The following is a 72,089-nucleotide window of genomic DNA, read 5'->3' on the forward strand; positions in this document are numbered from 1 at the left end:
GAGAACATGTGATCCTCTTATCGTCTGAATGGTCTGTTCAGCCGGCATCTCTGAGGCATGGCTAGCGACGCAGTTTCCCTTTCCCTGTTCTCAGGGAACATAGGTTACAGTCTTAACCTGAGATGTTCCCTTTCAAAAGGGAACCTAGCACTGCGTCGATGACGCTATGGGGAACGACATTCAAAGCCACTATGCTGAGGGGAGTGCGTGCCAAATTATGGCTGTGACGAAAAACCTCAGATATGGCAGTTTCACTGAAAAGCCAAGCTGTAAGCCTCAAAGACGTCTCCGATACAATGAACTCCTAGCAAGGCCGCTCAAAGGCTTGGAACTAACAGCTTCCTTGGAAGGGGTTCCTTTAACGGAATATGGCCAGGGGGTCCGAAAGGAGTCCCGTCCAGTCACTTTTTGAGGGGGACATACAGTCAACCCCACATGCCACCAGGGAGGCTGACCTGGTCTATTTTACTGACCTAGTCTTGCCAACAACCTGTCTGTTTCCTAAACAGAGTCTCTAACATTATTTGCCTCACTTGGAGGCATCCGGTAGGGAGGACTGCAGATAGTGGCAGTAATCGCTCACAGACTGAATCATAGAGACGGGCATCCTGGAGAGTAGAACTCAGCATAGCGCTTTCTAACTCTTGCAAACGAGGGGACTACTCAATCCTGGATCTACACAGTGCTTCAAAGCTCTGTGAAGGCTGGGCACTCTAAAGGGACCCTAATAAGGGGAGCGCCTCCAGCTCTCGGGCTGATCTAACAGGGAGGCCTCGTAAGAGTCCTTCGACCTTCCGAGCAGACTTAGGGAGTTAAGTATTCAAACAGAGCAATCCTCAGGTAGATTCTGGAACACTATGCTCAACCTGAGAATCAGGGAGGCTCCATGGGGCCTGTAACATGATACTTAATGCTTTTACAATGCTCTCACAGACATTTCTGTGGGCCTGGTCATACTTATTTAACATTGGCAGTGTACTCAGCTGAAGGGCTATCGACCCTTTAAAGCAAGGGGAGTACAATCTTACGCTACCGGACTATCGAGGAGGCCTACTGTGAGGCCTACAGCTTTGAATGTCCCAAGTAACTAATCTGTCTCTACCTGAGCCAGGGTGGACTACATGAAACACAGACTACATGACTGTTTGTTCAGGGCTCGACATAAGCAATGGCCCGATGGCTCGGGGCCAGTAAAAGAGTATGTTGGGCTAATTGATGGGCCAGTGACTGGCCATGCCATAAATAAAAACAAGAATTAAATTCTTGCCACTGAATTAGCAGACTGATTTGAATCAGATAGACAGAAGATAAAAAAACTCTCTCTTGTCTATCCCAAGTACCACTACAAGGGGAATATTTTTTCCACAATTTGCAACACTGAATTTTTCATTCTGAATGACTCAGAGAAACTTCACTATATGCTGGGAAAGGAATTTATAATTAATATTAGGATAGACTAGAGATATTATCTTCTGTTATAATTATTATTATTGCTATTATTATTACCTATTATCCGACTGTGCGAGACTTGAAAGGAGGAAAAGTGGAATCTCTTAGTAAAATGGATCCCTGTGAAAACCACATTCTCTCCGTGTTGGCGAGCCTATGTTCATTGCAGGAAAAATAATATACACTGCAATAACCATTCATACAATGACAATTTGGTTATTTTTGCATGTCTACATGGAGGGGCTCTCTCTAAATTCCTGTACTCCCTTTGGTGTATTGATTAATCCTAATACAGGGCCAGTATTGTAATATATACCTCTTACATAAATCAATACTCCTGTACCTGCTGTTTTGGACAAAAACCTGACGTCTGAAATGAAATGTCACACTGACAAAACATGTAAGGCAAAGTTCATGCTCAGTAAAATACTTACATTTTCAAAAGCTTTATTTCCAAACACGGCAAATATTCAGGTTACTCGGCATCAGCATCAACGCTGTGTGACATCTCAGAACGACACAGGATGCAAGTGCAAATAACGCTTTATGAGGATAAAGACAGAAGACAGGTCAGATAAGAACACACTGGGGTCGAGACGGCACAACACAGATGGAACAGTGGCGCAGGGACCCAGGTGAACAGGTGGTGCTAGTGCTGGTGATAATCCTCTGTGAAGGTGCTCGGTGATCCCGTGGTGAGTATCCGTGACGGCGTGAGGAAGTCCCGTGAAGTCAATCCAAAGACACGTAACGATACACAATCCAACCGGAGACGACAGCACGACGAACAGGTAATCCACTCAGCGAAGACACGAGGAACAGGAACACACCTGAGACGAACAATGATCTGACAACATGAGACACCAGTTACTGAACATATAAAGCCACATACAAAGTGAAACCAGCTGGCGCTGCTGATCAGAAGTGATCAGTGACCACGCCCACACTAAACACACACATACACACACAGCACACAAGACGAGAGAGAGAAAGTAAATTGATCAAACGTGACAGTACCCCCTCCCCTAGGGACGCCTCCTGGCGTCCCCAGGACGCATTACCTGTCGATTGTAATCATCGATCAGAGAGTGATCCAGGATGTCTCTAGCAGGTACCCAACTTCTCTCCTCCGGACCGTAACCTTCCCAGTCCACCAGGTATTGAAATCCGCGTCCCCTCCTTCTCGAGTCCAGAATACGATTTACCGAATACGTTGGTTCCCCGTCTACGAGACGCGCCGGTGGGGGAACCAGGACTGGCGGATTAATACGTGCGTAAAACACAGGTTTTATTTTGGAAACATGGAAGGCGGGATGAATTCTCTTGTACGCCGGAGGGAGTTTGAGGCGGACTGTCACCGGACTAATGATCTTGGAGACAGGGAACGGACCAATGAATTTGGGGGCAAGTTTATTAGACACGGATCGGAGAGGAATATTCTTAGTAGAAAGCCACACTTTTTGACCTACGACGTATACGGGGGGCTTTGACCTGTGGCGATCGGCCTTGGCCTTGGTGCGCTTCCCCGCCTGGAGGAGAGTCTCACGAGCTCTATTCCAGGTGTGGTGGCACCTCTGGACATACACATGAGTGGAGGGGACCGCGACTTCGGACTCCATACTAGTAAAAACTGGTGGCTGGTAACCTAAACTACATTCAAACGCCGAGAGGCCCGTGGATGACACTGGCAACGAATTGTGGGCGTACTCCACTATCGAGAGTTGTTGGCTCCAGGAGGAAGGATTCTTGGACACCAAACATCGCAACACTCTCTCCAAGTCTTGGTTGGCTCTCTCGGTTTGTCCATTGCTCTGGGGATGAAACCCCGAAGATAGACTGACAGTCGCCCCCAGTAATCTACAGAATTCTTGCCAAAATTTGGACAAAAACTGGGGACCCCTGTCAGAGACCACGTCTATCGGGAGGCCATGAAGTCGAAAGACGTGATCTATGACAGTTACCGCTGTCTCCTTGGCTGAGGGTAATTTGGGCAAGGGAATGAAATGAGCCGCCTTCGAGAACCGGTCCACGACAGTCAAAACGACTGTCTTGCCCTGGGAGGGCGGGAGGGCGGTAACAAAATCTAGAGCGATGTGGGACCAGGGTCTCGAAGGGACCCATCTGGGAGTAACCCATCTGGGGGTCGATTGGAAGTCTTACCAGTGGCGCAAACCGAGCAAACCAATACAAAATTGCGGATGTCACGAGCCATCATGGGCCACCAGAATCGTTATCTTACCAAAAAACTGGTGCGGTTAACTTCTGGATGACACGCTATGCTGGAAGAATGTCCCCACTGAATAACTTCGGACCGATTCCCCTCTGGCACGAATAAACGGTTCGGCGGGCACTCGGGCGGAGGCGTTACCCCTTCTAAGGCCGACATGACCCTCGATTCGATCTCCCACCTGAGAGCGGAGACAACTATAGTCTCTGGTAAAATACGCTCGGGAGTAGACGGGCGTTCGGTCTGATCAAAAATACGAGATAATGAGTCGGGTTTGATGTTTTTGGAACCCGGGCGGTACGAGAGAGAAAAGTCAAAACGTCTGAAAAACAGTGCCCAGCGAGCCTGCCCAGAGTTGAGTCTTTTAGCAGTTCTAATGTATTCTAGATTCTTGTGATCAGTCCAAACAATAAAAGGTACCCCTGACCCTTCTAGCCAGTGACGCCATTCCTCCAGCGCTAACTTGACTGCCAACAACTCTCTGTTACCTATGTCATAATTACGTTCGGCAGGAGATAAACGATGGGATAAAAACGCGCAAGGATGCATCTTGTCGTCTGAGGAAGAGCGTTGGAAAGAACTGCTCCTACCCCCACCTCTGACGCGTCGACCTCCACCACGAACTGACGTGATGGATCAGGGGCGACAAGAATGGGAGCTGAAACGAAGCGGCTCTTGAGTTTAACGAATACAGCCTCGGCTGCATCGGACCACCTGAACGTCGTTCTGGGGGAGGTCAAGGCAGTCTGAGGCGCGGCTAGTTGGCTGTAGTTGCGAATAAAACGCCGATAAAAATTGGCAAACCCCAGAAACCTCAGTAGGGCCTTACGGGAATCTGGACTTGGCCAATCTATCACAGCCTTAACCTTGTCAGGATCCATACGCATTCCCTCAGACGAGACGATGTGACCTAAGAAAGGAACCGACTGTGCATGAAAAACGCATTTCTCCGCCTTGACAAAAAGCCCATTCTCTAGTCAAGTCAAGTCATCCTCATTTATATAGCGCTTTTAACAATGTAGATTGTTTCAAAGCAGCTTTACAGAGATAAACATATAATTTAAGGTAACAGAGATTGGTTTGGTTTTATAGTGACTCTTGAAAAATGTTTTTTCCAGCTAAAGTTAGTATTGATTGATTCACTTCCGTCTAAATGATAATTTGTTATTAAATTAGGGGCCGCTAAGACGACACCGTTCTCTCTAAACAGACTTTAAACGTGAACCTGTGATAGACGCTGATGGCGTTCACATGCGCATTAAGAATTGATTCTATAGTTATGTGCGTTTGAATATATGTGCGCACGTTTGTAATTCCTTACAAACCATGCCTAAACAAAGTACTTGTCTATAAATTGATGCAGAATTTTTATTTTATCTTATCACTTTGGGTAGGTACGCGAAACCGAAAAATTACACAACACTTTATCTGTAGAGTGGTATAGGGATCCTCCATAGGGAGAGGCAAGTTGGCACTTCAGCACTGCATTGTCATCGGGTCCAGGCGAAAGTCCTTCGTCAGATCTGGAAACGGCCTGGATCCGGCAGGCTGCGGGAAAACCTCGGAATAAACAAAGAAACTAAAATTAGCGTAGATGCCATTCTTCTTATGATGTAACGAGTACATCAGGATATGCGGGAAGTGTTCCCAGTTCCGGCTGACCTAATCTAAGCAGCCTAATATTGAATTATAGAAGGCTATAGAGTGTTATGTCAATGCTAGGTCAAAGAGATGTGTTTTTAGTCTAGCTTTGAACTGACAGACTGTGTCTGCTTCCCGGACAATGTTAGGAAGATTGTTCCAAAGTTTTGGTGCTAAATAGGAAAAGGATCTACCGCCAGCAGTCGATTTATATATTCTAGGTATTATCAACTGGCCGGAGTTTTGAGATCGCAATAGACGTGAAGGCCTATAATGCGTTAAGAGCTCGCTCAAGTACTGGGGAGCTAAACCATTTAGTGCTTTGTAAGTAATCAGCAATATTTTAAAATTTATACGATGTTTAATAGGGAGCCAATGCAGTGTTGACAGAACCGGGCTAATTTGGTCGTACTTCCTGGTACTGGTAAGAAATCTAGCGGCTGCGTTTTGAACTAGCTGTAGTTTGTTTATTAAGCGTGCAGGGCAACCACCCAGTAGAGCATTACAATAATCTAGCCTTGATGTCATGAACGCATGAACTAGTTGTTCCGCATTTGTCAATGAGAGCATATGATGTAATTTAGATATATTTTTAAGATGGAAAAATGCGGTTTTACAGACACTAGACACGTGACTTTCAAATGAAAGATTGGTATCAAAGAGCACACCCAGGTTCCTAACTGACGACGAAGACTTAACAGAGCAGCCATCAAGTGTTAGACGGTATTCTAGGTTATTACGTGTGGAAGTTTTTTGTCCAATAATTAGAATCTCTGTTTTTTCAGAATTTAGTAGTAGGAAATTACTAGTCATCCAATTTTTGATATCAACTATGCATTCCGATAATTTTGTGAATTGGTGAGTTTTGTTAGGTTTGGAAGAAATATAGAGCTCAGTATCATCAGCAACAGTGAAAGCTAATTCCATGTTTCCTAATGATATCTCCTAAAGGTAGCATGTACAGAGTGAACAGCAGCGGTCCTAGTACTGAGCCTTGTGGTACGCCATACTGAACTTGTGATCGATAAGACATCTCTTCATTTACTGCTACAAACTGATAGCGGTCAGATAAATATGATTTAAACCATGCTAATGCAATTCCACTAATGCCAACATAGTTTTCTAGTCTATTTAAGAGAATGTTGTGGTCAATGGTGTCAAATGCAGCACTAAGATCAAGTAACACTAATAGAGAGATACAACCACAATAGAGAGATACAACCACAGCAACCTCCGAAGCACTCGTCTGACATGCTGAACATGCTCCTGGAGAGAAGATGAAAAAATCAATATGTCATCCAGGTAAACATGTATGAACTGGTCAACCATATCTCTCAGCACATCATTGACGAGTGCCTGGAAGACCGCTGGGGAGTTGGACAGCCCGAATGGCATGACCAAATATTCAAAGTGCCCCCTAGGGGTATTAAATGCGGTCTTCCACTCATCGCCCCTCCTTATGCGGACCAAATGATAAGCGTTACGTAAATCCAGTTTTGTGAAGATGGATGCTCCCTGCAACCTCTCGAAGGCTGAAGACATCAACGGCAAAGGGTAAGTGTTCTTTACCGTGATGCTGTTCAACCCCCGGTAATCAATACAAGGTCGCAAGGATCCATCCTTCTTCCCCACAAAAAAGAACCCCGCCCCCGCTGGAGATGAGGAAGGGCGAATGATCTTGGATGCTAGAGAATCAGAAATATATTTCTCCATAGCCTCCCTCTCTGGTATCGAAAGTGAATATAACTTGCCTTTAGGTGGAGACTCACCCGGCACTAAGTCTATGGCACAGTCGTAAGGACGATGCGGAGGTAGAGAAGCAGCACGAGACTTACTGAACACTTCTCTCAGATCCTGGTACTCCTTGGGCACGTTAGACAAATTCACTTCCTCCTCCTGGAACACAGAAACAGGTACAGACGAACACGCAGATACGAGACAAGACTCATGACACTTATTACTCCACGCAGACACAGAAATCTGACCCCAATTAATTCTAGGGTTGTGCAGTGTAAGTCAGGGATGTCCGAGTACTACTGGGGTAATGGATGAATCCATGAGAAAAAATGTTATAGTTTCTGTGGGGTTGCCAGATGTAGTGAGTGTGATGGGTTCAGAAACGTGAGAAATGTTAGGAAGTTCTTGACCATTGAGGGCGTTGACGGAGATCTTGTGATTGAGGGGAGAAAAGGGGATAAGAAGTTGCTTAGCGAGTCTAATGTCCAGAAAATTACCTTCTGCCCCAGAGTCCAGTAAAGCCTTGGTGTCGTGAAAGTGAGTTGCCCACCTGAGCCTTACCGGAAGGAGAGTAGATGATGAGGTCTTCTCGGCGGAGATCCCACCCGATAGTAGCCTCACAGTTACTATCGGGCTTGCTCTTTTACCGGGCATGAATTGATGAAGTGCCCCGGTTTTCCACAGTATAAACAAAGTCTTTGGGATCTCCTTTTTCTCTCTCCTCCTGGGAAAGCCGAGCTCTGCCCACCTGCATGGGCTCGTGATCGGTGATGGGGCTGACCGTGTCCTCGCTGACGGTGCGTGCCCTCTCCATTCTGAAGAAATGACGATTCTGGACGGCCCGACTCCTCCTGCTCAGCCGAGCATCGACCCGAAGAGCCAACTCAATGAGTCCGTTAAGTCTTGCGGGTAAGTCCAACTTGTAAATCTCATCCTGGACACGGTCAGCCAGCCCATGCAGGAAACGGTCCCACTGCGCCTCCTCGTTCCATTGGCACTCTGCGGCCAGGGTGCGGAATTGGATGGGATATTCCGACACCGAGCGGTCTCCCTGGCGAAGATCGGCGAGTAGTCTGGCCGCCTCCCTACCCGCCACAGCCCGATCGAAGACTCTCTTCATTTCCTCCGAGAGTGCCAGGAACGAGGCGCAGCATGGATCTTGGTTTTCCCACACCGCCGTTCCCCAAAGTGCAGCCTTTCCAGACAATAAGGTTAGTACAAATGCCACCTTAGATTGTTCTTGGGCGAACGTCTGTGGCTGTAACGAAAAGTGCATAGAGAATCTGGTTAAAAATGCTCTGCAGTACTCAGGCTCACCTGCATATCCCTCAGGTGTGGGTAAGCTTGGCTCACGAAGATTCCATCCTTCTGGAGGTGTGGGTTGAACAGGCGGTGTGGGCGGCGCAGTGGGAGTTCTGAGAAGTTGTAGTTGTTGGGTGAGCTCGGACACCAGCGCCACAAGTGCTTGAACCGCTCAACCCATGTTCGTGATGCCTTCCTCTCTTTGGTCCATCCTTGCGATGCTGTTAACGGCGAAGTTGTCCCAGCCTGATTCGCTTGCTGCATCCGTTGAGGTCAGATCATTCTGTGACATCTCAGAACGACACAGGATGCAAGTGCAAATAACGCTTTATTAGGATAAAGACAGCAGACAGGTAAGATAAGAACACACTGGGGTCGAGACGGCACAACACAGATGGAACAGTGGCGCAGGGACCCAGGTGAACAGGTGGTGCTAGTGCTGGTGATAATCCTCTGTGAAGGTGCTCGGTGATCCCGTGGTGAGTATCCGTGACGGCGTGAGGAAGTCCCGTGAAGTCAATCCAAAGACACGTAACGATACACAATCCAACCGGAGACGACAGCACGACGAACAGGTAATCCACTCAGCGAAGAAACAAGGAACAGGAACACACCTGAGACGAACAATGATCTGACAACATGAGACACCAGTTACTGAACATATAAAGCCACATACAAAGTGAAACCAGCTGGTGCTGCTGATCAGAAGTGATCAGTGACCACGCCCACACTAAACACACACATACACACACAGCACACAAGACGAGAGAGAGAAATTAAATTGATCAAACGTGACACGCTGTCATCTCAGGTCTGGGCCGGGCCATACAGTAATGTCTATTACAGTATACAACATAAACAGAGGGGTACAGATACAGTGAAATTCAACAATGAGTTTTAAGAAAGGTTTATTGTCATTACACTAATGTAAAGAGATCTTGCAGTAGATGAAAATCACTAGAAAAGAAAAGTTGAAATACCAAAGAATTGAACTTGGAATGGTAATACAATACATATACGTATACAATACGTATACTGTCAATTACAGAACAGTAATTTTTTTAAAAATAAATTCAGCATCCTTAACCAAATCGCATTGCAGTACTGGTAATGACCATATGTGTCATACTATAACAGTTCTCTTACGAGAGGTTCTCTCGTATTGCGTAAGTTTTACTTACGCTACAGGAAAGATTCATCTTCTCGAGATATTGAAGCCAAAAAATTATCCTTAATTTTGTATTCCTTGTCAACGCAGTGCAGCAGCTAGCAGACCTAGAGCAGGCCATCTCACGCGCTCATTGGCTGCCTTGCGGGCATCTGCTGCAGCCTACCAGTGAGCCGGGCGTGACGTCACGCCCAATGAAGGGCGCCCGCGCCTTCATAGGGTCACAGCCCGCCAGAATGGGCGTGGCTTAGCGTATAAACATAGGGGCTGTAGGCTGACTTCCCTGATTTTTCGTCTCTTCAGCGAGCTCTTCGCATCGCTGGATCTGAGAGAAGCCACCGCCGGCGTCGAACAGCGAACAGCGAACAGCCAGCTTAGGACAGCGCTGAGGAAGCCGGCCGTCTTCGCCACCTTCAACCATCCGTGCGAGCTACGCTATCCGGCGACGTATCCTTTACCTTGCTAAAACCTATTCTAAAAGAGCAGCGAGCGTCTTTTTTAAGACGGCTCGCACTTCCTCGCTTCCGCTGTCGACCCTGCGGGCTGGACTCGAAGCCTTCAACACCCCCCAAACCCCTCCTCACCGACGCGCAGCTGCCGCTCACGAGCCTCACTGCCGTCGCATCTGAGGATGAGGCCGAGGGACACGCCACGAGCACGTGGCTAGCTCTCTTTACGTTACAAGAGAGCTACCCCGCCCTCGTGTCCCCGTTCGCGCGTCATGCAGAGCCCTCTCGAGCTCTCAGCATGACCCGGACGGGCATCATCTGTGTTACATGTAGGTCCCCTGCCCACTACTTGTGCACGCGCCCTCGTACAAACACTGTTCCCAGTTCTGCTCGACCAACGAGCACGCGGCTAGCTCCCTTTTACGTTACAAGAGATATACCCCGCCCTCGCGTCCCCGTTCGCGCGTCATGCAGAGCCCTCTCGAGCTCTCTGCTTGACCCGGACGGGCTTGCGCGCCGCCGTCGAAATGTCTCGCACTGTCAGTCCCCTTAGATAAGGCTACTGCAGCGGTGTATTTGGCAGCCAACGAGCCGGTAATGCAACCCGCTCGCCTGCACACTTCCGCCGTTCTCGCGGCGACCCAGAGAAATCTCAAGTGAGTATAATGTCAGGTTAAGAATGTAAGTTACGTGCTCGCTCACGAGCGCTCACGCTTACTAACAGACACATCGCCTCCGAACTGACGCGCGTGTCCCGCTGCGGCCGGACCGCCGTCAAAGTTTATTTCCCTGTCAGTCCCCTTCAAACAGGCTACTGCAGTGGTTCCATTAGCAGTCAACGAGCCGGTTTGTTTACTCTCTCGCCTGCAAACAAACGCCGTCTTCACGGCGACCCAGAAAAATCTCAAAAAGAGTATAATGTCTGGTCCGGCTCATGCCGTCGGTGTTGTAAATGTAGTGAAAGTGCCCACGCCCCAGTGTTCACCCCTACACATAAGCACTCCGAATCTCGCAGAGCACACTCATAAAGCGCAGAAAAGCCGCTCGAGTGTTGAATGTAAGAAATGTGTCCACAGGTCTGTGCCCACTATCTGCCTGCTCTGTTACACGATCAAGAAAGCAGGTTATGTATGTAAGTCTCGTGCCCGCCAAAGTGCGTTCACGCTTGCTAACACAGACCTCCCCCGGGCTCCACCCGCGCGTTTAAATGTTATCTAAAAAAAACGCAGGGCATTAATAACACGCTCCCCATCCATTGATCGGGGCGTCAAATACACTGTAAGTCTAGTGCCCCCGCACACGCGCTCACGCTTACAGGAAGCTTTTCCGCCCAGAGCGCTACTTGCGCGTCAAAAAGTGAAAAAGAATGTTCCCCATCCCTTATGATTGGGACATCTCACATAAATCAGCCGGTTTCGGCTTTCAGCGAGCAGCCATTGCCCAGAACCGAGAGCCTGCGCGCCGCGCTTTCGGCTACGGGTCAGTTTCACAAAAGAAAGCAGGTTATGAATGTAAGTCTCGTGCCCGCCAGAGTGCGTTCACGCTTGCTAACACTAACCTCCCCCCTGGGCTCTGCCCGCGCGTTTAAGTGTTATCATAAAAAGCAGGGCATTAATAAAACGCTCCCCATCCATTATGATCAGGGCATCAAATACACTTGTAAGTCGTGTGCCCGCGCTCACGCTTACAGGAAGCTTTTCCGCCCGGAGCGCTGCTCGCGCGTCAAAAAACTGACAAAAGAATGTTCCCCATCTCTTATGATTTGGATATCTCACACAAATCAGCCGGTTTCGGTTTTCAGCGAGCAGCCATTGCCCAGAACCGAGAGCGCGCGCGCCGCGCTTTCGGCTCCGGTTCAGTTTCACAAGCCTGCAAATGGCGGCGATCTGAACCCGGAGGCCATTCGCCCCTTAGCGGCTCACATAGCTGCGTGGGAACTATCCCACGGATTTCAGAATGGGTGCTGAGCACAATAAAGCAGGGCTATACACTTCAATTCATTCGCCGTCCCCCGCGCTTTCAAGCCCAGACCGCGACGATAGTGAATGCGGAAGTAGCACACCTACTTCACGCAGAAATAGCAAAGCTGCTGTGCAAAGGGCCGATAGAAAAGGTACCGCCTTCTCTGAGCGAGTCAGGCTTTTACAGCCGATATTTTCTCGTACCCAAGAAGGATGGAGCCTTCAGACCTATCCTAGATCTGAGACATTTGAACAAAGTGCTTGCGAAAAGACCGTTCAAAATGAGTGCGACCAGGAAAATCCTCGCGCACTTTCTCCCGAGGGACTGGGTTATTTCTCTAGATCTGAGGGATGCCTATTTTCAGATTCAGATAATACCCCGTCACAGGCAATTGTTGAGATTCGCCTTCGACGGTCAGGTATATCAATACACCGTCCTGCCGTTCGGCCTATCCCTAGCACACCGTACATTTACGAAGTGCATGGACGCGGCGCTCGCCCCCCTGAGACGTCAGGGGCTGCGAATAATGAACTATCTGGACGATTGGCTGATATTGGCACAGTCAGAGACAGAACTGCTGTCTCACAGAACAGTGCTTCTCAGTCACCTGGAAAGCTTGGGTCTCACGGTCAACTGGACCAAGAGCTCATTACTGCCCAGCCAGTCATTTTCCTTTTTAGGAATAGAACTGGACTCGGTGACCATGACGGCTCGTTTATCGACACAGCGCGCGCGACGTGTTCGCCACCTAGCCGCATCTTTCCAGAAGGGCAGCTTTCTCCCTTTGAAAACATTTCAAAGGATGCTGGGCTGTATGGCATCAGCTGCAGCGGTGCTTCAGCTGGGCCTACTGCGCATGCGCCCGCTCCAACGCTGGTTGAACGCTCTTATGAACCATCTCTTATCGGAAAGTCATTTCGACAGACGTGTCCAACTCGGGTTGGGGCGCGCTGTTCGAGGGGCAGACCGGTCTTCGGCCAGTGGTCAGACCAAGAGAAGTGTTTTCACATAAACTGTCTGGAGATGATAGCGGTCGAGAACGCGCTGAAGCGCTTCCTCCCGTTCATACAGGACCAAATTGTTCTTGTCCGCTCGGACAACATGTCTGTAGTATCCTATGTAAACCGTCAGGCCGGTGTCAGATCCAGAAATCTCTGCAATCTGACGGAACGCCTCCTTATTTGGTCTCAGATGCACCTGCGCTCGCTGAGGGCGGCGCATGTGCCATTTGAAAGACGGCCCAGACAAACTGTCTAGGGACAATGTTCCCCCAGGGGAATGGTCCCTGCACCCCCAAACGGTCCAGAAGCTGTGGCGCCTATTCGACAGAGCGGAAGTCGACCTATTTGCGTCAAAAGACAACGCACGCAAAAAGAGTTTAAAGAACATCGTACAACGTCATTGGCACATTCTAAGTAGCGACCCTCACATAGGACACACGTTCCAAGATCTACCGCGTACTTGCTATAAACGAGCACCTAGCCTGAGAGATCGATTAGTGCGCTCGCACCTTCCTGCGCATCCCCAGTCGTCTTTCCCCTTCAAAATTCCTCACGGTAATTTTAAGTGCTTGAACTGTGCGGCATGTAATTTTATGCTGACAGACAATATGTTGACACATCCAAAAACAGGCAGAACTTATAAAGTTAAGGGCAGAATCACATGTCTTTCCACCTTAATTGTTTATTTATTGACGTGTCCCTGTGGGCTCTTTTATGTGGGCAAAACGAAGCGACAACTGAAGACCCGAATTTTTGAGCATAAGTGTGCTATTAGAAAGAATGATGAGAAATCATCGGTCGCAAGACATTTTAACTCTGAGGGACATAATGCCAATATGCTCAAATTTATGGGTCTGGAGTGTGTCGGTCGGCTTTCAAGAGGGGGAGACCATGAGAACTGCCTCCTTCAAAGGGAGGCTTGGTACATTTTTAATTTAAACACATGTATCCCCAATGGAATGAATGAGGACCTGTCTTTAAGCTGTTTCCTGTAAACATATTACGAGTATTATGCTGTATCAAATATGTGTCTTTGTCTTTCATTAATGGACTCATTGAAACATTGGTAACATGTGCATCATTTTAAAATTATTGGTTGATGTGATTATGGGTGTCAACTGGTGTGGGTATATAAGATTGGGTAAAGTATGATTCTTTGCACACTGAAGAAGGCACACGCCGAAACGCGTTTGTGTAAAATAAACTGTCTATGCAAAGTGCGGCCTCTTTTTTCTATATATGAACTCTACTGATTAGGCCAGCACTCTTAAAATTTAAGTGTAATTATTGAGTGAAGCCTGCTCCATCCTCCATTCATCCAGTGGGATTTCTATCCATGACATATGTGTAGCGGTGGGCTGGAGCTCCCCGTCTACCTTTGTCAGGTTTTATAACCTAAAAGTTCCTGCCTTGCAGGCTAAACTGTTGTCAGTGTGAAGGAGAGGTGTATTCTGCCCAGATCTTCCTGCTCAGATCACTCTCACGTGACTCAGCTCTCCTGGTTGAGCTGCACTAGTAGGGTATGTGCCATGTGCCTATACAGACAGGCGCGCCGCTCTGTATTCCCTATGTGTGCTTATGTGCAAGTGATGGCCCGCGTGGCTGGCAACCTTGTTTTTACACTTATGGGGTTCCCCTGAAAGTTCGGGGTCTCATGGTAGATGCTTGGCGCGCACGGCATTGACAAAGTGTTCCCGTAGCGTAAGCTAAACTTACGCAATACGAGAGAACCTCTCGTAAGAGAACGATACTCGGGTACTAACATAACCTCGGTTCTCTCTAGAGAGGGAACGAGTATTGCGTAACCGGCCGTGCTCGCGCCACGAGCGACTTCGCTTCAGTCGACGAAAAACCAGGGAAGTCAGCCTACAGCCCCTATGTTTATACGCTAAGCCACGCCCATTCTGGCGGGCTGTGACGCTATTAAGGCGCGGGCGCCCTTCATTGGGCGTGACGTCACGCCGGGCTCACTGGTAGGCTGCAGCAGATGCCCACAGGGCAACCAATGAGCACGCGAGATGGCCTGCTCGAGGTCTGCTAGCTGCTGCACTGCGTTGACAATGAATACAAAATTAAGGATAATTTTTTGGCTTCAATATCTCGAGAAGATGAATCTTTCCCGTAGCGTAAGCTAAACTTACGCAATACTCGTTCCCTCTCTAGAGAGAACCGAGGTTACGTTAGTAACCGAGTATCGTTTCTTAGTCTTCTGACAAAATAATTTCTCTCCCTGCCCTAGGCAGTTGTCTTTCAGTTCTGCAAAAATATGAAATGTGAGAAGTACTACAAATCAGTTTGAGTGTGATACAAATAGTGAAAGTTCTCCCATCTGAAGTGCTGCCGTGTGCTATTATTATAATGTACAGTATGTGTTAGGATAAAAACCCTGTAGATGAGCCTGTAGACAAACTTCCCTCATGGTCATTCCTGCTCAAGAACATGGCCAACTATAATGCTTTGTATTTCATCAGGAGCAAATGTCCTTTGACCCCGTCCCCTTCATTTTTCTTTTCCTCTCCTCTTCCTCTTTGACTCCCACCACAATTCATATTCCAAAGCACATAATCACCTGTGAACTTAATTATATTATCTTGCGCTTCTGATTGTTGTGTCATCAGTTCTGCTAGTTAATGTTTTCACATGGGTAAATATGTGCTATTTGAGTTCACAGTGACACTTGAGTTTCAGGGCTCTCATGTTTTGGGGGTGTTTCATTAATAATATTATTATTAGTTATTTTTGTTGTTGTTGTTAATAATTGCTCAGACTTGCAGAAGAATAGATTTGACACATGGCACTGGCAATTCAACCAAATACAAAGTATTTATTCAATTTCCGTGTGTGTTTGTGTGTGTGTGTGTGTGTGTGTGTGTGTGTGAGAGAGAGAGAGAGAGAGAGAGAGAGAGAGAGAGAGAGAGAGAGAGAGAGAGAGATTATGACTGGTGTTGTTTATTTGAAGTGTTTGTGGCCTTTTTGGACTCCTTTATCATTTGTGGTGTTGGCTCCCAATTGAAACAGTTCGGCTCAAGCCCAGCTATTTTCAGGGTCATGATTGAGGACAATGTCCCGTCCAGAGACAAGCTGTTTCGTGTTGAGGTTTTGTTCAAACCGACCATCGAAAATACCCTCTCGGCATCAGCATTAGAATGTGAAAGCAGTAAAACCAAGGCCATCTTTGATAGCTTCCCAAATTGGTTCAAGCCAGTTTCCTTTGAAAAATGAACCAGGGGCCTCTATTACTCAAATATTTTCCTTTCATCGTAATTAATAATCACAATTGCTTTTTACCTGACATCTTTAAAAGAAAGATGCAATGATTAATGCATCCATGGGCATGATATAATTATAAAATATGACATGATTTTAAAAGTGACCTAACATCGACTATGCAGTACACTTGAATTAATTTAGTGTTAATGAAATTATTAAGCCTATTTGGAGAGAGATGTTTATAATGTGACAATATGTCAGTCATTGTGTGATAACGAAAATACTGTATAACTAACAGTTAGGCCTAGACCACTTGTTCTGAGCAGGTGTTGTCAGTGCAGGCTGTAAAACTGTTGGCTAAGTTACAGACACTCACGAAAAACTGATGCTAATTATCTGGGAAACATTCTCTAACAGCTGTCAAGTTGTCATTGTTTGTGTCAAACAAGTTGTGAATTTGTTGTAACGAGATCATGACTTCAGGCAGAGCTCCAGTGGTTTCCTCTCTGTGGGTGAACGAACCTTTCGGAAGATGTTGTAGCAGAATCACGTGAACAATTCCAGGATATGCTTTTTTTTCATTGGTTGTTGCGTTAAATCTTGCCCAGATACAATAGTGCAATTTTCTGATTGGCTATTGTGTAGTAATTTTGGGCGCTGCGGCATATTAAATATATTATAAACAGTTTTTCCGCGTTAAAAATACAATGCGTGGCGGGAGTGCGTGACAAAAAAGACCGAAATGAGTGACTGTCACAATCAATGCGTGACACTTGATTATATTGTGTAGGCTACTTGTGTTTTCTGAAGGAGAACATGGTTAAACCTGTGCAAAATGAGGGCATTTTTGTGTAGATTTTTGTTGAAAACATCAAGAAAATTGGATTATGTGAGAGGTGAAATGTGTTTTAAACGTTTTGAGAAAAGTGTCTTTGTTTTCCATAAATGATTGAATGGTTTGGGAAATCGGGTCAACTGAATCAGTTATAGTGTGTTAGTAGCAATCAAGAAAAAACTGTAAAATGTGATATTTTTCCTCAAACTTCATTTGTTTAAAGCGAGATGACACTACAAAGTATGTGTCCAAGTCGTGCTTTCTTCAGCAAGTACTGAAGATCTTCAGTTCTTTTACTGTTTGAAAAATGCACCTCGAGACTCCTGAGTCATGCATCAAGACCCGAGTACTATGACATCATAGTGTTCTGTGACGTCACAATAATAGCCTTCTGTATACCTGTGCGCTCTTGCAGAATCTCTCTGAGTGTTTATGGCAGGAGTTTCGCGTTACAGAGTGAGTTTTGTGTCAGAGACAGAGTCTACATCTGGTGCCGGTTTGCAGATACTGAAACACAGTGTACAGACTAAACACGTTGTGCAGCTTTATAGTGTCAAACAGTGATTAGACCACAGAGTGTTTTCAGAGTCTTCACACAGTCTCCAGATTTGTGAATTCTTCACTGGGCATCATGTCCACACCATCTTTACCCCGCTCCGTCGGGAATGTGGAGAGGTGGTTATGTGGGTTGTCGAGCTTTAGCAGCAGAGGCACGTACATCATCGAGAAGAGGAGCAGTAACAACAGATCTGAGAGCCAACATGAACAGGGCAGTGGCGGAAACAAGAGTTTGTCCAGATCCGACAGCCTCAACAGGAGTTTGTCCAGCTCCGACAGCCTCAACAGGAGTTTGTCTAGATCCGACATCTTCCAAGAGTTGATGTGTCCTCTGCCTGGTCAAGTTCCCATCGAGCCAATGAAGACTTCTAATGTCCCGACTGCTCAGGGTGTCATTGAGGATTCACCTGTGAACAAGAGCTCGACAGGTGAGACTGAAATAATGATGGGCAGTATGATGACTGCTTATATTTTTTTGGCAAGTTAAGGTTACCGTTGCTGTGCTAAATTTTCAGAAATTTTTTTTCTGAAATATTTTAGTTGGACAAAATGTTCTCAGAATGTATTTATGTTAGCTGGGAAGCGCAATAAGCCATGAACTCACTCACACTCTGACACACACCCGAAACACGCGCACAGTAAGACACTACTCAGACCGCATATACGATCCGATCCCGAATAGAGCTCTGTTTCAAGACTTATTGTGCTTGAACGGTAAAATGCACACAAAATTGTTGTGGCCAGTGTTCATGTACAGAGTTGATTGTCTTTAATAAGACATTAATAAAATCAATGTAAATATATTATATTTAATATAAATAAATGTGAAATATTTTAAAGTGCCCCTATTATGCTATTTTAATTTTTCCTAATGTTTCTTTGGAGTCTCCTAAAGTTTACATGCATCAAATATGCTAATGTTTCGTCTTGACGTCACAGCGGAAACGGCTTATGACTCGTTTGAAAAACGATTAATTTAATTGACTCAAATTCGATTCTCACTTTTGAAAGAAAATAACTTTATATACGGTGCACTTTCAGTTTTAAAACTTTGCGGGATGTTTTCATTCACTTAGAGCTATGTTACACACTACATGAAAGGTCATTTAAAAAAATGGCTCATATGACCTTTGCTATTGGCAGAACTGTGGCAAATGAGGCCTGGAAATGTATGCTCTCCTTTTTTTAAATAAAAGATCAAACAAAATAATTATTATAATTAGTTAGAAAACGACTATTATTACTTAATAATGTGAAATAAACTTTTGGTCACCCCTAAGGGACATTTATGCAGGTATTAAGCAGAAACAGGGCATCCTCAGGCGAATAGACTGGAAATATTTGCATTACTTTGGATTTGTCACATTAAAAATAAGAATTAAACAGTAAAATGGAAGTTATATAATTGTTAAATGTGAGGTCAGAGATGTTTCAAATTTTTGTTTAAGTGTTTTAATTTTTTCCCTCTTTTTTTCAGAAAAAGCTTCAAAATGTAAGAAGATGGAAAAAATGTCTTCTTTCTTGAAGAGTATATGGACGTCTATTAAGAGTTCGTTCGGCAGCTGTTCTGACAGTAAAGCTGTGGATGTTGTGGAGCCTTTTGTTCCTCCACTAGATCTGGACTCAGAGCCTGATTCTGATCCAGATCACTCCGGTGTCGAGCCAAATCATGGTAAATCTGAGTCATTATTTTTCAAACATTGTTTTAAACAATATTATCATCTTGTTTTCCACTAAAGATATCTTGAGGCTTTATTTCAGATAATATTAATATTGTTTTTTATATAAAACAAAGGATCTAGCAAGCTCATGTATTTCTCATATTTTTTCTGCTTGTTTTTCAGACTCCTTTGAGTCTCTCTATAACGCGGGAGAGATGATTGGATCAGGAGGATTCGGAAGAGTGTTCGAGGGAACACGCAAATTTGATGGCAAAAAGGTAAAGCAATTTTGCTGAATTGTATAAACATTTTGCTCTTGCAAACTTCAAAACATATTTAATACACTTAGTTTAATACTTAGATGCTCAAATCATAAATGTTATGTGCAAGGTCAGGCGCTTGAATGCTCTTACTCTTATTGAATACTGTTTCTTTTTTCATTTTTGCAGGTTGCCATCAAGCGGATGCGCAAGACTTGCAACGATCTTTATCTTGAGATTGTAAGTTGGCCAAAAGATGAATGTGTATTTAGTTGTTTAAGTGCTGATTACTGCAGTTAATACACCTGTAGGAAACATTACATTAGGTGTAAATCTTATAGATAAATATGCCTGGAAAGGCTCTGTTGATCGTATCTACCAAAATCAAAGAAGGAAACATTTAAAAATGATGTTTTCTTCAGAATTTTACCCAGCTAACCTTCTGTCTTCTTCTTTTCTCCAGCCTGGGCATCCTGAACCTCTCATTACAGAAGTGGCTCTGCTGCTAATGATGAGGCAAGAACCCATAAGCCCATACGCCATACAACTACATGATTGGTTTGAACACCCTCGAAAATTCACCATGATAATGGAGTATCCCGAACCCTGCGAGAGTTTACTCGACTTCATCATTCGTAATCCTCAACTGGACGAAACAACAGCACGGGTCATCATGCGACAGGCTGTGCTGGCAGTGCAACACTGCATTGAGCATGACGTTTTTCATAATGATGTTCATGCGCACAATTTCCTGTTGAAGAAAGACACGTTAGAGCTCAAGCTGATAGACTTTGGCTCTGGTCAGCTAATTAGTAGTGATGGCTATGACAGCGACATTTACATTGGTGAGCATTTTGGGAGTGTGGAAACCTGGATGTAATGACTTACTGATTATTTGATGCTTTGAAAAAAATTATCAACAATGCACAAATGTCTTGCTTACAGGAATACTGGATTACTGCCCACCTGAAGTCTTCACAGAACCTCGTTTTCACGCCGTTCCAGCAAATGTCTGGGCTCTAGGAGTGTTGCTGTATGAGATGGTGAACGCATGTCCTCCTTTTCACAATCCAACAGAAATCAAAGAAGCCAAAGTTACATTTCAGAACACCAACTTATCCAACGGTGAGTGAATAATATTGATAAGATTGATAAACACACACATAAAGCGAAGGCTCAGTACAGAAACAGTTAAAGGTGAAGTACATTTTTTTATATATACGTTAAACGTATAGTGAGAATTTGCGGCGTGGCTACTGTAGCAGGCGGAGCCATGGGAAAAGAAATGTAGCTTTAGTCACAGAAGTGAAAGCCAAAGTTCACTGCATTTATACTTTTGAAGATTAAATAGGTCATGAACTCGTCAAAGTGAACAGATCTTTGTTATACTAAGCGCTACAAAGGATGCTTTAAAGGGGCATTCGGCAACTATTTCAACTTAATAAAACCGTTTAGAAATCATTTGGATGGTTTAATAACCTGTTCTGGTGAGAATGGTGACTTTCCCCACTTCCCCCAACGTTCCTAGGCAGAAAACCAACCTTGCAACATGGGGACTAAAGTCATGGTAAGCTGTAAATAGGTCGTCTCGTGAGAAGCGAGAACGAGAGAGAAACACAAACTGCTTTACGGCAATTCGACATAAACACACAAGCCGCCCTCAATGTGTATGATGTATTACCCACTTCGGTAGACATAGCTCCACACGATAAAGTTGGCCGGATCCGATAATAACACACAACGCATTCTCACCCCAAGGCGTCACTAAAATGACAATTTTGACCATGCTTCAATATTCGACGCTTTAGGCACCCTTTAGCGTCAGTTAGATGACGCGGGTAGGTTTAGGTCTGGGGTAGGGTTAGGATTAGATAGCGTCATCTAACTGACGTTAAAGGTAAAGCGTCAGTAAGATGACGCCCTAGGATCGCGTCATGTAACTGACGCTAAAGGGTGCCTAAAGCGTCGAATATTGAAGCATGGTCAAAATGATTCCCAAGGCGTCAGTTTCATGACGCCTAGGGATGAGAATGGGCTGTAACACATGCACATGAGCAGCGGTAGAGAGGGGGAGGAGCAAGTGAGTTTTTTTACGACATTGTTGTGAAATATACGCCTCACAGCTGTAGGGGGAGCTTGTTGAGAAAACATGCGACAACAAAAGTGAAAATCAGCGAAGAAATAGCTAGAGTTGCCGAATGCCCCTTTAATACCATACAGCATCATCATGCATCTGTTCAGAAAGACAAGTTCATGAAGACATATGCAACACAGCTAAAAGGAGTCCTAATATGTTGGACCTGAAACATGCCTTCACACGAACCATTTAGAGCTGCGTTTGTGATGTTTGAGCTGGGGAAGAGGTGATGCACGCAAGGGACGTTTGCTAAGTTTTTTAAAATATGCTCTATTTTGTAATTTCGCAATGTGCCACTAGTGCAACAGAAAATACATATTTCACCTTTAAAGTAAAGATAAAGAACACTTTACCTTATATTAATCATGTTTCAGATGCTGTTTTCATAGATGGCAACATTAGTGTCACATGGTCATGACTAACCAGCTCTCTCCATAATAAAATGTGTACAGAATGCAGTGATCTGATTAGCCAGTGCCTAACCCTGGATCCAACTAAACGCCCGACTGTAGAGCAGATCTTACAACATAGATGGATTAGAAATGATCTACTGTAGAATGGAGAACTTCAGGAGATTCACTCGATCAGTGATTTCAGGTGTGAAGAAGTGTAACAGACAGAGTAGGATTATTAGCATTTGTCTTCAATTCTGGATTATTTGTAGTGAGGTTTTCAAATTTTTGTTCATTGTAATGTTCATTTGTTCTTTTTAGTCAAGTCACCTTCATTTATATTGTGCTTTGTGTTGTTTCAAAGCGGCTTCATGGTAATAAACAGGAAAATAACAGAATCAGTGATGCAATTGCAAGAATTCAATTCTGTTGTGTAAATCAGCTTTAACGAAAGAAAAAAAAAAACATTCATGAGTTGACTTGCTTATAGAATCTTTGTATTGGACAGGAAATAACATGCTTGCTGTCCTTGGTGGAGGGCTCAAGCTCAAGACTTGACATGAAGCTTGAAGTCCAATCCCATCCTGACAGGAACTCAAGCCGCCACAATAGAGATCAAAGCCTGTCCACGTCTGAGCAAGAACACGAGGGACTGAAGACTGGAAAGAAGTCATTAAGTCATCACAGCCACTTTTGCTTTGTTTTAAAAGTCAAGACAAGTCATCTTTATGTATATAGTGGTTTATAAATGACCAATCTGTATATATGACCCCTTTGAATAAATGCTTTCAATGAATGCAAAAGAACAAAAATGCTTTATGAGATACCTTTGAAGTGAAAAGGCTAAAGCCTATTTTGTGCTTCCCGAAATAAAGGGGTTTAAAAACTCTATCTACATGGTTGCAAACTTACACAGCCTGTCTAAAACATAACCCTACAATAAATGAGACTAGAGTCTGTGGGGAATAATAATAATAATATAATTTGTTGCCTGACATCCCAGTTGGTTATTTAGGTTAAAGATGCTATTCTTGTATCAGACTGATTTAGGTAAATCTTGAAGCTTATAGGAATAGTTCCCCAAAAACAAGTAAAAAGTTATGTCATGAAACTCTGGCGCAGGCTGATCAGTCCATCTCTCTCTATAGGGCACAGCTGATTGGTTTGTGCTGTATCAGTACAGTAGCCAATGAGCTTGCTTAACCTTCAAATACTTTTTTGTAGTTGCAGCTTTCAGAAACCCTACAACTTTCCCAGCTCCACCTGAAATCGAAAAAAAATTAAATTATACCCTACAATTTATTGTAACGTTACATGTCGCATTACACATAAAACTTGTGATTACTAGTAAAATGTTTAGGTCACTTTGTTAAGCATTGATTAATCTAGGTTCAGGTAACTAAGTTCAGTTAACTTTGATTAATCTAAGTTCACACTAAGGATGATAACTATAACGTCTCAGGTTACGACACACTGAGTGAACGAGACATTGAGTGAACGAGACATTGTGTCAATGATGCTATGGGGAAAGCCCTCCACTTGAACCGATGTCTGAAAGCTTATCCAACAGAGTATGGAGTGTTCAGTTTTTTAAAAGTAGGAGCGTTGTGGTTTTCAATCGATTTCATGGATCTCATGAAAGTGCGTATCTATGTCAAAAAATTTATTTCTCGTGCCATTTATACGCCAAAAATAGTTTTTTCATATATTATACACGCGAAAACTGCGTATCATACGCACACAAAAACTATTTTTGGCATATAATTGTTACTAGATATAAAATTTGTGCTATAGATACACTTTCATGAGATCGGGCTGCATCGGGTGGAAGCACATTTTAAACAGGTAACACACGCAACTGCTCTCTCACTAATGCATTGCATTCAAACAAATGTAATGTTACAGTGCTGTCTGTATTTTATTTCGAATGAGCAGAAATCGACTCGTCGATAAAATAACTGATGAAAACGTAGGCTAGTTATTGTCTTCTCTCAAAACAAAATCTGCAAAAATCACCAGTGGTTTTTAACTTTTAATGCTGATAACCATGTAATAAGCTTAGCATGTCATAGGAAAACTTTGCACACTATCCAATAAACCCCATTGAAACTATTCAGTATTGCTTTTTTATTTTTATTATTTAATATGCCTATATATTATGAGCAGAACTTTAGCGAGAATTCAAAGCATACTTATAAATACTTTAGCCGCAATTTCCTTGGGGAGAAAGACGGAGTGGTGTTTCTAATATCAGTGAGCGAGTAGTGGAGCGGGGAGCGGTAAATGGTGAACCTGCCGCTCCACTCTGCTCACATACTCTGTTATTCAATCACGGCAATCATTGACGTCACTAGTGCGGCCCTTTCCCTGTTCTCAGGGAACATAGGCTACAGTCTTAACCTGAGATGTTACCTTTCGAAAGGGAACCTAGCACTGCGTCGATGACGCTATGGGGAACGGCATTCAAACCCACCATGTTGAGGGGAGTGCGTGCCAAATTATGGCTGTGAAAAACCTCAGATATGGCAGTTTCACTGAAAAGCCAAACTCCCCCCCCCCCCCCCTCAAGCTGTAAGCCTCAAAGAGGTCTCCGATACAATGAAGTCCTAGCAAGGCCGCTCAAAGGCTTGAAACTAACAGCTTTCTTGGAAGGGGTTCCTTTAACGGAATATGGCCAGAGGGTCCGAAAGGAGTCCCGTCCAGTCACTTTTTGAGGGGATATAAAGTCAACCCCACATGCCACCAGGGAGGCTGACCTGGTCTATTTTACTGACCTAGTCTTGCCAACTGTTTTCTAAACAGAGTCTCTAACATTACTAGAAGACTGCAGATAGTGGCAGTAATCGCTCACAGACTGGATCATAGAGATGGGCATCCTTGAGACTAGAACTCAGCATAGCACTTTCTAACCCTTGCAAACGAGGGGACTACTCAATCCTGGATCTACACAGTGCTTCAAAGCTCTGTGAAGGCTGGGCACTCTAAAGGGACCCTAATAAGGGGAGCGCCTCCAGCTCTAGGGGTGATCTAATAGGGAGGCCTCGTGAGAGTCCTTCGACCTTCCGAGCAGACTTAGGGAGTTAAGTATTCAAACAGAGCAGTCCTCAGGTAGATTCTGGAACACTATGCTCAACCTGAGAATCATGGAGGCTCCATGGAGCCTGCAACGTGATACTTAATGCTTTTACAACGCTCTCACAGACATTTCTGTGGGCCTGATCATACTTATTTAACATTGGCAGTTTACTCAGCAGAAGGGCTATCAACCCTTTAAAGCAAGGGGAGTACAATCTTACGCTACCGGACTATGGAGGAGGCCTACTGTAAGGCCTACAGCTTTTAATGTCCCAGGCGTCAGCCTGGGCTGTGTTTTGGTTCAAAGGGAGCATACTCAATCATCCCAAATGGGAGGGAGTAACTAATCCTTCTCTACCTGAGCCTGGGTGGTAAAGGGTGATAACATACGAGCTATGAGTAGCAAAGTACTCTAATTAAGAGTACTTTGCCTCAGTAAGTGAGCCTCAGTAAGTGTTCAACGGCATTCAAGCTTATGACTTGAATTTTTTATTCAAGGGGCTCAGAGGAAAAAATCCTTTTTCAACTTAAGTCCTTGCTGGATATTTAGCTACTCTACTGGATGATGTTAAGGGCAGCGGCCTGAGCATTCTGCTTCTTACTCTCTAGAGAGATATCTCTAGCCTGCTACCTTTGCTGCTATCTACCCTGTAACAGCACTAGCATTTTAAACCTAATGCAAAAGGAGGGCCTTGGCTAGACTACTCTAGTAGTAAGAGGAGGCCAGTACTAGGAAAAATCTAGATTTACAGGAATAAATCTCCTTATGGTCTAAGGAACCTACACTCAGATACTGAGAGGCTCGAGACGAGTATGCTTAGCAGGCCGCCACCAAAAATTCCTAAGCCAGATATCAAGGCGCCTCCATGAGGGCCGACACACGAATATTATATGTCTGAAGTTCGAAGCTATAATCTCAAAACGGCAACGCTTGATTTATTATTTTATCTGGAGCTTGACAGAGTAGCTTGGCATCAGTAGAATAACTCCCGATAGGGAGGAAGCCATCTCATGCAGAAATGTCTGTTTGATGCTCGGTGGCCTCAATAGGAATTTTCTCTAAAATAAAGCCAAACTGTCACTACCTCAAATTCAGACTACCCACTATAAGCCTGACGACTTTTAATAAGAGGCCTATGGGAAGGGTATGCATAGCCTACCTATATATGGGAACTTCAGGCCCTATTTTTACCTATGCAATAAAAACTCTACCTAACACACCACTTAATACTTTTCTAACAGGGAACCAAGGTCTACTGTTCAATCTTACTAAAAACTCTCGTAAAGGGAAGAGACCTACAGGACTCAACCTGCTGCCCTTAGAGCGATGGCCTAAACGACATTCGCAAAATGGAGGGCTATCACCATAAAGAGCTCGAAAGAGCGCACTTACTACCAAACCCGACGCCAGACCTACAGAAGGGTTCCAAATTGAAGTAATCACTCATCAGAGGTCCGGCCTCAGAGCTGACGCATAAAGCACCTGGGGTGAGGAAGTGTGCAGATTCTTACCGCAGTGTTATGGAAGATTTAAATGCAGCCGAGTGAGCCTTCGCCTCTCTGAACTTTCCCGTCACTGCCTCGGCTGAGGTGCCAAAAAGTTCAGAAGGCGACACTGTTCCATCGAGAAGAAAAGGCCCCTTTTATACTTCTGGGTTGTCCTAGTAGTGACGTCATAGGCTGTCGCCGGTCAATAACCATTGCCGTGATTGGATAAGCTTTCAGACATCGGTTCACGTGGAGGGTGTTCCCCATAGTTTGCCTGGCAAACGGCGGCGATTCCTCCACTCCTTCACAGACAGCAGCCTCCTCTCCAGCACCCAGGCGGCCGGCAGCGAGCTCGTCCGTCCCCCCGGCAAGTCACTCGAGCGTCCATGGCAACGGAACCTGCTCACCATGCTCGATGGCACTGCGGATTCCCCACGGAAGCGCCAAGAAGCCCGAGAAGGCCTGCTCCCACTCGAGGCCGAGGCTCGCAGAGCTCACCCATTCCTCGCTGTCCGAGGCCACCGGATGGCGGAACCGGCGGCAGACGGCGGCCGTTGTCCGTCTGTGAGCGACTCAGGAGAAGCTGGCGGGCGAACCGGCGTGCTTTCGCGAGCTGGAGAAGGCTCGGGAACTCGCTGTGTGCGGCGCTTTTTGCGGCGCGGCACTACAGCTGGTAAGGGTGCAGGCTCGGAGAAGGATGCCAGGCGAGTCGTCAGAGTCGCCACGGGCAGAAGCTCGGAATGATGGTAGCCACCATCGCGAGCGCGAGAGCTGCATGGTCTTAACCCAGGCAGGAAACGCAGATTACCGTCGCTGAGTGGGGTTTGGCACGAGCCACGGGAAGGCATCTTTAGAAAGACGCTTAGCTCTTTTTGTGAGAGTGTGAGTTGCAGCGGCGAACACACACTCAGCAGAGTTTTGAAAGGATATAGGCGCCGGAGCAGGGATGGTGACTGAAGGCGGCGAGGCCTGCGGCTTCAGATGCAGAGGGCTCGTCCCGCTGAAGGCTTTTTCTCGACGGCGCGGCTTCTCACTCTGGATCCAACGATGGGTGAGCTTCGTTGAAGAGATGGAAATCAGATTGTATCAGCCTTCGAGCTATATTTATAGGCCCAGACCACGCCCGTTTCGGCGGGACATGACGCAGTGGGCGCAAAGTGCCCCCATTGGATCAGACGTCACATGGGGCCTCTCTCGATAGGCTGCTGCAGTTGCCGCAGGGCAGCCAATAGGCACGCAAGCCGTCTCGCCTATGTCTGCATTGCTGCTGCAACACGTTTTACATTCATTCAAAATTAAGGATAATTTTTGGCTTCAATATCTCGTGGAAAAGAGGTTTTCCCCTAGCGTAAGATATTGCACAGTACGAGAGAACCTCTCGTAAGAAAACCCTTCTTTAAACTTACAAACAAAATCATTGGATAATATCTGTTTATTATTTTAAAGTGTATTTCTTTTTCTTTAATACATATTTATTTATATCTCACCAAAGATTCTGAAAAAAAGATAATGACAAATCAGTTTTCACCTCACCACTGCCTTAGGTGAAACACTTTTTTGTTTAGTCAAGGTTTTTCTAATATAAATAATATTACATTTTTTTTATCCCTAATGGAAAGGACCGTAACAGAGAGAGCTGGAAGAGAACCAATTACAGGATTATCTTTTCATTTTTGATAAGGTAAAGTTGTTTTGGGGAAATACAACGAATGAGTTTTAAATATTCTTTTGAAGATACATTTGTTTCAAGTTTATTGACAAATTCAGTGCATTATATTGGTCACCTGACTGATTTAATAAGTCTGTAACAAAAACTAAACCTTTGTTAAACCAGTCACTTTAAAAATAGTCTTGTTTTTGAATAACTTATATTTATTATTCCAAATAACACAGGAATGGGGAGAAAAATTGTGCTTGTAGACCAATTTCCACGCATCCAAAGCTTTTTATGTGAAAATTAGAAAACTTAATTGGGAGTTTAGTGCATTTAAAATCACAGGCAAGTAAAAAATTTAAGACCACCATATTTTTGAAAGATTAGATTGGCAATTAAGAACTATGGAAATTATTCTCACATAGGCTATAATTTTAAATATAGCCTAATAGTGTCAATATAATTGAATCCTCCTTCTGATAGATTTGTAATTATGGTTTTCCTTTTAATATATTTTTCCTTGTCTCTCCAGATAAATTTAAATAAAATTTTGTGAACTGCCGCACACATTTTAGAATCTAGGCTACATAAAGAGATAATGGAGGATAGCATACAAATAAAATAAGCTACTTCAACATGTTAAAAATAAGTTTAATATATATTGCAAAATAATTATGAAATTACATTATTTAGTCATACTATTCGATTGGTAGTCATGTTAGTACCTATTAAAAATCAAAAACTTAAAATTGTATTTCATTCGTTTTGTGTGTGCGGACGCCGGACAAATGGATGTCTATAGACCATTTCAATGGCCTTTCGTTGGCTTAAAGGTCCCATATTGTCAAAACTGAAATTTCCTGGCTTTTTTTCATGATAACAGAGGTTTAGGGGCTATGAAACTACCATATAAGTTTCAAAACAGTCGATCCACAGACAAATGCACACAGCCTGCATAAAGTAGCTGTGCCTTTTCACAAGCTGTTGTGACTTCTGTATAAATGTGAGGTCATAACTACTCAGTCACCATCTTCAGTCACCTTCCCCTCAAATGGTGGGTCACTCAGAAAACAACAGGCCAATCAGAAGAGAGGCTCATGAATATTAAGTAGACAGGCCTAAATCGACCTGTTCTTGGTAGAGCTCCTGAGAAAGGAGCTGTAAAATATATATTAAGATGGTTTTTGGTACTTATACCGCAAATATATATTCTTAAGGACATCAAAACCTAAAATAAAACTTAAGAAAGTTGTATAATATGGGACCTTTAAGGAAGTGACGTCTTTGTATGGGATGAAAATGAGTAACACGTGCAAGCACAATTATCCATGAACTTGATAAATGTTGTAGATATATAAAAAATGTGCACTGTTTTTTTTAATCATTTTGATACTATATTCATCCCATATCTTTGTTCCTTGGACGTTTCCGGTTAGTTGTCGAGCGCATTCAAAACTATGGCGGGATGTGCTTGATGTACAGTGGGATTGCGATCATTTATTTAATCCTGCTATTTAAAATATCAAAACTAAAATTAGGTCCTTGTTGCTCGTTGGTCATCCCTCTTACCCGAAACTAATCTTCTTTTGGAAATTAAAGTGTAGATTTCCGAAAAACGTGCCTGGATTGCAGCAGTGAAGCGAGAAGGCTGCATACTAAGCAACTAGCATTACAGCACACATTTCGATTCTGGTAAGTAAAATACTTTTTATTTTCCTTAGATTATTTCTATTTTTTTTACGTTAACTGTTTAAGTATGAGTTAACATTTGTTGTCTAGCTGTCATGTCAGTTGACAAATGCAGTGAGTAAAACATTATAGATATATACTTAATAGCTGAATGTTGCATTGTGAAACAGGTAACTGCTTTAGTCACAAAAGGTAACGTTAAACATTTTTTCATCACTTATTAGGCTTGGCTAATGTTAATTCCAACATTTACTGATGTATTACACAATAATAGCATTATTTTTTAAATATTATGCATTAACCAGATTAAGTTAAATAACTGTTTATTCTACTTTTGTCTTTAATAGGAAAGCCATCATCTGTAATTTAAAGCTACAACATGTAAATTGTTTCACGCTAGGGGTGGCTAAACTCTTATAATAACAAAGGCGTAGGTTGATGACGCATAAGCGGAATTATGGAACTTTTCATCATGCTGATGGATCTAATTATGTTTATAGATGAGTGAATACATTGATGTTTTTAACAGGACTGTGGTATGAAGCAGGGCGCGATTGCTAATAAGAGACAGATATCAGCGCCACACGCGAGTCCCGCGGATATAAAGGAATAAGGACATTTCATTCTACCGAACCGCAAGTGCTGTATTAATACTCAGAAATCAGTTTATTAGACGAATGAAACTTGTGAGGTAACGCAGCGCTGTTTCACTTAGTCTACACTATCAAACTAAACTGCATTTGAGTGTGTTGAAAGTTATAATGTTATTCTATGTGTTAGTTTGGTATGAGACTAGCAGTAAGCTAGATCAACATTAGAATAACATACTGATCATATTCTAACATTTCATCATGTCGAGCTATATAACATTGATTAGTTTTATGTACATTTGCTCACCTGTCTAATAAAGTATCTCTGTCAAGTCGGAGTTTGTCACGGACATGGAGCTCTCGGCATCTGGAAAACCCCACGCTGATATTGATCCTCATTTTAGTTCTCCTTTTGTCCCAAAGTCTGCTTGCCATGTTCCATAATGTTGGAACGAAACAACAACAGTGTGAGCATACCGCTAGAAAAACGGCGTTCGTCAGCTCCAGTTTGTATCCAGCCTTTCGCGGAGACTTCAGATACCCCAATCACAAAGCCTGTGAAGAGACGACTCAACACCGGCTATGGTTACTATGGCAGTACGAGCTGAAACCAGGGATAACCCAGATATTACGTCATTGACAGGCGACAAGTGAACATGGACGAGACATTTTTTAAAATTAGAATATCTCTAAACCTTTGGGAACTTTTGGGAAATTGTAAGTACACAACTGCAGGAAATATATCACACTGTGCAAGTGATTTTTGGATATTTTGTTACAAAAATCTTACATATTGTAGCTTTAAGACTGCTACAGGGAGACAGGAACGACAGCCATACCACATGTGACCATACAGTGCGTGCAGAATTATTAGGCACGTTGATTTTCTGATCATATTTTTTTTTTACAGACACATTTTTAAGAATTCCAAACCACATTAATCTTAATAGCTAATATTAATTTTGTATTTAATCATTTCTAAGTGATATATAAATGTTCATGAAGGCTGGAAATGAAAACGCCTTATGTTTAGGTGTACATTATTAGGCACGATTTCTTTTACAGATAAAAAAGCCAAAAAAGAGATCTAACTCAGAATGAAAAGTCAAAAATTATTAAATGCTCATGAGAAGGGTGCAATACTAGAAATTGCAGTTAAGGCATGACCATTGGACAGTGAAATGCTCAGTGGGTCAGACACAAACTGTTGGAGAAGAAAATATGCATATTAACTGCAAAATAATTAAGAATGAAGGTGAAGAATTAAGTGTAAAACCATCAGTCTCCAGCGCCACCATTTTCCAGAACTGCAACCTACCTGGAGCCTCCAGAAGTGTAAGGTTTCAGGATCTCAGAGACGTAGGTAAAGAATCGTAAAAAATGACCCGCTCTTAATAAGAATCACAAGCTGAAGTGCATTAGCATCAGCACCACATCGTCTTGTAGGCCTACCACTGTTTGAAGAATCTGGCAGTAAGGTTTTGGGAGTTCATTTTTATCTCTACAAAACGGACTTCAGGGTAGGAGATGGACTAAAAAGGAACTCCAAAAACCTAACTGCCAGATTCTGGAAGATGATTAGGATTCTTTACCTCTCTTTTTTGGGGGGGCTTATTTTATCTGTAAAAGAAAACGTGCCTAATAATTAGGCACAACTGAATATAAGACATTTTTCATTTCCAGCCTTCATGAACACAAAATGAATAGTAGTTATTAAGATTAATGTGGTTTGCAATTGGTAAAATGTGCCTGGAGAAAAAAACATGATCAGAAAATCAACGTACCTAATAATTCTGGACCGTAATTTTTTTAAACGCATGTGACTTGAGGCTGAGCTCTAATTGGGTTGTTTCAGATTGGCCTTGTGCCAGACCCTCCCACTTTTGATTTCAGCGAATCAAAATTGTTTATATATATTATGGCCTTGTGTGATTGGACCGTTCTCGACTTTCAAGGTAAAGCCAGGCGCAATATCTCTTTCAATATGAATTTTAAATTCGGTTTTATCTTTACAAATATCCTTTCTCAGGGCATTCAAACGAAGAAAAAATAAGGGTGATGGAGCTTGGACGGAGTTGGCTAGCTGGATTCGATGTAAGTCATTCCACCTTTTATTGTTGTTTGCTGTTTCAAAGTCCTTTCACGTTACTGGCAATGACACAGATGGTAAATGAAACAATGCAGTTTAACTTGAGGCGATCGTCGGGGTTCAAGCACAATGGCTTGTGTTGATAGTTATGGACATGTCTCTTTTCAAATAAAATATGAGTTGAAGTGTCTCTTTACGGAAGTATATGTACTATATAAAAGTAGACAATTAATATAGTGCCTCTTCAATTGGACACATTCTGTATGTCTGCAACTTGACAAATATGTTGTCAGTATCATATCATTAAAATTAAAATAAAAAAAATCATGGTCTGTACGTTTTTTGCAAACTCAACATTATGAAACTATAATGAATTTATATGCTGTTTTGACTACAAGTTATTGAAGAATTTTCAGTATTTTAACTATGATGCCATTCTGTGGCTCCCTCTGATGGACAACATTAGTATTCATCTCTGAATCGTATATAATCGACATAAATGTCTGATACTTTTTTGAACGATTATTTTATTACTGATAGAATAATATCAGTAATAATATCACACACATCAAACTCAAATTCACTGATTCGTGGTACCTTATATCATGCTTTAATATATATATATATATATATATATATATATATATATATATATATATATATATATATATATTTGCGAAGCAGAAGTGATTATTATATCACTTGTTAAATGGTTATTTTAATCCATTCCTGAGTTTGTTTGCAGATTCGATGTGCGCTCACGCGCGCGACTTTAGGTATTTCCCATAATACTTTGAACTGTAGTTGCTATGGCGACGCGTGTTATGAATTCTGATTGCAAATATCAACAGGCTAGACCGCTTTCTGTTGGTTGAGAGACGAGGCGAATTCAGAGACTTTTGCTGAATATTTACTGAAGCTGTTCGGAGGATTTCAGAGAGGAGACTTTTATTTTAGAAGGAGATCGGATGATATATCCTTTACATTGTTTTATAGTTTTATCATATTATTTGAGGACAATTCTATTTGATTTTTCTTTTCTTATTTTAGAGGGAGTTTGGAGTTTAATTTAATTATTTATTTTATTTTATTTATTTTTTTTGGGAGGGGTAACGTTATATCTGGGGAGAATTGTATTTGATTGTATTGTATTTTTTGTATTTTATTTGTATTATTTTTATTGCAGTTTGAAGGAGGATGCCAGGCCCGACCCAGGCTCAGAGCCAGGAGCTTATTCCTGGATATTTAACACCTCTGTCTTGTGAGTTTGTTTCTGTGTCCACAGGTCCGGCTCACAGGAAGAGAGAGTTGCAGAGGCAAGATGATGATGGACGTCCGTCCACTTCATCTAAACACTCTCGGAGAGGTCAGAATTGGCTTTTATTAAAGTTAATAAATGATTTGTCATTGAAAATAAAAAGTAAATTTTTATTAATATTATTAAAATTGTCTGGAATATTTCAGCCTCAGGCCGCTCCAGATCCAGGAGAGCTGCTTCCACACATTCTCCACCGGGCATCATGTCCACACCATCTTTACCCCGCTCCGTCGGGAATGTGGAGAGGTGGTTATGTGGGTTGTCGAGCTTTAGCAGTAGAGGCACGTACATCATCGAGAAGAGGAGCAGTAACAGCAGATCTGAGAGCCAACATGAACAGGGCAGTGGCGGAAACAAGAGTTTGTCCAGATCCGACAGCCTCAACAGGAGTTTGTCCAGATCCGACAGCCTCAACAGGAGTTTGTCTAGATCCGACATCTTCCAAGAGTTGATGTGTCCTCTGCCTGGTCAAGTTCCGATCGAGCCAATGAAGACTTCTAATGTCCCGACTGCTCAGGGTGTCATGGAGGATTCACCTGTGAACAAGAGCTCGACAGGTGAGACTGAAATAAGGCAGAATGATGACTGCTTAACATTTTTGACAAGTTAAGGGCTGGTCACATTTACTGTTTCTCAGTGAATTTTTTCAGAAATATTTTAGTCGGACAAAATGTTGTTAGAATATACATTTGTTAAGTCAATAAGCCATGAACTCACTCGTGCTGTCTGACACACACCCGAAAACACACGCACGATCCCGAATAGAGTTCTGTTTCACAACGTATTGCGTTTGAATGGTCAAATACTGACAAAATGATGTAAAAATAGCTGTTTTGACCAGTATTCATGTAAACCATGTCGGTTAAGTTATGTCTTAAATCAGACATTGTTGTATTTAATAAAATCAATGTTTATTTAAATATATTATATTTCATAAAAAATAAATGTGAAATATATTTTCAAGATAAGAATTTAACAGTAAAATGGAAGTTATATCATTGTTAAATGTGAGGTCAGAGATGTTTCTAATTTTTGATTATGCTTAATTTTTTTGTTTCAGAAAAACCTACAAAACGTAAGAAGATGGAAAGAATTTGTTGGTTCCTCAGGAACGTGTGGACGGCTATGAAGAGTTCGCTCGGCTGTTCTGACAGTAAAGCTGTGGATGTTGTGGAGCCTTTTGTTCCTCCACTAGATCTGGACTCAGAGCCTGATTCTGATCCAGATCACTCCGGTGTCGAGCCAAATCATGGTAAATCTGAGTCATTATTTCTCAAACATTGTTTTAAACAATATTATCATCTTGTTTTCCACCAAAGATATCTTGAGGCTTTATTTCAGATAATATTAATATATTTTTTTTATATAAAACAAAGGATCTAGCAAGCTCATGTATTTCTCATATTTTTTCTGCTTGTTTTTCAGACTCCTTTGAGTCTCTCTATAACGCGGGAGAGATGATTGGATCAGGAGGATTCGGAAGAGTGTTCGAGGGAACACGCAAATTTGATGGCAAAAAGGTAAAGCAATTTTGCTGAATTGTATAAACATTTTGCTCTTGCAAACTTCAAAACATATTTAATACACTTAGTTTAATACTTAGATGCTCAAATCATAAATGTTATGTGCAAGGTCAGGCGCTTGAATGCTCTTACTCTTATTGAATACTGTTTCTTTTTTCATTTTTGCAGGTTGCCATCAAGCGGATGCGCAAGACTTGCAACGATCTTTATCTTGATATTGTAAGTTGGCCAAAAGCTGAATGTGTATTTAGTTGTTTAAGTGCTGATTACTGCAGTTAATACACCTGAAGGAAACATTACATTAGGTGTAAATCTTATAGATAAATATGCCTGGAAAGGCTCTGTTGATCGTATCTACCAAAATCAAAGAAAGAAACATTTAAAAATGATGTTTTCTTCAGAATTTTACCCAGCTAACCTTCTGTCTTCTTCTTTTCTCCAGCCTGGGCATCCTGAACCTCTCATTACAGAAGTGGCTCTGCTGCTAATGATGAGGCAAGAACCCATAAGCCCATACGCCATACAACTACACGATTGGTTTGAACACCCTCGAAAATTCACCCTGATAATGGAGTATCCCGAACCCTGCGAGAGTTTACTCGACTTCATCATTCGTAATCCTCAACTGGACGAAACAACAGCACGGGTCATCATGCGACAGGCTGTGCTGGCAGTGCAACACTGCATTGAGCATGACGTTTTTCATAATGATGTTCATGCGCACAATTTCCTGTTGAAGAAAGACACGTTAGAGCTCAAGCTGATAGACTTTGGCTCTGGTCAGCTAATTAGTAGTGATGGCTATGACAGCGACATTTACATTGGTGAGCATTTTGGGAGTGTGGAAACCTGGATGTAATGACTTACTGATTATTTGATGCTTTGAAAAAAATGCTCAACAATGCAAAAATATCTTGCTTACAGGAATACTGGATTACTGCCCACCTGAAGTCTTCACAGAACCTCGATTTCACGCCGTCCCAGCAAATGTCTGGGCTCTAGGAGTGTTGCTGTATGAGATGGTGAACGCATGTCCTCCTTTTCACAATCCAACAGAAATCAAAGAAGCCAAAGTTACATTTCAGAACGCCAACTTATCCAACGGTGAGTGAATAATATTGATAAGATTGATAAACACACACATAAAGCAAAGGCTCAGTACAGAAACAGTTAAAGGTGAAGTAGAAAAATTAAAAAATATTTAAAAAATTATATATACTGTATATGTTAACCGTATAGTGAGAATTTGCTGCGTGGCTACTGTAGCAGGCGGAGCCATGGGAAAAATAAAATGTAGCTTTAGTCACAGAAGTGAAAGCCAAAATTCACTACATTTATATTTTCGAAGATTAAACAGGTCATGAACTCGTCAAAGTGAACAGATTATTGTGATACTACGCGATACAAAGCATGCTTTAATACCATACAGCATCATCATGCATCTGTTCAGAAAGACAAGTTCATATTCCTAATATGTTGGACCTGAAACATGCCTTCACACGAACCAGTGAGGGCTGCGTTTGAGATTTTTGAGCTCGGGGAAAGCCGTGACACGCGAAAGAGACGTTTGCAATATTGCAGGTTTGAAATATGCTTTATTTTTTGTAATTCCCCAATGTGCCACTAGTGCAACAGAAAATACATACTTCACCTTTAAAGTAAAGATAAAGAACACTTTACCTTATATTAATCATGTTTCAGATGCTGTTTTCATAGATGCCAACATTAGTGTCACATGGTCATGACTAACCAGCGCTCTCCTTAATACATTTTTTTTACAGAATGCAGTGATCTGATTAGCCAGTGCCTAACCCTGGATCCAACTAAACGCCTGACCGTAGAGCAGATCCTACAACATAAATGGATTAGAAATGATCTACTGTAGAATGGAGAACTTCAGGAGATTCACTCGATCAGTGATTTCAGGTGTGAAGAAGTGTAACAGACAGAGTAGGATGTGCTGTCATTTATCTTCATTTCTGGATTTTTTTTATATGTTTTGATATGTTATGTACAGATTTTCAAATATGTTTAGTGAATTGAGTTAATTTCAAGCCACTTTCATTTATATCGAGCTTTTTACAATACAGATGGTTTCAAAGCAGCTTCACTGTAAGAAACAGAAATTTAACAGAATCAATTAGTAAAACAGAATTTAATTCTGCCATAAAGAAGCTCTAAAAGAGACATTCATGTTCATATAATCTTTGTATTGATATGACATATATTTGGCTTGCTGAAGTCCAGCCCAAAGACTGGGATGTAATAGACTGTCAGCGTGAAGAATTGTTTTGCTTTTCTTCCCCAGGGTTGGACACACACCATCCAGTCTACAAAAAACTCACTGGATTAAACGCAGGATTGGATGGACATCATCCTGACAGGAAACTCAAGCCACTCACATGAGCCGCTTCACCAGAGAGATCAGAGCCTGTCCACGTGTGAGCAAGAACATGAGAAAGAAGTTAAGTCATCACAGCTACATTTGCTTTGCTAAGTCAAGTCTCCTTTATTTATATAGCACTTTATACAATTCAGATTGTTTCAAAGGCTCTTTACAGTCATAACAGGAAGATAGTGATCAATGATACAAACAGAATTCAATTGTGCTGCAGAATTCAAAGCAGCTCTAAAGCCCCGTTCCCAAAGCCAGTGACTTTTGTTCAGGCTGCTAGTGGGTGTTCACAATACTTTAGTGATGTGTCGGTCATGAGCGATTCGTTCATTTTGAACAAATCTTTAATATGACTCGGGACTACCAAGTTGTCTCCGAGAGTGATATGTTCATTTTGTGTTGACCGTGCTTGCGCAACAACCAATAGGTTCTGTACTGGAAACAGAAATGATTAGTTCATCTCTCGAGTCTTCGGGTTCGGGTCCGAGTCTTTCGTTCTTCCTGTCAGTCCCATAAAGACTATGCTGTCAGTGCCGAAAAGATAGATTAGTTCATCTCTCGAGTCTTCCGCTCTTCTGTCACGTGATGAACGAATGACTCGAACCCGAAGTCGATAGACTTGAAACGTGAACTAATCAATTGTTCTGTATCTGGTCCTACAAATTGCAAAACTCAGTTTATGATGATGTCACGGGATGAACGAACAGCTCTGGAAGTGAGGTAAACTAACAGACTGCATAGCCTGAAGACCAAGATAAATTATTTAATCGTTTCTATTTCTCATAATTTGGCCTTTTCCTTGCATTGCGATTTATTTCTTGTTCTAAATGCGATCAATATTTGATGTGTTTGGGGAATTCGGCTAACATGTAACATTTTAAATACATTCTGCTGAAATGAACGAAATGACTCGAAAGATTTATTCATTTTGATGAACGAGATTCAAAGATCCGAGTCAGTAAAATGATCTGAACTTCCCACTACTACAATACTGGTTGCCTATAAACGTAATAAGTAGATGTCACCCCCCTACATTATTGACATTGAATCTTTTTCTTTCCCGCTAAAACAAAATTTTGGGAGGGAAATTACTTAATATAAATGGAATCAGTGCATAAAGTGCTTAATTTATGAACAATGAATGTGGAATATCACATGCTTTTTGCCATTAAGGCTACATATCTGTGGCGAAAGTGCAAACGCCAGTCTGTCTGGGTTCACGAAACCATTCGGGCAGGATCCAGTTTGATGAGCTGCTGCGGAGAGTGCAAAGGAGAACACAAACTACCGCCGAGCCATTTTACCCAGTGAACGGCTGGCAATGTGTTTACGGTTAGTCACCTATTTATTAAGCTTTAATGTTAACACCCACATGAAACCCTACACCCTGTGTGTGTGTGTGAGTGTGTATATATGTATAATGCATTTACTGAACCTGGTATGATTTAAAGGGTATTATATCACATTTAAATCAGATATAATGTATATTTTGTCATGCCTAGGATTACCCACCATGTACGTGTTTTTACAGTTCAACATGTTTATCATATACATAGCCTATATCATATAATTTGATTATCATATAATTTGAAATCTTGTTTGCTGTTTCTTATATGTAGAATTCAGTTTTTTTTTTAATAGCTCAACATGTTTTTCATATGAATTTCTGCTTTGACAATTGCATATTTCACATTTTTACAGGTTCCTTGCTACAGGGGACTCTTACTGCAGCATTGCCTTCAGCACTGGGTTGGGCACAGCACTGTAGCTGGTATTGTGGCAGAAGTGGCAAAGGTCATTTTGGACTCTCTGGTGGAGGAGTATATGCCTGTTCCCACTACAGAAGATTGGTGGGAAATTTCTACCATCGCCGGAATTTTCCAGACTGATCCAAACTGTATAGTATCTATTGATGGAAAGCATGAAGTGATCCAGACACCCAACAACTCTAGGTCATTATTCTACAGCTCCAAAATGAGATACTCTATTGTCCTTTTAGCAGCTGTAGATGTCAAATACTGCTTCCGTATCATAGATGTTGGCAGTTATGGAAAGAGCAGGGATGGTGGAACTCTGGCTAATAGTCCTTTCGGTAAAGGTAAACCTGTGTAAAGGCCACCTGTATTCTACACAACTTCCTGCGGAGGACAATGAGGACGGTATCCCATGTTGGTTACGGAGAGGCCTCTGAACTGCTCAACATCAGCCAAGTAGGGAGCAACAATGCTGCACGAGACACTCGGGAACTACTTCAGTGCTGAGGGTGCAGTTCCTTGGCAGCCACAGGTATGAAAGATTCTTCACAGAACCAAACCAAAGGCTCTTTTAAGAGCCGTCCACATTTGAATAAAAGAGCAATTTTTTTATGTTATCATTGTGGCGAGCAGGACGAGGCCTAGGGACGTGAGAGAACAGTGCGAGGCCGGTGGCGCGAGTGATAATGAATGACACCTGTTTGACGCACCGGTCTCGCATCTCTCACGGAAGCATAGCGGAAGCATAAAAGAAGGAGCGACGACGGTGAAGATCGAGAGAGGAACAGGCCAGCTTTTATGTTGTGTTTTGTTTCTCTTTTGTGTAGCCAGCACTTTTGTTTTTGTTTTTATTTTATCATTAAAAGTCTTTGATCGTTCACCGGTTCCCGCCTCCTCCTTCCCTGAATCTTAAACCCCGTTACAGTCATCTATCTATCTCGGGCCTCTGGCCACTCCGCCTCTCACACTGCACACTGAGTCAGCACAGCGCAGGACCAGAGACAGAGAGGGTCGAAGAAAGCAGTGGAGCTTTGGCAGCTACAATGTAAAAAAAAACTCAGACCCACAAAAATGCATAAAGTTTTTTTCAACAACAATATGAACACTGACTGCTCAAGGTACAGCTAACAGGACCATAGGGTAAATAAGCTTACTAACACCGCCTCATGGCCTTCTGTACACCGCTCTCCTCCTCTTTTTGACTGCTCTGGGCCTCATAAACTATTTTGTGAATTTCAAATTTCAGCCTCTCCTTTCTTCTTGGTTTTAACAAATTAATTTAGGGCAACAAGCTTCGAATGAATAGTTAATCTGGGTCCTCTGACAGTAGATAATGTGGAATGCTGGGTCTGTCTGGATGCATGCTGTGACTGACTTGCTGAGTTGCTTTGCCTTTCAGTTTGGTTTGCATTTCTCTTCAGTTGCCATGGGCTCCCTAACCCTTTTCCGGCATGTTCCCACTGCTGGCTCTTGCCTATGAAAGGTTTGAGAAAGCATGATGGAACTGTAATTCCACTGTTTGTGACCCTCTGTTGCTGACACACTTCTTTTGGCCTGTTGTTCTATTAACCTCCCGCCTATACGAGTCACTACCACTTCTTCCACTTCTTTCTACACTACTCCACTAAACATACAAAACACAAACATACAAACACATCACACATTATCATTATGCATAATCATAGCTGCGTCACCTGTTTTATATATAATTTGGATATACACACTACACACACGTGTGGGAGAGCAGGAAAGATTTCATTCGCCAGGGTGACGATCAAATAAGATGGCTTTATTGCTATATAAAATGTGGTCAAGACCTAGGCCATAGGAAAGACAGAAACAGATCTTAAACAGACTTTCCTGCATTCATTTATAGACGAACTGATCTATAAATGAGCATGCATCCCAGGACACTGTGTGAATAAGACGTGAAACTCAAAGACATGAAACTCACCGAGTGGTCTGGGGTGTTCACTGATATGCTCACACAAAAATCGCTGCAAAAGATGCTTTCCAACAGGTGTTTTATCATTCGTTGTAAAACTGTGGACCTATTTTTCCAAACGCCTCACAACCGGACATTCTTCCGCTGAGAGCTTGAATAAAAGACACTCCAGCCCAGTTGGTGGCGATAATGCACCTTTGCCAATGTTTGGATAGCGTAGCTTACGATACCGCAACTGGAAGACTACAGAAAGAATACAAACAACCCCATTTCCGCTTCCGGCGGCGGATTAATACCGTACCTCACAGAAAATCCTATACAAATCAATGGAGCTGGACAAAAACTACGATAAAACCTGTAGGAAAGCATCTTTTGCAGCGATTTTTGTGTAAGCATATCAGTGAACACCCCAGACCACTCGGTGAGTTTCACGTCTTTGTAAACTAAAGAATAATCCGAAAATTCTTGGGACAGCAGCATGTGTCCAAATTTCAATCTTAATTAACCATTCTATTTCATCAGAAACAATCTTAAAACAGGGCTTTAAGTGTAATATAGCGAACTTGTCCTTTAAACCCAAATGTAAAAAAATGCACTCGAATCAATGAACAGCATTTATGAAGCTCCATTCTTACAGATCATTAACTAAAAAAAGTTGTTTTAGTGTTTAGTTACCCTTTAACTGATCCAAATATTCATAATCAATTATAACAAGTTATTATTGATTATTAATATTTCTTTAGAGCCAATTTGATAAATATGTCTGTGTACACACTTATAATTTGTAATATAAATATTTCAATAAAATCACAACTACAGGGGCGCTGGAAGTCAGTCACAGCTGGGGGTTGCTGAGAGAGATTCGGTCTATATAGTGACGTTATACTAAAAGCTCTTAATTTGAATGGCCAGGATCATTTATATTTAAGTTATTAACAATATTTTAAACTCAATTTTTAAAAAGTTTTAAACTAAAAAGAGAGATGAGAGATGTGACCCACGTCCAGGTTATTATAGTTTATAATAAGGACAGTGAGGATACAATCACTTCATACAGACGAGCGTATGTGGACACCGATACACGTTCACTCCGCAGAGGTTAAAAGACAGCTGTCAGTCCGTACTTGTTTTTACTACACTCTATGATAATAAACCACAATTATATCATTTTAAAATCATACTATCTACTCATAGTCATATGCCATTTATGATTTTACATCTAATGATTTTAAGAACCCCACACAGGGCAGAAAGCCAAAACAATGATATAGCTGTACAAAAAGAATCGTGAAACCCGGCTTGACAGGCACATGATACGCAATAGAAACATAATTTACAATTGTGCATCAGTTTAATAACTTTAATTCTTACAACTGCTGAATAAATAGGCAATGATAAATATTTCGAAGAGCGGATAGAAATTAATGAAAAATTTGCCAACTTAAACTAAATATTATAAACATTGGAGCAACCACAGAAATTAGGCACAGGAGAGGAGTGAGATAACGAGAGAGAGAGGAGAGCAGATGGACTACAAGAATGCTAAAGTTTTACTCCAGTGACAGGCTAAACCAGGCCAACCCATAGACTGTAAAAAAAAGATGGATGACGCCCCTACGTTCTATTCCATTGGCGAGAAGTGAAGCCGCCATTGTCCCGATACTGCGCTGACATCTTTTGAGTCTGTGCAGTTGCGATTTCGGGGGGATTTTGAGGGCGGAACCAGAGCGAAACGTTGATTTCACGGCTTTACTTCCTGCTCACTACTGCGCATGTCTGGTCCCGCCCTCACTCTAGCTGAATCAATCGGAAGCACGCGCCTCTGCCTCAGAACAATCCATTATGTCGGTGTGAAATAGTTAATTATAGAAATTTTGATATTAAATTTAAAGCTCCAATCTCCTCAGTCCTCCAAAGATCCCGAAAAAAAGTCTGTTCATGCTTCAGTGACTACTTTGCTCAGAGAACCTGTCAATCACAGCTGGCAATCATGTATGCCACAGCGCCGTTTTTATAGCATTAAATAACTAACTAAAAACAAACAAATTTTAAAAACAAACGCTTGAAATTACATTAGCGTGATGAAAACTACAGTAAATGACAGAAACTATCTTTGGAAAAAGATATGTGAAGTGTAATTTAATTGTTTAGTTGGTCTCACGTCCCATTGAATAACATGGGGAGGCGGGTTTTAGGAGCTATACTAGGACCGGCCACCGGGGGGCAATCAAGGCGCTTTGGCTTCACTTTTCAGGGCTTGTGTGGCACGCTCGGGCCAACCACTAAAGCAGACTGAAAGCAATGGGCCACATTCTGCAAACCCCTCTGTTGTTTTTGAGATATGTCACAAATCACAACCAGACAGGTCAAACCTGTGCTCGATTTCTGATGTCACTAGATCAAGTGCCTCATAATATTCACTTCGACACAATGATTCACCCTTTTCTGACACAACATCCTTCACCGCTGTTGTGCTGTGAAAACACGCTGGCGTTCTGCTTGTCCCGCTAGAGTCAGACAGCAGCTACAGGTTGTTATCTCTTGCACAGGCTTTTGTTTTTAACAAAATCCCCTCCACAGCTCTCTCCTTTCTTAGTGTGCATATGTGTTCTTTGAGCGTATGAACTGGAGCGCACCAGAAACACTTGCTTGTTCACTCTTACCCCTTTTCCACCAAAAAAGAACTGGTTCGGAACTGGTGCTGGTTCAAAGTTAGTTCGGAGTTGGTTCAACTTGCGAACCTTCTCAGAACCGGTTTGTTTTCCCACTGACTAGAGCGCCCAGCGAACGACGTCGTTACGTCACTGTGTACGTCGCCATACAGAAACGCTAGCAAGTACATTATTTTGGGATTATCTCTAACTTGTGTACCATGAAGGCTTTAAAAACAATTGAAATAAGTAAGTCTTTTAATCTTTTCCTTTGATATGTAATCATTTCTGATTAGTTATGTACCTCTGTCTTGTGTCTTTTTTTCTTTCCGTTTATTTGTTCTATATTTTGACTGTTTTCTTCTTTGCTTACATAATGTTTTCAATAAAAAAATAAAATTTAAAAAAAGCTAGACACGCTTGCGCCAACTTCAAGCATAATAATTATAATGGTGGACTACATCGTGTTTCTGCAAATGTTTCTCCTGGCTTTGCGGTCATAAAAAATGTTTAGGACACATCTAAACCCGCCTCCAGCCCCGCCGTAAGCATGACACGGTGGTAAAAGAACGGTTCTCTGGTTCTAGTCCAGCAAAGAGTTGGTGCCGCTTTGGAACCAGTTTTCCTGGCCGAGAACCGGTTCTTTGGCTGTCGAAACACAAAGAACCGGTTCGCGAGTAGGCACCGGCTCCGAACCGGCTCTCAAAATGCTTTGGTGGAAAAGGGGTATCTGCAGACTTCTTGCTACGGCCTCGCAAGGTCCAAAGTCTGCCTCACAACAGAGAAGCCCAAAAACAGTTCTCCTCTTAGCTTGCTTGAGAAGCCCAGCTACTTTTGCCCGTATCTCACCACGAACACCTGGATCCTGCTGGAGTGCACAAATAGTGTTTCCAAAAGGGGGCCATAGGCATGGCAAATCCTTGATATTGCTTTTGTCCTGACACACCACCGTGTTGGACAAAGTCCATGAATGTTGCACACAACGTCTTCATCACCAAAAAAAGACTGGTACACCATTTGACCTTTGTGACTGGCACCTGAGTCTCTGACGAGTGTGGCGACGCTCTGCACAAAGTTGAGTACATCTGCTAAAAGACGCACGTCCCTTGCTACCTCTTGCAGCACCAGGTCAAGAGCATAGTTGCAGCAGTGTACAAATAATGAACCAAGGCAAACCTCCTTGAGTCGTGCTTGTATTCCAGAGAATCGACCAGACATGTTACTGGCACCATCGAAACAGTAGCCTTGGGGTTTTTCCAAAGGAAGTTTCAGTTGACAGAAGATCTCCTTGATGCAGAGAAAGAGGGCTTCAGAGGTTGTGTCAGGTGCATATAAAATCCAAAAAATACACTCTGCTGGGAAAGGGTTGGATCCACATAGTACAAATGACAAGAGAACTGCTCAGATGACCCAGTGTCCGTTTTTCCGTCAGCAGTCAGCCCGTAGTAATGAGAGTCAAAGCGTTCCAGTATTTCATTTTGCACTGTATCTGACATCCGATTCTCCATTCTGAGCAGCCACTCACGGACTGCAGCGGGGAGTGAATATGTGTGCCCCAGCGAAAGTTGCCATAACACTCCGTCACGATTAGACAGTGGCCTCTCAGAGGCAGCCCTTTGCGGGCTAAAAATTTGATTGATCTGAAAGCTAGCTCCAGAACCACCCGAGCAGTTTTTTGTTCTTTTGCCACAATATCAGATCAAAGCATTAATTGGTGTACTGCTTAATGCTGCAATCTTGTTAAGAGATTGAAAAACAAGATTTTCATGCTCTCTAAATTTTTCCACAGCCTTTCGCCAATTTGAAAAACCTCATTTAACAAAGTTGGCGTCAGCTCTTGTCCGGTCCTCAATAATTAGCTTCTTTGCAACAGCAGAGCAACATCTGAATACAATGCTATATCCGTCTCTTATACATAATGAAGTCATTTCCACCGCTGAAACCAACCTGAGTTTAATGATCTTGCGACGCTTTCAGTTCCAAAACGTTTGGATGGAAAGTTAAAATCCTTTGGCTGACATTGGTGTTAGCAGCTCCATCTTCTGCTGGCAGTGTGACCATGTAGGCGGGTTTAGCCGAAGAAGGGCTAACATTAGCAGGCTGGACAGCAGGACCAACGTTGACGGAGTTGGTGGCAGAGATCATCCACGCTCGTCCTTGAAACTTTTTAGGGTTTTTGAAAAACTCAGAAATTCTCTTTTGCAACATGCTCAAATTAACCCTGGGCTTCGTGTGTCTAACAGAAAGTACGTCCCTCAAGGTAACTTTAAGCGTTGTAATCGGCAACGACAAATCTGATTGGTGTCACAGGTGGTTGCTGGCAGACAAGATAAGGAAGACGGATAATATCCAACATGAAGGTTTATTAACAAGAGATCCATCAACAAGGCAAACAGAGAGCAACACACACTTTGGCGATACCAGACACTGAACTGAAACAGAACTGAACATACAGGTGTTAATGATGGTGACTGATGAGTGAGCAGCTGAATGTAATTAGTTTTCGTGACAACAAATGAGTGACTAAGGCAGGTGATGACAAAACATAACATGACAATTGGTTAATACTAGTGCTGTCAAACGATTAAAATATTTAATCGCGATTAATCGCATTAATGTCATAGTTAACTCGCGATTAATCACATTTAATCGCACATTTTTATCTATTCTAAATGTCTCTTGATTTCTTTTTGTCCCATTATTTTTTCTCATTTTAATGCTCTTATTAACATGGAAAAGTGGATCGGCTTGCTTTGTGCAAATGTTTTTTATTGAAAACAACATTGGCATATATTGTGTTCAATTTCACACTAAAACATTCTTACTTGGAGCAAAAAATCTCTCACACAATGTAACACTGTCCATCAATAAAAGGGTGAAAGAAATACTGACGAGGTCCTGATATTGACGAGGGGGCGGAGAATTCGCATCAGCTGTGTGTGTGTGTGTGTGTGTGTGTGTGTGTGTTTGGCCATCATCAAGTGGTATTTCAGACTGGACGTGCTGCGATGATGATAGCTCAGTTCACAACGACAAAACACACAGATCACTTTGGTATCGTCAATGGAACCATTTGGCAACTTTTTAAAAGTAAACGTTCCATTCAGAATCTTATTGGCATCCATTTCGGTGTCTCGCGCTCGTCATCCACTCAAAACTGGACGTTTTGAACGTTCCTATAACATTCAGAAATAACGTTTTTATAACTTAATGGGAACGTTATGAAAACGTTCTTATAACCTAAAATTGTTAGCTGGGGAAGAGGAGAGATTCGCGATTGCACTGAACACGTTTTAAGTGCAGGCACATATTGTCCTAGCGAGCCCAGAGAAAATTCTAGAGCAGCGTGTATCTGAGAGCGCGCGACTCGAGCAGAGAGATTCGTGCTCGGCACATTATATTCCACGCGCGAGCAGAGAGATTCGCGCTCGCGCATCCGGCTCGCAAGCCCAAACAAGTGTGTGGCGTGCCTGTTGTTTTGTTTCCGGTCTAGCTAGATCCGCTTGCGCTTTCAAAACGTCCATGCCGCGTCCTATTGCAAAAGCATGTGAAAAAAAACTACAAAGTTTGCTAGGCCAAAAAGACCGTTAATCGCGCGATAAAAAAATTAACGCCGTTAAAATGGGTTTGCGTTAACGCCGTTAATAACGCGTTTAACTGACAGCCCTAAATACACATCTTGATTTTATTTGAATAACTCAAAACACAAACATAAGACAATCTGCACAGTCTCTTTTCATAGTCAAATCCTAAATATTCCAGTATAAATATAATTATAAAGTATATTATAATGTATATATATATATATATATATATATATATATATATATATATATATATATATATATATAAAATATATTTCTTATGCTGCAGCACCCTCAGCACCCCCACTTCCCACTTGCCCCACTGTACAACTATAAAATTGTTAAATAACACCGGTTTTATTACTAGTGTTTTGCAGAACACTAAGTTATTAGAATACATACACACTGTAATCAATTCATAGGTGGACTATATTACATGCAGTTTGGTGAATTAATGAAACTTACTTGATATGCCCACAATCCCTGACACGTTTTTCCATGCATAACTTTTTTTTCAATGCGTCTCTGTATGTACACAGAGAAATCGTAAAGTAAAGGGAAATTGCTAACTGTTAAAATCAACTTCTCCATCTTGCCACGACACCGCACTACAGCAGATAAATCGCGAAAATCGCTTTTAATTTAAATAAAGTTGAAATTTCTGAACTTTTGTTGCGTGTTTTGTGTCACTTGACATGCCCACCTTCTGTCGCCAACGGCCACTGTCACCGGAAGTCGCCAGCCCTCCATTGAAATGAATGGGATCATATCGCTTTGTTGCTGCGTGTCACTGGCACAGTGGTGAACTCCTACGGTAATTCGCGCACCACTCATACAAAATTAAACAGTTGGGCTTCAGTCCCAGCAATATTGTGCAGATAATTGATCCCATCAGTTCATACAGCTTATAATTGCTCTGAACATGTGATGTATACAATTAATTAATAGCCTGATTCTATATGTTTAGGTATGGGTGGTCAGAGTACTGGCAACATGTGAAAAGTCCTTTTCGCAAGAAAAAGTGATCCATACAATTCAATTCAATTCAATTCAATTCAAATTTATTTGTATAGCGCTTTTCACAATACACATTGTCTCAAAGCAGCTTTTTTACAGAAAGTGCATTTCGGAAAAGTACATAGAAAAATACAGTTAGTTAATCATGTATTAATTTATGGCATAACATATCGCCGGCTTTGAGTCGTCTCTTCACAGGCGTCGAGTCGTCTCTTCACAGGCGTTGGGGCATCTGAAGTCTCCGTGAGAGGCTGGATACAAACTGGAGCTGACGAACGCTATTTACCTCGGGACTAGCGTCCCGAGATAACAGCAGAAAGGCAGATGGGAAATAATTAGCATAGCTGATGTTCATAATGTTAATGCATTCGAACTGATTCAGCAGTAGTATTAAAGGTTAAGCATTAAGTGAATGCTTGGTTAAGCATTCTGCACTAGTAATAGCTGCATTTTGCACTAACTGTAGCTTGTTTATTGAGGATGCAGGACAACCAGCTAATAAAGCATTACAGTAATCTAGTCTCGAGGTCATGAATGCATGAACTAACTTTTCTGCATCAGAAACAGATAGCATGTTACGTAGCTTAGCAATGTTTCTAAGGTGGAAAAAGGCTGTTCTTGTAATATATGAAATATGATTTTCGAAAGTCAAGTTGCGGTCTAGTATAACACCCAGGTCTTTTACTGTAGTGGATAAAATAACAAGACATCCTTCTAAATTAAAGTTATATTGTAAGGGATTTTGTGGGTAGTTTTTTGGACCAATAAGTAATACCTCCGTTTTATCTGAATTTAATAGCAGGAAATTACACGTCATCCAGCATTTTATATCATTTAGAGACTCTGTCAATTCAGATAAGTTAGTGCTTTCATCTGGTCGTGATGAGATATATAATTGAGTGTCATCAGCATAACAGTGGAAATTAATTCCATGTTTTCTTATAATATTACCAAGTGGCAGCATGTATATTGAGAATAGCAGAGGGCCTAACACCGATCCTTGCGGCACTCCATAGTCTAATGACGTGATCTTTGATTTTTCCCCATTTAAACAGACAAAATGGTAACGGTCTGATAAGTACGATCTAAACCAGCTTAATGCCTGTCCCTGAACACCAGTGTAGTTTTGTAGTCGATCCAGGAGTATTTTATGATCGATAGTGTCGATTGTCGAACGCAGCGCTAAGATCGAGTAGAACTAGTATTGAGATACAGCCTTGGTCAGAAGCTAAAAGTAAATCAGTTGTAATTTTAAATAGCACAGTTTCTGTGCTATGATGCGGTCTGAATCCTGACTGAAATTTTTCATAGATATCATTTTCTTGCAAGAAAGAGCACAATTGAGCGGACACAACTTTTTCTAGTATTTTAGACATAAATGGAAGATTTGAGATGGGTCTGTAATTTGCTAAGTTATTTGGATCTAATTGCGGTTTCTTAATGAGAGGTTGTATTACTGCCAGCTTGAATATTTTTGGAACATGACCTAAAGATAAAGACGAGTTAATAATATTAAGAAGAGGCTCTTCCACTACAGGTAACACTTCTTTCAGTAGTTTAGTGGGTATTGGATCTAATAAACATGTTGTTGGTTTAGATGCAATGATAAGTTTATTTAGCTCTTCCTGTCCTATAGTTGTAAAGCGGTGTAGTTGTTCTAGAGGGGCCATAATTGAGGCTGAATCATAAGACATCATAGAGGATTGTATATTTACAATTGTGTTTCGGATGCTTTCTATTTTCTCATTGAAGTAATTCATAAAATCATTACTACTATATTGTAACGGAATATTTTGCTCTGGTGATGTTTGTTTATTTGTTAGTCTAGCCACGGTGTTGAATAAAAACCTTGGATTATTTTGGTTATTTTCTATTAGTTTGCGGAGATGCTCAGCCCTGGCTGCTTTTAGAGCCTTTTTATAACGTGACATACTGTCTTTCCACGCGATTCTAAAGACCTCTAAATTAGTTTGTTTCCATTTACGCTCTAAGTTACGAGTTTCTCTCTTGATTGCATGCGTAGCACTGTTGTACCATGGTGCTTTAGTTTTCTCTCTAACCTTTTTTAATCTAATTGGTGCAACAATATCTAGTGTACTAGAGAACATGGTGCTCAAACTGCTAGTCATTTCCTCTAGTTCATCTGTTTGTTTGGGTGCACTGCGCAGCTGAGATAGATCAGGTAAGCTATTTGAGAATCTATCTATAGTGGTTGGAAGGATTGTTCTGCCTGGTCGATAACGTGGCGCAACATGACAAATTTCAGCAGTACGTATTACGCAAGATACCATGTAATGATCAGTGAGATCGTCACTTTGCGGTATAATATTTATATCAGTTGGACTGGTTCCATATGATATAATTAAGTCTAGTGTATGATTTAGACGATGAGTGGGACCACTGACGTTTTGCGTGACCCCAAAGGAGTTTAATAAATCTGTAAACGCAGTCCCTAACGCATCATTTGTATTATCTACGTGTATGTTAAAGTCTCCAACAATTATTGCTTTATCGACATTGACCAATAGATCTGAGAGAAAGTATGCAAACTCTTTTAGGAAGTCAGCATAGGGCCCTGGAGGTCTATATAGGGTAGCCAAGGCTAGAGATAATATGGATTTGTTTCACTGATATTTAGATTTTCAGGTTTAATTACAATAAGATTTTTGCTAGATCCTACACTAGATTTATTGTTTGGCCTCACTAAGCGAGGAATAGACACAGTTTCTATATAATGTTCTACACTACTTATATCAATTAAGTTGGGACAGCAAAGACTGTGATTTGGACTTTGACTTACTAGTCATATGGTGTGTAACGTCTTGGAGATGTTGTCCGACAGAACAGCCACTCCGATTCTGCTGGGGTGCAGGCCATCAGCACGGTAGAGCCTAGGTCGCTCCCAGAACAGATTCCAATTATTTACAAAGAGCAGTTTCTGTTCATTACACCATGACATTAACCATTCATTTAGAGCAAATAATCTACTGAACCTTTCTTGTCCTAGTCGGTAAAAAATACAATGTTTTACTGATTATAAAATGCATAATGATATATGTATGTAAAAATATTATCATATTTTCTTAATTCCTTATGTATTATTCAATATACTGTAATATATTAAAACAGTGTATTCTGTATATTTTCAAAATACCATTATTTAATATATTGATCATTCATAAAAGTAAATATACATTTACACAATTTACAGGAAAAAGTAAATTTTGTAAAGATTATTTGCATTTTTGTACTTTAACAAAAGAAAATCACAATATAAAAAAAGCTGTTCTGTTTGGTGTCCTTAGTGGTGCTGGAATCACAGACTTTAACCTTTATGTGAATAGTTCTCTCTTACTCTTTTATTTTTGTAATCTTCAATGTAGACTGTCTACATTCAGGCAAATCACCCCAGCCCAACAGAGGGCATTAAAACATGCTTTCTAAAATACATTATGCTCAGAGTTGGCGCTCAACTGTTTGTTCAGTAGAACCTTAGGGGCTTTGATTTCAGGAACATGTATAGTAAAGTTTCAATTTTTTGGAAAGGGTTTGAAAGCCAGTTCGTAAGTGGAAGGAGTCTGGAAAACTGGTGGGTCTAAGGGACTAATTAAATGCTTGGTGGAGGAGAAATTCATGATGGCTATTGTTGGCAGGGCTTCAGGGTTTAATTAAACATCCTCAGGTCTAATGGTGTGATGTGGGATATTGCATTTGTCTTACAACCCTTCAGAGAGAGAGAGAGAGAGAGAGAGAGAGAGAGAGAGAGAGAGAGAGAAAGAGAGAGAGAGAGAGAGAGAGAGAGAGAGAGAGAGAGAGAGAGAGAGAGAGAGAGAGAGAGAGAGAGAGAGAGAGAGAGAGAGAGAGAGAGAGAGAGAGAGAGAGAGAGAGAGAGAGAGAGAGAGAGAGAGAGAGAGAGAGAGAGAGAAACTGTACATAAAAACTTGGAAGAAAGCTTAGTCAATACAGTTTGTGGTATACAGGGGAATGGCCATTGGCTGGTAGATGAAGGAACATGACATTATTGCTAAAGTTATTTACAAAAAAGCACTTTTGTCAATGGTTCATTCTCTGTTGGGACACAACAAGCTCTCAAATGTGTAGACTTCAAATAAGTATACCTCCAAGGCATTTGTCAGGATCACTAGCCGGATTGCCCTTGGTATCCACTAGAGGGCACTCCTCCCTGGACCATTGTCATTCAATCAAGAACTGCATATGCCATAATCCTTTGCCCAGATTTATCATGTGTGATTGCATTCAGCTGCTACTCATTATATTGTTTACTCACCCTATATAAGCCTGGTTGGTTCAGTCTCTAGTTTTTAAGGATATGTTTACACGACAACGATATGCTTAAAACGGATAAGTTTTTCTTTTTTTTTTTGTGATCAACTCTTTATTGTCTTTTAGAAATAAAAATAAAACAAACATCCACTCAGACAAAAAGACAGGGACGGGGGAGTAACAGACATATAATCAAAACATTAACAATATGACAGAGAAAAATAATAATAAAAAGAAAAATAATAAAAAAAAGAAAGGAGATCTTTAAATAGTCATTCCTTCATATAATCCAATATTTTGGAAGAAAAACATTGCCATGCATCAATGGTTCTAGGTTGAGCCTTGTTAATTCGTGCTGTTGTACATTCACAAGTCACTATTTTGTGGAGGCTATGAATCCAATATGTTTTTGCACACATGTGCGGAGTAAACCAGTTCTGTATTATTGTCTTCTTCGCAGCTGTAAACCCAGCAAACAACATTCTTTTTTGCAATGAACTTATAAAGGAGTCAGAATCGTCATTGAGAAGACATAAACATGGATTAGACATGTAATCAATTTGTAGTAAGGAGGATAGAACCAAGTTTACATTATCCCATATGTTGGCAACAACTGGACACTACCAAAACATATGAAGAAAAGTACCTGACGATACAGTGTTACAGATATGGCAGTTATAAGTTGATTGTAGTTTCATTTTGAACCTCCTGTAAGGGGTTATGTATGCTCTATGAATGACTTTGAAGTGGATAAGACGATGAGCCAAGTTTTTAGAAGTTAAGACTAGATTAGACCACACCCTCTCCCAGTCGACCGATAAATTAAAATCAGATAATTCACGATTCCAGATAGATTTAATAGAAAGAGGCTTTGCAATGAGGTCATTAACTCTACTATATATTAAAGAAACAGAAGGCCGACCAGAGGATGGTGCGATCCAATCCCACATAGGATGGGAGGAAATGGGGGATGCCCAGGGAACCCCATATGCCTTGAGAGCCGAGCGTAGCTGAAAAAAGACAAAATATGAGGATGCTGGTAAACAAAACTTAGTTCTTAGTTCTTGAAGTGCGCAAAGTCCCTGGTTATCAAATAAGTCGCCGCATGTCTTTATACCCAGTGAGGACCAAGAAGGCTGGACAAATGGCTGATTTCCACATAAAAAATTAAAGTTGTGCCATAAAGGTGTGTTGCTACAAAATTTGAATGGTCCTCCCATCAGACGTTCAACCTTTTTCCAGATCCTAATAGAATTGGCCACAACTGGGCCGAATTTATGCTTATTTTTATTTCCTGTACCAGCAAATACAATATCTTGGAGCCTATGTGGTTTAACCTTGTCTGCTTCAATTTCTCTCCATGGAATTTTGGATTGAGAATCAACCCAAATATGAAGAGCCTTAAGTTGGAATGACCAATAATATAACTCAAAATTTGGCACAGCCAATCCTCCTGAAAGTATAGGGTGCTGTAATGTGGCTAGTTTTATTCTAGGTCGTTTACCAGTCCAGATAAACTGGGAAAGTATGGAATTAATCTCATTAAAGTAACCTGGAGGGGGGGAAAGCGGCAGCATAGAAAAAAGAAAATTAAGCTGAGGTAACAAATTCATTTTCACTGCGGAGATTCGGCCTTGAAGAGAGACATTAAGATTATTCCATCTTTGAGTATCACTCTTGATCTTGCCTAAAACATTATTAAAGTTGTCCCTGGCAATCTTATGGATGTTTTTATATATGGTAATACCCAAATAGATGAAAGAATCTTTAATAGGAATGAATGAGGGGATAGGACAATTAACCTTAACATTGTTAATTGGCATTAAAGCAGATTTTGTCCAGTTTATCTTGTATCCCGATAAACTACTAAAGCGGTCGAATTCCTTAATTACATTGGTTAATGACATATCAAAGTGATCTAAATATAAAATTATGTCATCCGCATACAACGAAATAATATGATTATGGTCGTGAATCTTAATCAGTGTTACTTCAGATTTCCTAATGGCTTGTGCTAGTGGTTCAAGGGATAAACAAAACAATAAGGGGGAAAGGGGACATCCCTGCCTCGTTCCTCGCTGTAGAGGGAACGGGGGGGAAATAATATTACCAGTTGAGACTGATGCCTCAGGTGAGTGGTAAAATGTCTTAATCATAGAGATGTAATGCTCACCAAAACCAAAACCTTGCAGAACTACCCACATATAGTTCCACTCTAGCCTGTCAAAGGCTTTTTCAGCGTCGAGTGAAAAAACCGCACAAGGGCTCGGATGGGCGTCTGCAAAATCTAGAACATGAAAAAGTCGACGCATATTATCGGATGCGTGACGTCCCTTAATAAATCCGATTTGGTCCTCCTTAATTAAGCTATGGATTACTTTCTCCATGCCCGAGGCAATAACTTTAGCATAAACTTTTAAATCGCATGAGATGAGTGATATTGGTCTATAGTTAGAGCAATCTAATGGATCTTTCCCCTTTTTAAGAAGCAATGATATCAAAGATGTTTTTTGATCTCTATGAAATGCCCCGTGCTCAATTGCAAGATTAAATGAATCAAGCATGAGAGTCCCTACCAAATCCCATATCTCTAAATACAATTCAGGAGGGATGCCATCAAGGCCTGGCGACTTGCCCTTTTGAAGACTTTTTAGTGATTCGTGGAGCTCCTCCAAATTTAACGGGGCCTCCAAAGAGTCTTTATCCATCTGTGAGATCCGAGGCAGTTCTAATTTACCTAGATACTCTTTGCAGATTGACTCATCCAAATCAGTTTCAGCTTTGTATAAATTTGTGTAAAAATCCTGAAATAAGTTATTAATTTTCACAGGATTCGTGGTGACCTGATCGTCTGAAGATTTTATTGCACTGATAAATGCCTTAGACTCGCATTCCCTCAACCTGATGGCCAGTAAGGGGCTAGGTCTCTCCGATTCAAAATAATATTTTTGTCTAGTTCTATGTAATATAAACTCTGCCTTTGATTGTGAAAGTAAATCATATTCTTCTTTTAAGGAGGACAATCGTGTAGCTTGTTGATCAGAAAAACTTTGTTTTTGCAAGTTTTGTAATAATTGGATCTTACTTTCTAGGTGTGTAATCTGGCGGGTTTTCGCTTTGGCAAGAGTAGAAGAAAAAGATATACAGAATCCTCGTATAATACATTTAGTTGTTTCTTTAGTTCTTTTAGCGAATTAATGAACATCTGATTACTTAGTATTGACGTGTTAAAACGCCATCTAGGGGCCTTGGTCTTAATGTTGGAAAGGTGAACATTACACAACACTGCAGAGTGATCAGACAATAAAATTGGTAATATAGAGATAGAGGAGTTAGATGAAATTAAAGATGGGCTGAGAAATATGTAATCTATCCTAGAGAAAGTTTTATGTCTGTTAGAAAAAAAAGTAAAGTCCTTAGATGTAGTGTTTTGAAGTATCCAAAGATCGATTATATTAAGTTCAGTGATAAATTTATTAAATAACTTAGAAGATGGGTTAGCTGTCGTATCCGGGTGAGATTTATCCAATGCAGGATTTAAGACGACATTAAAATCACCACCCACCACTAAATGACAATCAGTCTGCTCAAGCAATGCATTGGAAATATTAATGAAAAATGCACTGTCTGCCTCATTCGGGCAGTAAATGGAAGCCAGTGTTAACCTGTCATTATGTACTTTGCAACGTATAAAAACAAATCTACCTTAATCATCATTCCCGGTATGTTCAATAGTTATATGTAACTTCCTATCCACTAAGATAAGCACCCCCTTAGTTTTATTAAGAGCACAAGAGAAGGCTGCCAATTTATAATACTTGTTTTGAAACCGTGCCACATCCCATTGTTTTAAATGGGTCTCCTGTATCAGGGCACAGGAAATCGATTTACGGTGCAAATATTCTAATACACGGGTACGTTTTATAGGAGAATTTAGGCCATTCACATTCAATGATAAGATATTCGGAACCTGCATTGTATATTTCCAATGTCAAGTAGATTATGTCTAAGTGAAGAGAAACGAAAGCAATACCATACAGTAAGTGACATACAAACGTTAGTACATATCCTAGATTCCAGTCCATCTAGATGCATGATTATTTTTACAGAAAAGCAAAATAAATAAAGGTAAACGTATTGGTGTCTGTTGAGTGGAATAGAAAACAACAAAAGGAAAGAACGACAAACAACTATGTACAAAAACCAAAACAGACCGCACATAACCGAGAATGTAGGCCTGCATAAACAACAGAAACAAATTCGGATACGTGACCAACCCACTTCAACGCAAGACATGTCCTCAAAAGGCCCACAAAGCCAAAACGTAGTGATCGGACCTGCTCTCTATTAGCCCGAAGGAGAGAGAGAAGAGAAAAGGAAACGAATACTCAAAATAAATAAAAGTGTTGCATTGTTGTTTATCAGTCATCGGACAAGCGTACAGGACAAGACTTCAAAAAACAAATTTCAACAAGTGTCCATGTCCACCTTGCTGTTGTCCTCAGAGCATTTAAGATCACCACAAACCTCATCATTAGGTTCTCCTAGTTGAGTTGAAGGGATGGAGATGATGGCCGTTGTATTCCCGTTGCTTTTTAGAGCTGCAGAATACGTCTTCTTCTGTGACAATGAGCTGACAAAGTCCTCCGCTTTTTCAGGAGAGTCGAACATCATCTGCTCACCCTTGTGCCGTAGTTTAATTGCCGCCGGGTAGATGAGGAAGGGCTGGAGACCGAGTGCAGTCATCTTCTTCAAGACTGGATTAAAGCTCTTTCTCTTGGTAGTTGTGGCAGGGCTAAAGTCTGGAAAAAATAATAGCGTGACATTGTCCTGCCGCGTATATTTCACCGGATATGCCTGCCGAGCACCCTTCAGGATCGCCGATCTGTCATGCCATCTTAGTACACGGAAGATGAGAGTACGTGCCCGATCGGAGTTTTTTCTTCCGTCATAAACGCGATGGGCACGGTCAATCTCGATGTCGCGGCCTTTCAGTGAAGGGATCCACTTAGAAAGATTAGCTCTAAGGAAGCCAGCTGCATCTGGGCCTTCTGCCCCCTCAAGCAAACCCACCAGTCGTACGTTATTTCTCCTGCTCCTGTCTTCAATGTCTGTACATTTTTCGGTAAGTTGTTCCAACTGATTTCTTAAGGTTGTGACTATCCTCCTATCCTCACGTGTAGCTACCTGAACGGAATCGACCCGGTCACGTGTGTGTTTTGCCGTGTTGGCTAACTTTCCAACCTCTGCTTTTAGCTCTTTAACAGAATCATTGGTCGTTTGTATATCCAAATGTAGATCATGCAGTGCTGGGGTCAATACCGAGTCTATTGCTTCTCTTACTGCCGAAGCCACAACCGAATTCAGAGTGCTTTGTTGCTCTTTGAGAGCTAGCTTGATACCGTTAGCTATTGCAGCGTCGAGCTCCTCTCTGGAGATGGCGGAATCTTTAAATTTCTTCTTTATTGGTGATTGCTCAACCTCTCTTTTACGACTGTCTTTGACTGCTGTAGTACTCATAATGGGCTAGATAAAGAGCGATTCAAAGTGTATTGACAGGATTACAGAATATTTGACCAAGTGTGCAGAGCGAAGAACTATGCGTGCATCGCTGCCGAAGGGTCACGTGATCTGTCCATAAGTTTTTCTTTTGAGTTTTCAGCAAATGAGACCATTGTCAAAGCGATCCCCATTCACACGAATCCACAAGAACGACTAAAAACGCTGTTCCCTTTCAAGGGAACTTGAGCTCCGTCGTAACGCTGTGGGAACGCCTCTGCGTGATTGCGCCTTGAAGTATGAAACCAGTCCAATGGCGTGACGGAACGTCATGTGACTTCATCGAGCAGGAAACTATAAATCACACCTGAACCAAACAGCGTCATCTTCTGTGTCTTCAGCAAGCACTCTATGTGAATCTATGATATAAGTATAAAACTTTATAATGGCGAGCGAACAACATTTACACAATAGTGTGTTCATCCCTACCCAATCTACATCACGGGTGGGGATACACATGTATTGTGTGTTGTTCGCCAGGAATTTTGGGCCCCATGATAAAAAAAACAAATTGGGCCCCCTTTGCGCAGCTGTTGTTACCACATCTCTAGGACCTAACTGTCCCATCAAAAGCTTTAGATAACTCTAATCAAAGGCTTGCAACTGTCTTGCTTCTTCAATACTAGTACTAGCACAATATTTACTGCTGGTGATTTGTAAATAAATGCAAGTCTGCATACAGTATGCAGTTCACTATTTGATGGAAGATTAAAAGCCTCCATAAAAATGTAAGCAATCCTTTACTGTCTCAATGTATTTTATTGTAAAATTAATGACAGATTAAAAAAGAAAAATGAAAAAACCTAAATATATATTAACTTTTTAATCAAAATAAATTAACATCATCATCTAAAAACAATGAAAACAGCAGATTTTTTAACTTAACTGCACATATGGCCTCATGGCCATGGCAGTCATGGCCTAATGGTAACAGAGTTGGACTGGTGACTCAAAGGTTGCTGGTTCGAATATGACTGAGGTGTCCTTGAGCAAGGCACCTAACCCCCAATCGCTCCCCGGGCGCCACTCAAGGCTGCCCGCTGCTCCGGGTGTGTGTATCCACATTTGCAGTGTGTGTGTGTGTTCACTACTCACTACTCTGCTCCTAATGTGTGTGCACTTACTTGGATGGGTTAAATGCAGAGGTCATATTCCAAGTATGGGTTACTATACTTGGCCATCACGTGTCACGTGTCACTTTCATATGCCAACAACAAAATAAAGTTGACGTGTAAAACAGAATTTCCACATCAGGGTTATAGTGCTACAAAACAGATCAAGTAATCACTAAATCAATAGGTTTTGAGGTTTGGAATATGGTCATAACAAACTAACACTAACAGTGACATCGAATTAAAAGGTAAGTTAATAGCCATAGCCATGCCATTTGAGAGCTATCACTAGACCTTGCTCAGCCTGACTCACCAAGAGCCCAGCGCCGAGCCTTCTTGCTAGCAAAGTCATTGATCAAGTCTTTGAAGTCTAGTTTTCTAGCTAACTGACTTTCAATGGACAACATGGCAAGACTGCAAAGCCTGTCCTGAGACATAGTGGACCTCAAATAGTTTTTTATCAGTTTTAGCTTACTGAAAGCTCTCTCCCCACCAGCAACTGTCACAGGCAATGTACAAAATATATGTAAAACAATGCAGACTTCTCCAAAAATGCTATGTAGCTGCATCTTGTTAATTGCATTCAGGAGACCAAGAGGGGACAAGTTAGGAGGGAAAGTGGCAGCATATACTGTGTTCAGGTGTCTTATTTCATTTTCAAACTCGGACGTGAGATCTCTGGAGTATTTCTTGATAAGGGGTTGGCACACAGAAGGTACTTTATCCTCACTAATCTGCCCAACTTTTAAAACAGCAGATAATTCCTTAACTATTTCTGCAGTGGTGCAGAACCTGGTGTCCAAATCACTCATGATGCTGTCCATAGCAGTAAAACACTGTGTTCCGAAACACTGTTGCTGCACTGTCATGAGCTGTCTCCTCTTGAGAGGTCTCAACATTGAATCTCTTCCTTTTCTTTTGCCGACTGTGTTCCTTGCTAAACTGAGGTGCAACATCTATTTGTGTTGCAATCAGTGTTGCCTCAGACAGGAGTGACTCCCATCCATCTCTAAGAGCCAGCATCTCTTTCGTTAAAGCATTGATATTGGCTGCCTCTGTGTCAAGAGAGATTTTTCCAGACTGGATAAACACATTCCTGTCCTCAATGCACTGCAGTATTTTGAGCCAGACAGTGAGTAGGACAATAGCATTGAATGACATGAAGTAGTTCTTCAGACCACTAGCATCTGATCTGGCCTCGCTGGTGAGACTACATGTCGTGAGTATACTGTCAAGGGCCTCAATGACAGAAGGAAAGTGTTGTGCTACAGGTTTAACTGCCATGATTCTTGCACTCCAGCAGGTATCTGAGAGGCGATGCAAAGAGCAACCTGTTTTCTCTTTGTAGATGGCCCAGCGTTCTGGACTGGCACTAAAAAGTAAGTAAAGGCGATTGATGCAGCCAAAAAATGTTGCTACTTCTGGGCTTGTCTGTGCAGCATGCACACCTACAAGATTTAAGGTGTGGAAGGCACAGGGTGAAAATGTAGCTAGATGATTTTTCTTTAATATCTGGGCTTGGACTCCCTTGACCCTTCCTGACATGTTTGCCCCGTTGTCATATCCTTGCCCTCTGCAGTCCCCAATGTTTATCCCTTTGTCATCAAGCACATTTTCAATCATTGCTGCTATTTCACTTCCTGTTTTTTTGTGAAAGTCCTTAAATTCTAAGAACCTTTCCATGATCTCCCAGTCGTCTGTTTATTTGTTATACGTGTGTTTTATAGTTTTCTGGTAGATGACGTCACATGACATTCCATCACGACGCAATCTCGTAGAGGAGTTCCCACAGCGTTTCAACGCAGCGTCTTTTTCTCTCTTCAGGGAACTAGGGTTACATACGTAACCGAGATGTATTCTGCTGCCAGACCCTTAGATGGCGATAAAACACTATAGACTGAACACGTAATACGCATGTGCATTTTTGTTGTTTACATGTGCACCTTGAAGCAAAGCCCGTTTTCAAAACTTTGCGTTTTCAGGTACCCAAATCACTGTTGTCGTGTAAACGAACGGCCAAAATGCATAAAAAGTTTTATGTTTTAGTTAAAAAAGGAGTCGTGTAAACAGCTCTTCAGTCTTGTATGTGTCACTACTGCAATTCTGAGCGTTCTCGCCTGTTTCCCAGTTTCATGGTTTTGATCTCTGCCCGTTCTTGGATTTTCCTGTCTGCCTGTGTTTCTGTGCCCTGTGATTGTTTGGACTGTTCACCCTGAGTTTATGACCTCCTATAAACCTTGCCTGTTTATTGGATTACATATTTCTTTGGATTACCCTTTAATAAATGCTGCATGTGGATCCTCGTCTTGGGGCAGTATGTAACATCATGTCTGAATTATCATATTTAAGATATGAGATGAGAAAACACACACCACTATAAAGTCTTTTAGGATTTACTAGTGAGACACTCAAGATTTTCATTAAACTTAGACTTTCTGAGTTGATGGTGTATCAATTTAAGACTCATGATGGAAACAAATTGGTATTGATAATCTATAGTTGTATATGTTGAATACAGTTTGCTTACATATATGTGTATCAAGGTTAGATGTTGTGGGAAGGAGGAGGCGGGAACCGGCGAACATTCATATATTTTAATAATTCTAAAACAAAAAAACAACAAAACGAAAGTAAAAGACAGCAGCCCCTCACGGACGACTGCTGTCACATATAATAATACACAACATAAGTCCAGACCTGTTCCTCTCTCGTCCTTTACTGTCATCGCTCTTCCTTTTATGCTTCCGCTCCTCCGTGAGAGATATGAGACCGGTGCGTCGCGCAGGTGTCAGGCATTATCAAATCACGCCACTGGCCTCGCGCCTCTCTCTCACGGCCATCTGCCTCTTCCTGCTTGCCACATACCCCCATCGCCACCCCACTCCATATGGTGCTGGATAGCCCTCGGTGGATGGCTCGAAACTCCTCCGCCGCCTGATGGACGGTGACGGCTCCTCCAGGTTAGGGCAGTTGGCAGGAGTCCCCCATCCCAGCTCCTCCCCATCATGGCAGACGGCAGCAGGCTCAGGCCCTACCTCCTCCGCTCCCTCATGTACAGCAGCCGCCCCTCCAGCACCCAGACGGCTGGCAGCCAGCTCGTCCGTCCCCCTGGCAACTCACTCCAGCGCATCGCCTCAAGCGTCCATGGCGACAGCCTCTGTTCAGTCATGCTCGATGGCACCGCGGATTCCCCACATCGGCGAGGGCTCTTTGACAACGCGTTCCTCCCTCTTCCCGGGTTTCGGCACCAATGTAGCAAGGTTAGATGTTGTGGGAAGAAGGAAACGAGAACCAGCGAATATTTACATACTTTAATAATGGTAAAACAAACACGTAACAAAACGAAAGTAAAAGACAGCAGCCCCTCACGGACGACTGCTGTCACATACAATAAAACACAACATAAGTCCAGGCTTTGGGTCTGTTCTTCGTACGTCGCTAACTCATTTAGCTGGATTTGATTGTTAGCGATCTGACATGATCTTGGATTGTTTGGTTCTTCGACGCTCATCCTGGACTTGCTGTCAGAGCAACAGCTCGTAAGCTTAAACCTGCTCGCAAGCAGGCTTATTTCATGTAAACAAGATTAGATTGAGGCTTTATAAGCGGAGGTGATACGGGAAGTCTTTTAGCGCAGCGCGATAGTGTGCTTTTTGAGAGATATAATTTTTCGCGTGACTTGTGAGGATGTCTTTTACATCATTCATGTGTTGGAAACGCACATTAAATGTTCGACTCGTCGGAGTCGGGCTTTAATAACAGCACAAACTGTGCTGAGTGGCTCTTTCCTTTACACTATTGGAGATGCGGAGAACTTGGTGATAATTGCTGTCTGTCGTTGCATTCGTTTAGTGCCAAGTTTACCTGTCGCTCAAGCAGTTTTTAGGTTTTTTTGTGGCATTTGTGGCACTTAAGACCCAGGGTTGTATAGCAGTTGTTGTTGTTTTGCCAACGCAGGTACATTATAATTTTTAATGAAGATCATGCAATCATGACCATGCCGATTAATATGACTTAAAGTATATGTCCCTCATGCTTCCATAATGTGATTGGTGCCATAGACTGCACACACATTCCCATCAAGGCCTCAATAAAGGAGATTTTGTGAACCGAAAGGGGGATCACTGTCACGGTATATGGATCCAGTGTCTCTCTCTAGTCTCGTGCTTTGTTGTTTACATGTGTGCGAGTCTGTGAGTGGGTGTGTCCGGATCATTACAGTTGATCAGTATCCAGCTGCGATCACTCACCAGTACCAGCTGCCACTCATCTCATCTCCTATAAATACTTACCACTTTCTCATTCCCATTGTCAGATCGTTGCATGAAGTCTTCTGTTGCCTGTTCCTGTTCCCGTGCTTCGTGTCCCGTCTCGAGTTCCTGTGTTCCAGTTTTCGTTGTGTTGGATTTCGTTTTGTGTCTGGATTACGTCGTCACTCTTCAGAGGACCCTGCACTTCATCCTTCTCTCTGTGTCTGACCATTGAAGTCCCTGCGCCACCGCCTGCATCACCTGGACTATTCATCATCATCATCATCTTTATTTGCACTATAATAAAGAGTCTTTACTTGCATCTTGTGTCCTCGTTCCTAATGTAACAGATCACAATGTAAAGTGCAGGCAAGTTACTATTGCGATTCTTAATATTCCAGATTAGTAATATTATATCAAATTTAAAAAAAGGCAGTTGACAGACTAAAATCTCTTAGATGGTGTGTGACTAGGTTTCATATCACAAATGTGGAAGTAAAATGGCCAGGATCTGTGCATGACTCAATAATTGGGGTAAACCTTTCAACACGTCTTATGCAACAAAAATTAAAAGGAAAAGTACTACACTGCCCACCTCTGTATCACTGCTTTGTGCTGACTTTTCTGTAGGCCATTCTGTAGATGTGGACTCCTGCAACTCATATGGCATTCAGAAATAATAGGTACTCAAGTGTAAATTAAGTAAAGTTATTTATGCACTTACAGATACTTTCTCCAAAAGACAGTCATCTGAGAGAGTTTCTTCACTGTACTGTGCATTGGGAAAAAATGGGCATTAAAAAGTGTTGTACTTTCTTCCCTTTTGATGTAAAGTTCTTACTGCACATGCTTCAGCCAACACTTTCTTGGGAACAGGTAAAAGTGTTGGTGTATTGTGTAAAACTGCACAAAAGAAGAAAACACAATGGCATTACAATGAACTACACTAGGAAAAAAGTGATCAATAACTCATGGCAAAATATTTTTACATTAAGTTCAGCAGTTTTCACCTTCACAAGTCAAAGCAATTGATCACTACTCAATATTTGACAGTTGAAATGACTGTATCAGCCATTTGGATTAGAGGCCTACTTAATTTAATGCAGCAACAAATTATTTTACAGTGTAGCAAGATAATTTAAAACCCATTTACCAGTAATGAAGGTGTTGTTGCTACTGGTCCCTGCTGTGGGTCTAGGGAAGAGCTGCCCCCAGGGATGCCCTCCACAATGGGTCGTTTCACATTTAACCCAAGGGCTCTTCTGCCGGGGTATAATGTGGGGGTGCAGGACCACCGTCTTTTTTTACTGCTTAGCCTTTTTCTTGGTTGCTGTTATAAACAGACAAACACATCATTTAACAGTGTTTTTTTGTAAAAGAGACTTAAAACAGTATAAGTAGAAAAGATGACCATTTTGAAGAATATTCTTGTACTTCACTTTTACTTGTTCCCATGTTCTAGTGGGTCCTGAAATGGCTCTGACATAAAGCAATTATGAAATTATTAAAATACAAGAATATATACTGTAATAAGTGATAGAACCATGACATGGTGAGCACTTATGCATTTAATTTGTCTGCTACTTTTTACCCTCTCTCCTGGCTTTTGCACACTTTGAGGTGTTACCTGCCGTTTTAATTAAGCTTTCAAATTCAACATAACCTTCAAGCAATAACTCTTGCTCTGCTGCGGAGAAAAACTGAGTGCGCTCTTTGGCCATGGTGAGCAACCAACAGCAGCATTGCTGACCAATGTTTCTACTATCGATACATATCACCTTTTTAAACCAGCACATGAACGCACAATTATCTCAGATAACTCAAACCAGCTATACTAATCATAACCGTGTGTTTGAGGAACCTGATTAGCCAGATCATGATTAGGCCGATGATATCATCTTGGATGTCTCATTCTATCTCGGATGTTTTAAGCAACGTACGAAGAACGGACCCCTGTTCCTCTCTCGTCCTTCACTGTCGTCACTCTTCCTTTTATGCTTCCACTCCTCCGTGAGAGATACGAGACCGGTGCGTCGCGCAGGAGTCGCTCATTATCAATCACACTACCTCGTCCTTCTCGCCACAATATGCAATCCTCAGACAGAGTGTTGGGTATTGGAATACCTTAATGGTTGAAATTTGGATATTGAACGTTGGAAATACAGTAAATAAGCATATGAATTTAAGTGTAAAAGCATAACATACATACAGTAGATAAAACATTGATTTCACACCTAATGCACATCCTTTGCTCTTCATTTTATTGCACTATGCCTTTTTTGTCTTTGTTGAGAAGTGAAAAAGAAAGAATTATGCAAGGCACTTATGTAATTTTTGTTAGTTATATTTTTGCCCTTTCTGCTTTTATTTTGATAAGGACAGGGAGGGATGCGAATGGGATTGGGAAAGAACCATGAGCCAAAAATTGTACTTGGGTCACTCAAAGTGTTGTTGTGTCATATGTAGGAGTGCAAAATTTGGTTGTACAAGCAGTGATGTGTTGTGCCAACTTGGTGACGGCAATGTTATAATTTATGATTTTCTTTCTCCTATTTGTTTTTACTATGTGTTTGTATATACTGCCAAAAGCTGTATGTTTCATGGGGCTAATGACAAACTAATGGCATTCTGGGAAGTTCATGGTCAGTGTGGAAAGTTTAGCGAGTGTACCTCGTCTGTAGATCAGTGCTAATAACGCTGTCAGTGACATTGGTAAAGTGTGGGGTGGAAATGGGCCGTAGAGATGGGGAAAGTCAACGCCTGGCCGTACTGAAAGAGAGTGAGGTGGTCTGTCAAATAACTTTTTTACAGCCCGTACAGCCAAGAGGAGTACACTCTGTCCAATTAGCATTCATGAATTCCCTTCTCGCAGCACAGCCCAGTGAAGTATTGCAGACTCATAACCTGACACAGTCAGAAATTAATAACAGTAACTGCAACTGGCAAGTGGTTTAACTCTTGAGTAATTAAAGGAATAGTGCAGTCAAAATGGTATATTCTGCCATTTGTTTTACCCACCCTCATGCTGTTCACAACCCATATTCTGTGAATTTTTCCATCATCATGCAGCTATTTTGTCAAGCTTGAAAAAGCATCATAAAAGTAGTCTATATGACTCATGTGCAATATTAAAAGTGTTCCCCAATTAAACAGGCTAAAATTTAGATTGCAGTTCATAAAAAAATATTTATTTCTACTGCAGCTCTAAAATTATGGCAGTTGTTGCACACATGAGACATCAAACATGACATGAAGCATAAAAGTTCCATTTTTGAATCTGAATGTCATCACAACTGAGATGATAGAGTTTTAGCTTCATGTCTGTTCCTAACCTTCTATTTTGACATATTGATAATTTTTGGTTCTTGATAAGTCGACTCGAGTCACATTTCTTTATATAGTGCATATTGGTTCAAAGCAGCTTAATAGTAAAAACAGGGAAAATAACAGGAAAATAGTGTTATTGTTGCAAAATACATAAATTATGAAACAACTTCAATTTCAGCTGTAAAGCAGCTCTACAGAAGACAATAGTGTTATTATTCAGCTAAATTTCATCCAGTGATTCAATTCAGTTCTACCAGAAAGACAGAGAATAAATGCTGTCACAATTATACATTTATTGACAGCCCAGCAAGCAATAAAGTTCTTTTGCGTAGGCCCCATCCATAGCTCGCAATCCGAGGGTCCGGGCTCTGCATTTCCTGCCTGAAGACGAAGGGAGGTATAGGAAGGGACCATTCTGGTGGTGGTGGGGAGGATGGAGGGGAAGGAACAGTCTTGGTGGTGGGGAGGATGGAGGTGAATGGAAACGTCAGTATCTGAGAACTCAAACATGTGTAAGTCCCGATCTTTTATACCACGAGCACTAGAACATGATTGGATAGAAGAGAAGGTCATAAGTGACACAGCAATTGAGCCTTCCTGGCAGAACTTAATGCTAAAGCTTCCATTTCAGTAACTGTCACGTATCCAGTCCATAGGAGGGGAATGGCGCAGCAAGCCGACACTTCGAACCGGGCTCAAGGTGAAACTGGCTTCATGAGAAGGGAGCCCACAGGAAGCAGCGGTTCGACTATGGGTGTCACCCAGCACCCAACTCTTGAATATCTTTTAGCGAAGTCACTCACTCACTTCAGAGGAGCTCACCACCTAAGTGGATACGTGCATCTCGAGATTTTCACCAAGATGAAGGCAGCCACCATGCAGTGGGCTATCCTCGCTTGGAAAAAACCTTCACTTTCTGCTGATTTCATAACAGACAAGAGCTGGTCTGAAATCCTAAGGCTTGCGTTCTGTGCACGTATAACCGCAATGAAGCGGAAGGAAAGATGTAAGAACCTTGGGCACATATCCAGGCCGGGGGCTCAGCTCGTGAGAGTTAGCCTACCCTAATTCCAGGCACAACCGAAAACAAGCAAGTCCCTACCCTCTAGTAGAGACCACGCGAGCAGGAGAACTGTAAAAACAGAATTTTTAACCCTCTGAGGTCTGAGGGTTTTCTGGGTCCTGGAGGTTTTCTGACATGCTCTGACATTAGTGCTTACTTCTGTTACTTGAGACATTTTCATGGCTAAAGTCTTATTTCATTGTATTCAGCACAAACTCTGCTACAATAATATGTCAGCAGCATGTATGTAAGAGTTTGGAGTTTAAACATAATAATGTTTATGCGTGGTTTGTGAAAAAACAAAAAACAAATGTCACTGAAATAAGGTCATAAAACCCATAGTGATTATTTCTTCACAAGACTTTTGAAAATTGTATCACGTAGCCAAGAATATTTGCTCCAAAAATATGTGAATATCATCCTGCATACTCATTTAGATATGACAATATATTGATTTAAAATTTGTATGACGTGTTTTGTGTGAGAAAGCTTTATGCGAGGAGGCGTGATCTCTCATTAATATGAATACATTTTACACCTGAGAAAGACAAAGACCCTCCCCTAATGGCCCTAGCAGGTGCTATCAGGCCCGATCATTATGAGGAGCCTTGCACAAAGAATGAGGAGAAATTAAAAAAAGAATGGCTTTTAGATTGTCTAGATTGACTAGATCGCTGCAGACCAAGCTTGGGGGCGGGGCATTCTGAAAAAGCTTCTCTGAAAAAGGGCTCATTACAAGTGACACAGTGCCAAGATGGTCATGACCCACCACATACTATGTACATGAAGAATGAGTTTATAACTCGGTCCTACTGGCGAAGGCCGCGATATAGCAGCTTTCCAGCCGATGTGAAGGCCAGTTTTTATAAACTCGTTCTTCATGTACATAGTATGTGGTGGGTCATGACCACCGCGTCGCAGAATAACCCCACCTGGAAAATTGGGGGAGTCCAGGAACCGAACATTATCCGCATCCACCATCTCAATCAGGCTGAGTCAACAATAGCGCTCCTGGACCACTAGGGTGGATATCGCAAGACCGACCATGCATGCTGTGATGCTAATGCCCGAGAGGGCGAGGTCAGCAGCAGTGCGGAGCCCACTCATGAGCGCATGGTCTAGACCTCCCTCGTGCATGTCCTTGGCCTTATTGACCTGCAACAACGTCATGGCATGCAAAGAGGAGGCGGCTTGCCCGCAAGATTTGTAAGCTCTGTCCGTCAAACCTGACATGAGCTCACAGGCCATTCAGACAGTTTTCGGCATTAAAAGCTGCCGTCCACAACCTAGTAAGCTCTCCATACATTTCGGGAAAGGGCACTGGGGCGGTTGGCTGAGAACCAGCACAGCCTACCCCGAGATACCAATCATCCAACCGAGACTGAACGAGTAACGGTGGAAGGTTCCACTCGAGCCCGACAGCCTTGGCGACCCAATTCAGCATAGCTGACAGTTCTGGATCTGGCTCGGGCAACGTTACACTCCCAGAGGGAAATAACCCAGTCGAGTCATCTCGAGTCAGGCCAGCTGACCCTCCAATGCTGCAATCAGCGTACTGTCCTCTGGGGGAGCCCAGGGTGAAACGGCCGACCCACCCATTACAGGTGGATCAGCACGCTCCACGGGGGACTCCAACGGCTACGGTGTAAGGGAGGAGTGAGGAGCCCACAGGGAATGGTTACCAGGCGAGACATCCAACACTATCCTCCTATCACCCACTCCACGCAGCACCCGAAAGGGGGACGTGGTAATGGGGACTCGCGCTTCGCGGACGAAGGCGAGTCTTGACCTCAACACCACAATGGGAATATGAACTGTCCACAAAAGCTGCTTCAGTGTGCTGTAAGCCCTAACACGTGATGCAACAATTTCGACCGTTTCAGAGAGACAGGGAACGAATGCATCCAGAAATGCACGGGCGGAATGACATCTTTTTATTTTTATTTTTTTTAAAGACGCAAATGCACCCGTGTTGCTCTTTTAGGAAAAGGGACCGTCACCAGTGCCGGAGCACACAGGGAATGACAGCGGCAAAACTGAATCAGTGAACTGAAACAGTGAAGCACTCACTTCTTGCCCTCTAACCAATCGTCAAGTTGAGAGCTTGAGAAGCTCGCGATCACCGCTGCACTCGCACTGTAAACACCAACACTGGGAGGTCTTCACACAAGAACACAGACACTCTTGTTTAAACAATAGTACTCTTTAGAGACATCCGCTCGTCTCCGAAGCGAAAAGCAACTGGTGCGTGCGTCCACTTTTGTGTTTATACCCATGCTGCAGGCTGCCTAGCGTGATCCCCATTTCAGTCGACGTCGACTACGTCTGATGTTCTCGACTGAAAGGGAACTGGACTTATCTGCTTTATGATTTTGAATGGACCCACATACCTGGGGCTGAGTTTCTTGCAAGGTAACCAGAGTCGAAGATCTCGAGTGGAGAGCCAGACCCATTGGCTGCTAGTTCCTTTTGGCGTTTTACTGCTCTCTGGAGATGCACATGTGCCATGTTTCACACATTTTCACTTTGTTGTAGTGAATGTCCTCTGGAAGTCCATAAAAACGGAACACACAATTGCATAATAGTACAGCAGTCTCTAAGGCAGTGGCTATATGAGACCAGGGACGCTGCAGAATGGGTTAAGGTTGGAGTAGGCCAGCAAGGACCTGGCAGGAGGATTTTGACATTTGGCAAGCGGGGATTTTGAATAAAGGTTATAGTATCGGACTGCAATGATGGCCACTAGGGCTGCACGATTTGGTTAAAATGTCATATTGCGATTATTGAGGTCAATATTGCGATTGCGATATAATAAACAAATGGTTTCATGAGTCAATTTGCTTGGTTCTCAAGGAAAATGCACACACAGATTAGTGATAATGCTGAAATGTGTATTTTTCAACTCAAACTAGCAACAACCAGTGGCGGTTCTACATTGAATTACACCCTGGGCGAGATCCCCTTTGATTCCGATCTTGATTTAATATCGACTCATTTGGATAAATATTAGGTAGAGTAGATACATGTTAATTTTTCTCAAGAAAAAAAAAATCTTACCTAATGCTGTAAACATACAGAGACGCTGTCACAGGCCCGGCAAAATGGGGCATAAGGGGGCATTGCCCTCTAAGATCTGATTTGTGCCCCCTCAGTTTATTTTTGTATTCATGGTTACAAACAAAATGTTTAACCTTTTGAGCAGTACGCTGAATGAGTGAGAGTTGGCTGCCCTGCTTCTCTCTGCTCAGTGTCGGTTATCTTATAGCCAAAATATTGCCATATAACAGAGGTAGAATTTTTTCTGGCAACCAGTTGTGTTGGTCTGCTCGGCGTCCATCTGCACCTGTTCCCCGCGCTGCACAACGGAGAAAGGTGCCATACGCGTCACACGTGCCACTGCCTAAACTGAAAATGACTGGTCTTCTTTTTATTAGCGTTGTAGAAAATGGGCAAACAGCTCTCAGAGAGAATGGGTTGTCATCTCCACACATGCCTTTATTTATTTTATAAAATCACAGCATTTTGCGTCATATAATTGCATAGGCTTGACATCGCGATTGCGAAATAATTAATCGTGCAGCAGTAATGGCCACCAAAACTTGTTATTGAGGAGTTGGATGGTGGCATTGATGCCCGGATGCCCAGAGCTTAGTGGGGAGTGCACCCACTGGTTTACCTTCTTGCGTAGAACGGCCGGTACATAAGTTTGATTTTGGGGACACTCTGGTGGTGA

The 72,089-nt window shown here is 42.0% G+C and overlaps 2 protein-coding genes across 2 annotated transcripts; both read left to right on the forward strand.

The window, feature by feature from the left end:
• The first annotated feature begins 17,612 nt into the window (after nucleotides 1-17,612).
• On the forward strand, nucleotides 17,613-22,703 carry LOC143753703 (serine/threonine-protein kinase pim-2-like). Its single transcript, XM_077246362.1, has 7 exons — nucleotides 17,613-17,967; nucleotides 19,017-19,211; nucleotides 19,384-19,478; nucleotides 19,650-19,700; nucleotides 19,924-20,305; nucleotides 20,406-20,585; nucleotides 22,498-22,703. The coding sequence occupies exons 1-7, from the start codon at nucleotides 17,613-17,615 to the stop codon at nucleotides 22,545-22,547; spliced, it is 1,308 nt and encodes a 435-aa protein (XP_077102477.1). The 3' UTR covers nucleotides 22,548-22,703.
• A 10,791-nt stretch (nucleotides 22,704-33,494) lies between these two features.
• LOC143753695 (serine/threonine-protein kinase pim-3-like) lies at nucleotides 33,495-37,836 on the forward strand. Its single transcript, XM_077246341.1, has 9 exons — nucleotides 33,495-33,940; nucleotides 34,039-34,449; nucleotides 34,953-35,144; nucleotides 35,318-35,412; nucleotides 35,584-35,634; nucleotides 35,858-36,239; nucleotides 36,340-36,519; nucleotides 37,197-37,341; nucleotides 37,724-37,836. Exons 1-8 carry the CDS (start codon nucleotides 33,772-33,774, stop codon nucleotides 37,298-37,300), a joined length of 1,584 nt encoding a protein of 527 aa, XP_077102456.1. The 5' UTR covers nucleotides 33,495-33,771; the 3' UTR covers nucleotides 37,301-37,341; nucleotides 37,724-37,836.
• The last annotated feature ends 34,253 nt before the right edge of the window (nucleotides 37,837-72,089 follow it).

The sequence above is a fragment of the Siphateles boraxobius genome, unplaced genomic scaffold (genome assembly GCF_051911475.1).
Source record: "Siphateles boraxobius isolate OS27281-9 unplaced genomic scaffold, OSU_SipBor_1 104, whole genome shotgun sequence".
Lineage (NCBI taxonomy): Eukaryota > Metazoa > Chordata > Actinopteri > Cypriniformes > Leuciscidae > Siphateles > Siphateles boraxobius.

What these genes read in the sequence shown, in the direction of transcription:
- LOC143753703 (XM_077246362.1), top strand. Translation starts at nt 17,613, where the DNA reads ATGTCCACACCATCTTTACCCCGCTCCGTCGGGAATGTGGAGAGGTGG. An exon ending in TGTGAACAAGAGCTCGACAG is followed by an intron (nt 17,968 to 19,016) that starts GTGAGACTGAAA and finishes TCTTTTTTTCAG; the next exon opens with AAAAAGCTTCAAAATGTAAG. An exon ending in TGACAGCGACATTTACATTG is followed by an intron (nt 20,306 to 20,405) that starts GTGAGCATTTTG and finishes TCTTGCTTACAG; the next exon opens with GAATACTGGATTACTGCCCA.
- LOC143753695 (XM_077246341.1), top strand. Translation starts at nt 33,772, where the DNA reads ATGCCAGGCCCGACCCAGGCTCAGAGCCAGGAGCTTATTCCTGGATAT. An exon ending in CGGTGTCGAGCCAAATCATG is followed by an intron (nt 35,145 to 35,317) that starts GTAAATCTGAGT and finishes CTTGTTTTTCAG; the next exon opens with ACTCCTTTGAGTCTCTCTAT. An exon ending in ACGATCTTTATCTTGATATT is followed by an intron (nt 35,635 to 35,857) that starts GTAAGTTGGCCA and finishes TCTTTTCTCCAG; the next exon opens with CCTGGGCATCCTGAACCTCT.